Source organism: Equus caballus, chromosome 4 (assembly GCF_041296265.1).
Source record: "Equus caballus isolate H_3958 breed thoroughbred chromosome 4, TB-T2T, whole genome shotgun sequence".
Taxonomy (NCBI): domain Eukaryota; kingdom Metazoa; phylum Chordata; class Mammalia; order Perissodactyla; family Equidae; genus Equus; species Equus caballus.
Genome location: NC_091687.1, coordinates 44,777,154 through 44,849,242, shown reverse-complemented (window position 1 = coordinate 44,849,242; position 72,089 = coordinate 44,777,154). Strand labels below are relative to the sequence as shown.

General features: G+C 38.1%; 1 long non-coding RNA gene across 1 annotated transcript; it reads left to right on the top strand.

The window, feature by feature from the left end:
* Nucleotides 1-22,514: 22,514 nt before the first annotated feature.
* On the top strand, nucleotides 22,515-59,503 carry LOC138923954 (uncharacterized). The gene is made up of 7 exons (XR_011438332.1): nucleotides 22,515-22,560; nucleotides 35,022-35,263; nucleotides 41,991-42,215; nucleotides 50,382-50,440; nucleotides 52,966-53,125; nucleotides 54,140-54,270; nucleotides 57,551-59,503. It is a non-coding gene; the product is annotated as an uncharacterized lncRNA (long non-coding RNA).
* Nucleotides 59,504-72,089: the final 12,586 nt, after the last annotated feature.

Sequence of the window (72,089 nt, the reverse complement as noted above, 5' to 3'; positions counted from 1 at the left end):
CCAGAAAAATGTGGACCAGGAGTTGCACAGCAAGTATCCCACCCACTCCTTGATTTTAATGGAAATATTTCCAATGTTTTACTACTGCAGGAGATTGATCACAAAGAAAGTAATCAGAAAATAAATGATAAGCTAAAATTCCATATACCACTAAAATATTATTATAGAACATAGGCAAAATGAATGTATTTCCCAACAAAACAAAACTAAAAAGGAGAGGGTTTATCATTGCATACCTTTGCTAAAGGCAAAACTAAAGAAGGAGAAGAAAATAAAATCTCTAAAAGAAGGATTAAAATGCAAAAAGGAATGTTAAGAAAATAAATTGGCATATCTGTGAGTAAAGCAAGCGTTGATTGAATAAAATAGGAATAATAATAATGACTATGTAATTATAGGAATATCAGACACAGTACAACTAAACATTGAGTACTATAAGAGGCAAGCAGACAATCTAAGTTAAAGCTTTAGAGTCCTTACATGTTTTTGAATAACAATAAAGATATTGACAAAATGTAGACTCTAAGCAATTACGCAAGAGAAATTTGAAGAGTAAATCACTAAAAAATAAAAATAGAACCTATAATATTAACCAGTAGAGAGAGACAGGAGAGATCAACCTAGAAGAATTTTGGAAAGGTAGGAAAAAGGAAAACAGAAATCAAACAAAAAACTACAGAAAAATCCCAAAATATGAAGACAAGGAGGTTTTGTTTTGTTTTTTTCTTTTAAAGAATGAGAAAGGATAAACCAGGCATACAATAATCAGAAAGGGTTGATGTGGTTATGTCAATGTCTGAAAAAATGAAAGCAAAAATAAAGATTTAATAAAGATAATGGCAACCAAAAGGAAATTGAGAACAATATAAAAGTCGAGAAGGAACACAGACAAAAGTTGGTTCATTGAAAGAATAAATAATCATCAAAACTGGCAAAATTAATCAAGACAAAATAAAGAAGATTCAAGTAAACATTATTAGAAATTAAAAAGGTAAATAATCACAAATACAGCAGGGACTGGAAAATAATAAAAGAATACTATGGAAAACAAGGGAAATAAATTAGAAAACTTAAGACAAAATGGACTTTTTCCGAGCAAAATGCACATAACAAAACTGATCCTAAAAGAAATAAAACACCATATTAAACCTATAACCAATAAATAAATTAGGATGTAAAATATGTCTCTCACCAAAGCAAAAACTAGTTTAGATAGTTTCATAGGTAATTTATATAAAACGTTCAAGGAATAGAAAGGTCCCATCTTCTGCAACTACTACAAAGCATAACTTAGGGGGGTAACTGATTTTATGAGGCTAGAACCTTAATGTGGAAACAAGAGAAACGGTACAAGAAACGAATATCATAAGTCAACCTCACTTATGAACATAATTGCAAAAATCTTAATCCAAATATTAGCACATAGAAACTAGCAAAGTATTTTAAAAATGCATCTTGATCAAGGAAAACAAATGTTATTAATATTAGAATATCTAGGAATACAATTTCCCACATTAATAGATTGAAGTAGAAAAAAAAACATATATGGCCATCTCAGTTGAAGAGAAAGCATTATTTGGTACAATTCAGCATCATTTATGATAAAAACAATTATAAAGAGAACATTTTTGTAAATGGAAAGGACTTTTCTTTACTTGATAGACATATCTACCAGCGATATTGGGGAAACATCTCACTTAGTACTGAGATATTAGGAGCATTCTAAGAGAATACAGTAAAAAAAAAAAGAAAAAAAAGAAAAACAAAATCCAAGAAGGAATGATCAGATAAAGAGGAGAAAAACCAGGAGTGTGAATCAGGAAAGCCAGAAAGAGAGTGGTTACTAAGAATATTGTGTTTAAAAGTGTTAAATGCTGCAAGGGTACCTGAAAAAGAGGAAGACTAAAGAATATCCACTGGCTACTCAGGAATTAGTGGGAGTTATTTTAGTGGAATTGTGGGACTACAAGGAACACCTTTAATTTTGTTTAATACATTTAACATATTTGGAAAAAAAAGTGAACTGTACTGCTACTCACATAGTACTCTAAATTTCAGTTGGATTAAAGAGTTGAATATAAAAAAATATAAATAAAACAATAAGAAAAATATGGGTGAAGACTGATTAGCTCTTAGGATGAAAATGGCCTTTCTAAGTACATAAGCTAAGAAGGAATTTATAAATTTAAAGACTTATAAGTTTATGCAGTTAAACTTTGAATACCTTTCTGTATGTTAATAGGACTGAATATTCATGGAAGGCTCTAGATCAGTCTGACCATTATGTATGTTAATAAACCACATCAACTAAATTATGAAAACTTTTTAACATGTAAGATAGACCAAGACTCAATGTGTTTATTATAAAGTTATTATGATTCATTTACCAAAAAAAAGAAATATGGATGACCTAACACATTAGAAATGCAACACAAATGAATGAATGAATGAATGAATAAATAAAGCTACCGAGATTTAATTGCCTTTCCAATTGGCAAAGATTAAAAAAATAAATCCATTCCTGAGAAAGGTATGGGTAATTGGGTACTCATATGCTATAAATTGGTACAATTGTTCTGGAGAGCAATTTGACAACATATATAAAAATGCTTAAGTCTTCAAAGTCTCCATAGGCTTTTGACTCAGCAATTCAACATGTAGGAATTTAGTTTAAGAAATGATTGGACAGGGATACAAAGACTTATGTACAAGAAAGTTTAATATTAGGTTTCCCAATTAGTCTTCATCCAAGTAGAACCAATGAAACACAAAGGAAATTGGATTAGGCAAGAGAATGCCAACCTTCAGGAGTTTTTACTCCATTTTTAAAAAATGTGCTAGAGAAATTCCTTCTCAATGTTTTGTGTCCAATGAAGACCATCTAACTCCATTTCCTAGAGGTTGATTTGTGGTTTGTAGCTTTTGCAGGTGTTTTATTTATCTCTGATCTCTCCTTTTAATATCTGCCATTGTTAATTAGTCCCTTCTTTAGAGTGGGGTTAAGCAAATAAAAGATATTGAAACTGAAATTAGGAGAGTTCTAAAAGAAAGTAATTAGATTAGAAATTAGATTATTTTTTCAGTATCCCTCAAATTCTATGAGGCCACTCAAATACTTTTCATACTAATTTTCACTGATAGAAAAGATTTCTGTTATAGGTCAATAACGTGATTTGTATTGTTTTCATGGAGAAATTGAGTGACTATAAAATTTGATGATTAGCACTACATGTAAAATGACTGAGAGTGAATATTTAGAAAGACACACAAGCAGTGATTTCCATTTACATTTATCAGCTTGATTTTCTACCTCAAATAGCCACAAGCACGCTTACTTCTTCCTGGTTAGAGCAGAAAGGAACACAGTGGGATCACAGACCCTAATGTGTTGGCCGTGGTCAGACTAATCAAGAACGTTGAATATGAAATCCTTTAATCAATAGAAAAGATACTGAAGTGAATAGGAAATGTTGGGAACAAAAGAAACAAAGTTAAGAAAAATATGTTGAATTTCTTAGTCTCCTCTCCTTAGATAATTCTAATTCTAATCAACTGAAATCACCCTCCTTCTCAATGAAATCACATATAACTATTATAAATCTCGTTATTATTTCTCTTCTCATATAGTTCTTTTGTAGTTTTACACAAAATTTATGCTTATCCAGGATTCTTGTAGAAGTATGTATGTATATCACAGCCTAGCTAGATTGCAAATCTCCTTGAGGGAAGAGAACATCTATTTCATTTCTTCTCTCTCTCAAATTACTTGATATGTTTGGGTATGCACCCAGTCCTTTAATAATTACCTAGTGATTTACTGATACTTTGGATTTATATATTTCAATGTCAATGTAGTGATAGAGAGACGTGGAGATGAGGAAAACAGAAATGGGGGAGAGAGAGAGGGAGAGAGAGAAGATGAGAGGATGTAGATATATTCTGAGAAGTACTTTTCTCTATTCATAAAATGAGGCTCACATGACTGAAGCTCTCCCATAACAAAATTATTGTCAGTGTTTGCCAGATACTTCATGGTTCTTTGACTTCCTCTTCTCGGTGATCTTTATTTCCATTCTTCTCAGTTCCCCACACCCACAAACACGTCCTGAAACTGGTCAATACCATTCTTTTTCTACTTCACTAATCTTTAAATCCAATATAACACTCTCTAGTCAATGTTCTGTCCTTCCAATGAACTCACACCTGTGCTCCCACCTTACGTTCTTTGACTTCAGAGTGTCTCCTAGTCCTTTCATCCTTCGGTTTCCTTCCAATCTATCAGTCTTCTCCTGCTCTTACCAACCTAGTCCAATCCAAGCCCATAGTTCTATACCTCATCCACTACCCCTACCCTCCCAAAAACTTGTAGCTCTCTTATATTCCTCTCTTTCTATCATCCAACCTAATAAAACCTAAATCTGGATCCATTCTATTATTTAGCTTCTCTATTCCCAAATCCAGGCAGCTGAATCAGCTGCTAGAGAAAATCATGCAGCCATGCAGATTGGAGTTGCAATAAAGTTGCAGTCTCCTAACTGGTCTTCTTACCTCTAGTCTAACTCCTTTTAAATGCAGGTGTAGCCTCAGAATGACGTCCAGTGCCCAGCACAACCTGGCAAATAGTGTGTACTGTAGGCCTATCTGACAATAAGTGAAAATCTTCCACACTCCTGTGGGAATGATCTTTCTAAACAATCATCTCGCCATTTTGCTTTCTGCTTAAAAAAAAAATAATGGCTTTAAGTGAAATTTAAATTCCTTAGCATAAACATATAAGACCCTCTGTCATATGCTTCTTCGGTCTCTTCTTCTACCACGCCCAATATTCAGACGTGCTTGTGGAAAACAGAGCACTGTGGAGTTCCTCTCCCACTGTATTGTTTCACACAGGAGGTACCAATGGGGTTTGTCCTCCGATAGACTTCCAAAGTCTGGCTGAATGACTATGAATTAGTCCCTCAGTCTCTTTGAATTTTGATTGAGGGTAAACCGTTCCTATTTTGCAGGGCAGCTGGGAGGATTAGGAAAAAAAAAATGTATGTAAAGTGATGAGAACATGCTGTCTGTTTATCTTATGTTCCTTTGTATCTTTCTCATCTTACTTAGAAGTGATATTTCCATGTTTAGCAGACAGTGGGTTCCAATAATTATTATAATTCCACACATTTGTTCCCACTGCTCAGAATGTCCTTTGAAACTTTCTTTTCTTGGTTGACTTCTACTCTTCCTTTAAGATTCAATTTAGTATTTCTCTAATACAGAGAACCTTCTCTTTGTACCAGACTGGGCCAACTGTCTCTTCTATATTCCTTCAAGGAACTTGGATAACTTATTCCTAGTATTTCCCACATTATATTAAAATTATCCAGCTATGTTTCTGCCTCTCTGTCTTGCTTGTAAGCTTATTGAGCCTAATTCATCTTTCTACTGTAGCACTAACATCACATCTGACACACAGCATGTACTCAAGACGTTTACTGGACTGAAATGTGAAACTAGAAAACAAACAACAGAAAACAATGATCAATTTTATTAAGTATTTAAGGATATGACACTTTAACATATAGGGGAAAAAAGGGAGAAACACAACTATATAGAGATTACAGTATTCAAATAATCACATAAGGTTCAAAAAGTTTAGGATTGACATAGTCTGATGACAAAGATGGCAGGCCTATTTTGGAACAGTCTATACTTCCTTTATCTTAAATTGACTTTTAAACACCAGAGAAAGTCTACTGGCTATTATCTGGAGACCAGATGGCTGAATAGAGCCAGGGACATGCAGGGGTTTGTGTTTTTTTTAAAAAAATTCATTTATTGTGTATTAGGGCTAAATAGAACTGAAACAAAAATATTTTTGGTTACTCCTGGTGTCTCATTATTTGAAGAAGACCAATTCTTTTGTGGCTATATTCTTGCCCAGCACTTTCTTTTTGTATGTATTTCTGATGTTATCCCAACTTCCAAATAAGAAAGGAAATATTGAAGAAAGGCCATGGATTATCTTTTTTTGTGTTGGACTTTGTAGTGTGATTTTATTTTTATATTTTTATATTTATTTACTGATAATTATACAGAGTACTGGCTTACATTTGAAAAATGGAGCTCTTCCTTCTATTTTTAATGCAGGTCCCTTATGGCCTGAGCTGTCTCTGTCACATGCCGCTTCCAGCAGTGCGTGGTGCTTCATGATTGCTGAGTTATAATAGAATGAGTAAGGTTTATTATGTCATAGGATTATTCATGCATTATCTTCAAAAGAGCAACTGGGCTGTTTACTTTTTGGTTTCCTAGTTGATAACCCATTATATTAACTGAAACAGTTTTTAACCTCTATTTTTTTAGTTCATGGGAGGCCTAATGGTGGATGAGGGCCTCATCCTTAGAGAGCACTCTATCTCCTTCTATGTTCCAGTCATAGAATTGTATGCCATAATTAGATGAAATCATGATTATGTTGCTATGTAAACTTTACTGAGAACTTTCCTTCCTGTTTCTTCTAAATATTCTTGCCAAAAGTCACGAGTACAATTCAATTAAAGTGGCCAATTTATAGACATTATTGGCAGTATAAGTTAATCCAAGTATATGCCTTAGAAAGAGTCTATAGCACCCAAGTGACTTTCCTTAGCCAAGTATTTTTAGTTAGTAGTCAAAAATTTAAGATTATAGAGTTGATGAATGTCTACAGCTTGTGGCCTGTTTACCCTTAGACGGTCCCTTTTTTCCTTTTGTAGCACTTGACATGCATTAAAGGATCAGTGGACATTCTCCTCATGAGGAGGTAGGGTGGTATATGGGACTGTGCAACTCTGGAAATTACATGGAGATCCTTGCTGGAATTGGCCCTGAGGGAGTGGACTTATCTGTGTATTAGTCCCCTCTTAAAGGTTGTGTCTGAGAACTGGGCCATTGGGACATCACGTGGAGTGGGCCTGTAAATTTGGACAGCAATATCACTTAGTAATGAGAAGCTAAGGAAGGGAAATCAGCAGGGAGTATATGAGCTATACACATTCTTTCTTCTTAGCTTTTGAAGTCAGACAATCCTAGACAAACAGGTTGTTTAGAAAACCAAGGGAGTGGGGAACCCCATAGGAGAGATATTGTACTTCCTGCCCGTCTGACAATGAGAGTTTGAGCTAGTTTTAATGTAATATGGAATAAAAATGTGACTATATTGAAATCCTGAGTATTTATAGAAAAATTCACTCTTAGTGAAACAAAGCAAAGATTTGATTTTCTCCTTCTCTGTCTTTCTGTTCCAATTATCTATTGTTGCATAACAAAGTATCTTAAAACTTAGTGGCATATAACAACCATTTATTAGGCTTATGGGTTCTGTGGGTAAGGAATTTGGGCAGGGCCCAGCAGGGATGGTTTATCTCTGCTCCCACAAAGCCTGTGACCTGAGCTAGAAGACTCAAAGGCTGAGGAAGCTTCTGCAGATTCGTTCACATTCATATGCCTGGTGGTTGATGCTGGCTGTTGGCTGGGACTTCAGCCAGGACACCTACAAGTGGCTTCTCTTTGTAGCTTGGGCTTCCTCACAACATGGTGGCTAGTTTCTAAGGATCAAACTCTCAAGAGAGAAAGCCAGGCAGAAGCTGTATCATCTTTCTACCCCAGCCTTAGAAATCATACTTGTCATTTACATAACATTCTATTTTCTGAGGAAATCACAAAGGCTCAGTCAGGTTCAAGTCATGAGAAATAGGCTCTACTTCTTGATGAAGAAGTAGCAAGATTGGATAAGAGCCTGTGAAATCAGAACTATTATTGCAACCATTTTTGGAAAATACAATCTGTCACACCCTTCTCCACCCTCACCCCAAATCAGTCATCTTAAGTAAATCTGAACTTCTTTTAATGATCTGTAGTTAAGTAACCAAATGGTGAAATATATTAAGAACAAAAAAAACAATTTGACATGTTCTGCTATTCTGTTCATCAGCTGTAGCATCTAACTAAGGCAATATTTCTGGATAGCATACTTGGTGGTATAAAATAACAAATAAATAAATCAACACAACAGTTATTGTTCTTGAATGCACAAATATTTAAGATAAAATATTACTAAGTAGTTTTCACAGTAGATAAAAAGCTAGTATACAACAGAATAAAAATATTCCAACTGTTAATACAAAGTGTATTTTGTTCCTTTTCATTTCTTTCATTTGACATGGAAAAGGTTGATTTTCTTCTTTCACTTTCATTTCAATGGAAATTTAAAAGTCAAGTGTCTTTCTGTGTAAAGTAACAATATTTATGTTATATTAACTTTAAAATTCAGACAACATGCTTTTCCTCTAGTTATAAATTCCCACTTACATGTTGTAATTGAACATGTCAGACAAGATTGCTCAAGACTTCCACAAAGGATGACTGCATAAGTATTACCCTAATCTGACCAAAAAAGCAGGAAATGAAGCACATGCAGGGAAGAAAACTATATCAGTGCTGAAACTAAGGAAAAGTCAAGCACAGACACAAGATTTGAGGAACATATGAGACATGAGGAACATCAGATATAGCCCAATTTCAGACAAATATGGAGACATAAGGAGTCAGGACATAAGCAAGATAGGAGGGAAGTAGAAATGACATTGTAATGCTAAGGCCCAAAAATAGGAGCTAGAGTGTGGGATGGATTATAGGAAGTTTTGGGGATAATCAAATGCCTAATAGGTATATATCAAATTCTATACTTCAAAAACAGGAAATGGATTTCATATACTCTTAAAAGAAGTAAAAAATGTGTATACACTTTTACCCAGCTATTTTTTCTCCTTGCATCTTCCCTAAGGAATAATTTGAGATGTGATCAATAGATATGAATAAGGTTGTTCATCACAGTTATTTATAAGGCAAAATATGAAAAATACTCAGAATGTCAATCAATAGTAGATTAGAAATCTGTCTTAATTTCTCTCTAGTCACAATGAATCCCATGAGATGTGTGTCTTTCTTTATTGAAATAGAATGTTGTCTATATTGTAGAAGTAAGTAACACATAAGAAAATATGAACTTTTATGTGTAATACCCACATCTTGTATTTATTTACATTAAATGTTAATAGTTGCTAATATTCTTAGCAGTTCTTTCTCTGCGAGGTAGTGGTTTTACCTTTTCTTTCTACCATTTTGTCTTCTGTGAATCTTTTATAATAATCACATTTTACTTTTGTGATTAGAACGAAAGCTATCTTTTTTTTTAACTTTTTTTCTTAATTTTGATTCTTTAGCTGATAAAATCTCAGGACACTGTTATAATTGGATTCTGTCAACCCACTGTGTAGATATTACAGAGTTTATTAGTGGTGTGATTAACTTCCCCTCCTTCCTCACACCCATTTTCTCTCAAATTAGTGTGTAGAAGCAGAATTTGTCTGACTTTAGTTTGTACCTTGAGAAAAGATTCACTCTACCTTTCATGGTGCCTAGAGAATTTACAGGCTTGTTTTATGTTACAGTAAAACCTTGATTCGCCTGAACCGAAATAACAGGAACCAAAAACCAGAATGAGAAAATTTCTTCTACGAAAAAGATGTAATTAATAAATCTTCCTTGGAGGGAACTTATTTTAACATTACTTTACAGCCTCCAGGAGATATGATGCCAATACACATCCAGCCCCACCCCCTAATCTTCTTCTATCTATGGCAACTGACCTACGTCATGAAAACAGATGTTTCCAATAAAACATCTTTGGTCATCAAAGGTTGTTCTACCCAGTCTGCTATGTTTATTACAGTAAGAAAATGCCTAGTACATTATATAAATTAAATTTAATTAACTCTAGTTACTTTACTTCATGAGTATCATGTTTAACAACTTCCTTTTTGCCTTATTAGGATATGTCATTCAGAAATATGAATAACTAACTCTCATTAATATATATATTCCATGTACATCCCCAAAGTATTTCTCGCAGTTTACAATGGATGACAGACTTCGCATCTTAAGATAGGGTCAAGTAGCAAAGATCATTTTGCTGAATAATAATAGCAGCATCTCATTTATTTAAGATCTATGTAGCAATTTTCACTATCTAGCAAGAAATTAAAAACAAAGAAAAAACTCCTTACAGGCCAAATAGATGTCACAAAGTTCTGATACCACAAAAAGCTCATGTCGCTTATTCACAGATGAGTTCCTCAATTTCAGTTACTAGTTCTGTTAATTTATACAGGATTCTAACCAATTTGGTTGTGAGGCTTTTCCACCTAGCACAAATTAGAGGTGACAAGATATATGTAGGATGGAGAAAGATACATTTTCTTTTTAAAAATTGGCGCCTGAGCTAACATCTGTTGCAAATCTTTTTTTTTCTTCTTCTATTTCTCCCCAGAGGCCCCCAGTACATAGTTGTATATCCCAGTTGTAGGTCCTTCTGGCTGTGCTTTGTGGGATGCTGCCTCAGTGTCACCTGATGAGCAGTGCTATTTTTGCACCCAGGACCTGGACGGGTGAAACCCTGGACCACTGAAGCGGAGCATGCGAACTTAACCACTCGGCCACAGGGCCGGCCCAAAGGATGCATTTTTAAAAGTAAGAACTCTGATAGGCACAAGATGGGATAACTGATAGCTTAACAGTAGAGCAGGAGACGGGAATATTTTATTTCATTTTATTTATTTATTTATTTTTTGAGGAAGATTAGCCCTGGGCTAACTACTGCCGATCCTCCTCTTTTTGCTGAGGAAGACTGGCCCTGAGCTAACATCCATGCCCATCTTCCTCTACTTTATACATGGGACACCTACCACAGCACGGCTTTTGCCAAGCAGTGCCATGTCCGCACCCAGGATCTGAACCAGCGATCCCTGGGCCACTGAGAAGCAGAACGTGCACACTTAACTGCTGCACCACTGGGCCGGCCCCGACAGGATTAAGATTGCAAAGACATCCAACCTGCTCACTTTTCCAACCCTTTGGAGCATTACTGGATTACAGCCTGATATAAGTTTTAGGTTTAAAAAGCAAGGTTTCGGTGGTTAGGGGTGAATGCCAGCAATCTGGGAAATAAACTAATTCCACAATAATGCTGGATAAACCAACTATTGTTACTGAGCAAGGGCTTGCCACCCAGTGCACAGAGGCTGACACCATGGCACTGGCTTTTGAGACAACCTTGCTTATTGCAAGGTTGACCTGCAAGAGACAAGAGGCAAGGCTCTCAAATCTGTTTCACTAGTCCAAGGTTTGAGATAAAGTTTAAGGGGTTCAGGAGGCCCGGCTGGTATTCGGAAACACTGGGAGGATGAATTTCCATTGGTAGGTCAAAATTTTCTTTTCTGCACATGCTCCTGGCTGGCTTGCTGCCCCTGAAAAATAGCTTCAACGTTCTGTTGTTAAGATGGGGTCAGTCATAGGAGGTTAGCAGGAAAGGCACAGTGAACAAGAGTAAGCTTGTTATGCAGATTTAAGTCATTTCCATCTCCTCCATAAGAGTTTGTAAAGAGTTAGAGTCATCCTGCTCTTCTTGACATAGAGAGGGAGATACCCTTTCAAATGGAGGTTTCTCTTATAAATGTAAGTTTCCCTTACAAGAGGGTAACTTTTATTAGGTTTTCAGAGCTTTTCCTGTGTCTGCTGTTTCTTTCTTTTTGGAAGGGATAGATTTGCCCTGAGCTACCATCTGTTGCCAATCTTCCTCTTTTTTTTTTCTCCCCAAAGCTCCAGGACATGGTTGTATATCCTAGTTGTAAGTCATTCTAGTTCTTCTATGTGAGCTGCCACCACAGGATGGTTACTGACAGATGTGTGGTGTGATACTGTGACCAGGAAGTGAACCCAGGCCACTGAAGTGATAAGCACTAAACTTTAACCACTGGACTGTCAGGGCTGGCCCCTGTGTCTGCTGTTTCTTAATAATCATCAGCTCAAAATAATCTTTTTGTTTTTGAGGAAGGTTAGACCTGAACTAACTACTGCCAATCCTCCTCTTTTTGCTCAGGAAGCCAGGCCCTGAGCTAACATCTGTGCCCATCTTCCTCTACTTTATACATGGGATGCCTGCCACAGCATGGCTTTTGCCAAGTGGTGCCATGTCTGCACCCGGGATCTGCACCTGGCATCCGAACCTGCGAACCCTGGGCTGCCAAGAAGAGGAACATGCGAACTTAACCACTGCGCCACCAGGCCGGCCCCTCAAAATAATCTTTATGCCAAAGAGGCATATTTTGGGGTGGCAGATTCTGTTCCTGGTCCTGTCGTTACACTATTACTGTTTTTTATTTGGTCATGACTCTGTACCTGTGAAAATTTCAAAAGATGTTACTTAATTCTACTGCTATTTATTACATGGCTTTGAAAGTCAATGATTTGATTTCAATTAATATTTTCTAGAAGGAAGAAAAACAAGTGTATTATAATATAGATTATTCTACTCAGGCCTCTTTTAATTACAGGAAACAAACCTATACTAAAATTATCTCAAGTAAAAAGAAGAGAATTTTTTTGGAAGTGTGGCAGAATGAGCCGAAATCCCTCAGCTTTCCAGACCAATGTAAAGGGAGAAATCTAGCAATTAGAGCAAAGTCATTTAGCAACATGGATTAAAAGAAAAGTGGGCGGGTATGTTATACAATTCGGGGCAAGAAGGAGGTGAATACTCTTAGCACAATATGGCAAGATTTTACTTTGCAAGAACTAGGGTCAAATATGTTAACTGAAGGAAGATACATTTCTCATGTGCACCATCTGGAGATATGAGGTGGATAATTCATCCTCATGATAGTAAAATCCTGTTTACTTTAATGCTCCTTTAGTGTAAAACTAGCCCCAGTCTAGAGTGGAATACCCCCTCCCCCATCATCACATCAGTGAGGCCAGAACTCTCTCCTCCTTTCTACCTCCCAAGGAGAGTCAGCAGACATTGAGAAAGCAGTGGTGACCAAGCAAAAGAGAAAAGCCAGTGACATAGAGGGCTCTCAAGGTTGTGAAATTTTCAAGTCTTAAGATTACTCTGAACCAGAGATAATTGAATAGGAAGGGGGAATTCCAGAGGCTGTAAAGTGGGGTCAGGATTCAAGAAAGGGAGAGGATCGAGGAAGAGAGTTTTGGGAAATAAGGAGCGAAGAGTTGAAGGAAGGAAGAATTTGCCACCCGGAAACATGCCTCTTTGGCAGAAGGATTATCTTGAGCAGATTATTTTTTAAGAAACAGAGGATGTAAGAAAAGCTCTGAAAACTGAGTAGAAGTTAATGCTTTTGTAAGGGACATTTACATTTACAAGGGAAATTGTAAATCCCCATTTGTAATGGTATCTCTCTCTCTGTAACTAAATCTCTGGAAACTTTTCTCAATGGAGAAAGCAATGACTTAAATCTGCTTAATAACCTTACCCTTGTTTACTGTGCTTTGTCTGGTAACCTCTTGTGACTGGCCTTCCCCCCACCCCCCAACGTCTTTCTTTTGTCTTTAGCTGGAGATGGTATTTAAGATGATGGCTTGGTCTATTTCAGGGAGTTACTCAGTTTTTTTAATAACATGTATACAAGAGGTATACATGTTATAAAACTTCTGTCTGTTTTTCTCCTGTTAATATTTATTTCAGGGGGTCTCAGCTCAAAACCTACAAAGGAGAGAGAAAATTATTTTTCTTCACCTACAGAGTCAAGGAATAAGGGAAAAAAGCAGATTCCCCATCCTTCCCTCCCTTCCTCTCCCACCTCCCGTAATCACATGTCCTATATGACTTTGAACAGTTACCTAAATTTCTTTAGTAAAAGCAAGCAAGGGTTGGACCTACATTCCATGGACAATGGATGCTGGTGGCACCTCACTGGTGTTACTGAGCAATGGGCTCATTCCGCTTGCCACAAGACTAACCAAAAAGTCAGGAGGCAAGTTGGTGGAATAGAAAGGCTTTATTCATTTTTGCCAGCAAAGATGGAAGATGGTGGACTAGTATCCTTAAAGCCCTTCTTCCAGAACAAAGATTACAGGCCAGTTATACAGGGGAACACAGTTTCTTCAGACATCTGGTCTCTGGGTGGGGCAGACATCTGATGTTAGATCCTGATAATCTTTTGTTGTGCCTCCCTTGTGGTCAGTGTTCCTGTTTTTGAGAGACTGGAGCAATGCCCTATACCCTGATTTCATTTAAAGATAATAAGAACAAAAGCTTTAATATGCATAGTAAAGATTATTGTTTACGTGAGTGGCACCAGTGAAACCAGCTCAACACAAGGTAGACATAAGGGAAGCCATGTTGTAGAAAACAGACCATATTGTAACTTTGAGTGACCTCTGATTAACCCAGCTGGATTTGCACCCTCCAGGAGATCCACCTGCTCTGTAGATTTTATGATCCTTGCTTGTGCAAGTACCTCCAAGCTGCCATAAGATGATAACTTCATTCTTTTGAGTTCCTTAGGAATGTGATCACCCCAAAACAGAGAGTGTATGCTGATAGCCATGATCAATGAAAACTGAAAGACCTGGTGTGGTGACTCCTGGGTCAACATTCCTAAGTCCTTCCCCTATAACCCACTGGCCTATATAACTGCTTCAAGATTCTGTGCCCCCCGTAAGGTGGTTCTCTTGGACGTTAGTCAGCCATCTTCCCTCTTGCTAGCAAGCTGTAATAAAATGCCCTTTTTCTGCCACCTTCCTGCCTCTTGATGATTGGCTTTTGTCCCGCGGTGAGCAGATTGTGCCATTTGTCCAGTAACAACAACACTAGTGGGCATGGACTATCTACTCACAGATGATGATCCAGGTAGAGAAACAATAAGGTGAGTCATCTTTCACCCCAGGTCTTCTCTCCTTAGAGGGAAGAACTGCCTGGAAGTGTGGTTTTCTTTGTAGCTGAAAAGGAATGGAGCTCCTACATGGGGGTATCTGAGGATATATGTGTAATCGGATTATCTAAAATAACTGTGATATGTGTGGAATCGGTGAGCCTTACGCTTTTATTTCCCTCATCTCTAGTTAGAGTTAGGAGTCAGGAGGATAATGGAAGAGGTGATTTTTTTTTGCAGTGGGAATTTTTCAGTTAGCAGTTTGAGGCTAATTCAAAATGCATAGGTTATTGAACCTGAATGTCACAAGTAGGGTTATCGAAACCCAGACAAAGAAGAAAGTTCTGGTACTTTGTGTTGTTAAAACTCTTCCAAAGGAAAAGAGAATTGCTAGACATCTGGCTTTCCTAATTAGCTGCAAGTGAGCCAGTTAGCTGCTCACAGCTAATCTCATATTCACTTCTCTCTCTCTCTTCCTGCAGGAGAAAATAGATTCATATTAAATGTTATAATCTCTCAGTTCTTCTCTGTAGCCATGAACAATCTCAGGTCTTTCTGAAAGGCAACTCCATCTGACAATATGGAACACCCTGGAGCTGACAGTAGATAGTCTAAGGCTATGCTGTCCAATATGCTAGCCACTAGCCACAGGTGGCTAATGAGTGCTTGAAATAAGACTACATAGTCTGAATCAAGGTGGTCTGTAAGCATAAAATGCATGTTGGATTTCAAAAGCTTGATATGAAAAAAGAAAAAGTAAAATATCTCATTAACAAATTTTAATATTGATTACATGTGGAAATAATATTTTGGATACATTAAATTGAATTAAATTTAAAGTTAAAATTAATTTAGCCAGTTTATTTTTGCATCTTTTGATGTAGCTACTAGAAAATTTTAAATTATATATGTCCTTTGCATTATATATCCACTGGACAGCTTTGGTCTAGAAACTAAAGTTTAGTCACCAAACCAAAAACAATGAGAAAAATCTAACTGACACATTAATTTTCTAAGTGCTGGTTAACATAATTCGGTTGTGTTTTCTTTGTAAGTTTTAGCTCCTCTTCGAGAATAAACTCCAAATGATATCCTTTGAACTTGTGCTTGTTGAAGGATGTATAACTTGAATGAAGTGCATCTGAAACGCCACAGGTATTACAAAATATTTTTCCCACAAAATGGTTTTCAAAAGAAGTTTGTAAAGATTTTTACCTTCCTCTTCCTGGAAATCTTCAATAGCTTGCCATTCTTTAGAAGAGAATTCAAGCTGTTGAAGGAACTTTGTGATCTGTTCTAGACATCCTTAGCCAGTCTCATCTCCTATTGCACCTCTGCATGGACCCTAATCCGAGCCATTCTCCATGTGCCGTATGTAAAAGAACTCTCAGAATTACTTTATAAACGACATTTTGGAAAAGTGTACAACTATGCAAAGATGCTGAATAGTACCCCACTAGAAGACTTTTCTCTAACCTGGTTAAAGTTTTTAACACAACCAAAGAAAGAACACAGCCTTAGAACACAGTCCAAGGGCGTGTGGTCAGCCCTAGAAGCATACAAAAAGGAAGAGTGGGAAGGCAGACTTGGACTACGCTCATTCCGGTCCAGTTTAGAGGAGAAGGGGTACTGTTGGGACTATGGGAATGTGCGGGCATTCCCGGAGCTTGTTCCTTTTGTGCAGCTGGACACATCAAGCTATCAAAATGACGCTTTTTAAAAGCATTGTAACCATACTACTAGCTGACATTTTCTGACTTCTTGTATCCCAAGCATCTTTCTCAGTATAGGGCTTTCCATTTAGCTTGTCTTTGGGGAGAGACATGTGCTGGCTGGGCAACATGGTCATCTGCATTTCCCAGCAGTTATATGTCTTATTGTAAATTTATAAATTGGCATTTTGATTTATATTCTTTAGACTTTTGGGAGTTGGTGAGTGTGGGTCATTGTCTCTGAATCTGATCAACTCTGGGGCATTGATAAAATCAAATTCCGGAGCTGCCTGGGTGAGGGGCTGACCCTAGATCATTGTGAATTAATCATAGTAATAGCTGTTTGCCTAGGGACGCCTCAGTCCACTTCAACTCAACTCCATAGCATGCTGTTTATGCTGTTTATACTCCTGTGTAGCACTTATTTAACGTTATCTTGCATTGGATCAATTGTTTATATGCCTGTCTTCCTATCCTGTTAGACTGTAAACTTGCTGAAGGCAGAGGCTGTGTATTTGTCTCTGTATTTGCAGTATTATATATAAGGTTCGTTGCTCAGAAGGTGTGCAGTAAACAAATGTTTGCTGTGTGGGTAGATGGTGCCTAGTGGTTTTTGAAGTTATGTTTTGTGGGATGAAGCGTAATGTTTTTTTCCTTCTGATGTTGGTGGTATTATATCATGGTGTTATTAGAATAGTATCTTATGGCAACTTTTGGATAGAAGTACCTTCAGAGGCAGCATTATCCCTATAGGGTCTCCCTGAAAATATCAGTAACCTTGTCAAATTTCACAGATGTCTTAGATTTGCTTCAATTAGGTTGTAATAATTTAAGTGTGGAAATTGGAAATAGGGACTTTGTTTTCAAAACTGGTTTTATAAAATATTGAATAGATACAGAATAATCCTTATGAATAAAGATTAATGATACAATAACCATCCGTGTACCTGGTATCCAGTTTAAGAAACAGTGCATTATCATTATCTTTGAAATCTCTTGGTGCCTCTCCATAATTCTATCCCCTTTGTTCTTCTACAAGGGACTCAATATCCTGAAACACATTGTCATTTAATTAAAAAGCTAAAATAAAAATAAAATCCAAACACTTCTGACAGTTATGAACATTCTTGGCCAACCTTAGCAGTTGAAGTTGATTTTTTTATTGTGATTTGTGATTAAGTTTCTGATTATTGTGTATTTTGAGAGAAATAATTAGAAATCGTAATTTCATGGGATTTTTAAAAGAATTCATCGTAAAACGTGGTGACTAGAAGAAACTCTGGTGCCTCTAGAGGTGATCTGTGATCTTATGCAGGAGGTGGTATGTGAGTGGGATAGGAGAAACATTTGGCACATCCTTAAGAAACACATATCCTAGGAGGTTCTCTGGAGATTTATATCAAGTAAATTAATTAATGAGGTTCACGTCCCTAAAATGAGGAAATAACTAGCAGGGCACAAAATAGGGATGTGTTTTCCCTGTGCTGATGTGCCTCTTGTTGACAGATTCTCCTTGGCATCCTGTTAGACTATAGACCAGTCGAAAAAATCAGTAAAAATTGGCTCTAGTCCTGGATGGATTTTTGGATACCTTTGTTCTAGGAAATAGGAAAACACTTACCTCTAAGACCTAACGTATAGATAACGGTTATATTGGAAGACATAAAGTTGTCTAGTTCCTTTAAAAAAAAAAGTAGCATTAATGCTTTTCCTTTAAAAAGGAAGATTAATTCCTTAAGTCAGAATTTTTAATGGATTATTTGTGTGTGCATGCAATAATCTTAAATCCTGGCCCAAGGGATAGCAATCTAGACCAGGAGGGTGATGGGGAAAAACACATTAGGGTAATGGATTTCAGTAGCCTACTTCAAAAGGGGGAATTTTAATGGTTCTGTGGGCCATCACAGTGTTATTCTGAAAGTACAGTAATGGAAATACGCGAAGCTAACGGGCTGTGGTTAGATACATTAGGCTCTTTGAAAAGGGCTGCCAGTCTGTAAAAAAGTGCCTCAGTCAGAGTTTTCTACTTTCTATGTTATGCCCCAGAAATTAAATGAAATTGGTTTAAGACTTTGAAGCAGCAAAGTCTGTTGCACTTCAAACAAGGCTTTGTTTGGGGGAATTGATGGCTTGTTACTACTGCATTTACGGAGCACCTAGGGAACTTTAAAGTCCAGAGAAACCTAGATTTGGAGGGAAAAGGTCTCAGAATCACACGCTGGGTGAAGTGGTGCCTGGGATCAGAATCATGCTCTCTGGGGCTGCTCTTAACTTAGCTCAGAAACAGGAGATGATGAATTGGTGATATTTTAAGCAAACTGAATTTCATAACTTATGGATTCGAGGACTTGCTCCAGGGACTTTATCTGTGTAATTCCTTTGATTTGTAAGACCTCTGGACTATAATTGGCCTTTAGCCTGCATGTTACTCATTATTAAAAATGATTTGTGCCGGTAGCAAGAAAATGGACTGCACTATGAGAAGTGACATTTAAAAAATGCTTGGATTAAATTTAACTTCCTAAAGTCCAGAGGTATCCGACTCATGGAACGTGACATCTGCCTGACGTTTTCTTTGAGACATGTGTGGCAAGTTCTGGTTTGTACACTCCATCTTATTCTCAACTTTCACTCATCGCATGACAAGTACCAGGAATGGAAAATGCCTAAAGTTGTAAAACTGCACCTGCTGTTGGAGTTTTTGTGGCAATGTCCCCCCCGGAGCTCCAAGACAAAGCTATTTTTTTCCTTGTAAAATAAAATATATTCTCTGCTTTTCAGCTTTTTAGAGCTGTAAGAAATATCTTCCAGTTTCTGGCCCCTATACCCCTCACTCCAGTTTGTGTCACCTATTTATCATCTCTCAAATGTTCTCACAGGAAACAAACACTCTGATTGGTTTTTGATTTAGCAGAAAGACTACATCAGTGATTTTTAAAAGGCAGGGCTGTTCATCTCATTCCCTGTTTAATATCCTTCACTGACTTCCTATATAAACGTGGAATCCTAAATGTAGCCTCTATGACACAGCAGCATCTGGAACCTGCATAGACGAGGAGGTCATCTATCATATTGGAAGAGGGAAATAGAGGCTATGTTCACTGAATTCAAGGGACGTGCTGGAAAAAAATTAAAATGAAAGAGACTACAGAATATTCATGTTTTGATGTTTTGGCAACTATCAGAGTGAGATGAACCAGGATAACAGCTGGTGTTTAGCCCAATGGAGCAGAGAGTTCTGCTTTCCTGAGTTATTGCCCAATCCTTATGTTAGTGATATTATAATTAGAAAATCCATAGGCAAATGAGGAAACCAGCAAGTGAACAACAAATACATGAGCCTAAGACATAACTTCAAAACTGTAGGATCTCTTAGTGATGTGTTGGTAATCAGTATGAATAAACCAGTTACTGTTATCCATGTTGCATAATTGGTTCTAATGGTGGCATTGCTGGGTGGTGGTAACGTTAGGACTGGAAATAGTAGAACTTGCTAGTCTGATATGGTAACTTTTGATACTTAGGTTGGATTCCTAGCCCTGTGACAAGTTTGTTGCTAAACTTAGGGGTTAGGATGGGTAGGAGGAAGAAAAACATGCCTTTTGCCTGGTGTGCTCTTTCTCCACATTTTACTTGGGCGACCCAAGTGAAGTACCAGGCTGGAGTACTTCACTTCTTATCCACCTGTTATTCTTAGTAGTAGCACTCAGTTCTTTGCTTTCCTAGAACTTATCACAATTTATGTGTACTGGGTGTTTATTTGTATACTGTCTCCTTCACTATATGAAATAAATCCGTGGGCCAGGGCCAAGCCTGTTTCATCTGTCACAGAAGCTACAGCATTTAGTGCAATGCCTGTCACGCAGGAAATTTTCAATAATAAATAAGCAGATTATGGTTGTATCAGTTAAAAATGCTTCATTTACAAATGACAGAAAAACCCAACTCAAATTACCTTAAGCAAAGAGAGGAATTCATTGCTTTACTTAGCTGGAAAGTCCAGAGGTAAGGTTGGCTTTGGACACTTTTGAACCAGAGATTCAGACGGTATCACCAAGAATCTATTTCATCTATGTCTCTCTGTTTTGCTTTCTGTGGTCTTGTTTTCATCCACCAGCTCCCAATGACTGCCCCTTTGCTTTTCCAGGCTCTCCCTTTATGGGGGAATAAAAAGAGGCCTCAGCAGCTTCAGACCACACATTCTCATACTTCATGGTCAAGACTGTCCAGGGTCCAAAAGAGAGTTTCTTCTAGACTATGTCTGTTTCTCAGAAGCTCCAGCATATATATGTTTGATTTTCATTGGCTTTGATTTTGGTAAAGACACATCCATCACTTCGTCAGTGTGATGAGGAAGATGAGTTATGACAATTGGATTACACCAATCTGGGTTCATCCATGGAAACTGGGGTAAAGCTAATCCTACCCAAGTCACAAGATTAAGAATGGGAGAGGGATGGATTTCTCAAAGCAAATTCCATGTTGAGGATGCCAGGCAGCCAAAGAAGCAGATATCTACTATACGACTACTGGATGAGAAACACGAGTTTCATATTTGTTTACTTCTTTGTCTCATACTTGCTCTTCTGACAGTGTGGTAGCCGGTCTACCATTTTACTAAGACATTTGGTGCCTGTATATTCCATTGCTATTGACTACTCACCCCGTAACAGACTCATAGCCTCTCCTAGATTGTCGATACATAAAGTTATCATCTCTCTGACTCTTTGCTCCTGCTTGGGCTTGGGTGCTACTTGGGTCCATTATCTTGCATCTCTTGCTTTCTGTATATCTCCTCCTCTTCTTTCTGAACCTCCTTTGTGAAAGGCTAGAGCTGGCCTGACTGAACATTTATACTTCAAAAGATCAAATGTCTTATCCTCAAGAAGTGTGAGACAGAGGAGAATGACAGGTCAAAATCAGTGAAATCAGGTCAAACAACAAGTCCAGAGGCCAGGTTCAGTGTTGAAAACTAGAAATGAGACTTAAAAGGTATCAGGAACAAGGCAAAAGCTTGAATGGAAAGTGAGTGACCCAGGCAACTGCATTCAGTGTCCAGGGCTTGCCTTTATGGGCTTTATGTACGTGCTTAATGGATGTTCTGTACTGGCTCGAAGGAAGAGGGTGTGTTGAGAGTCTTTCTCAACTGGTCATAATGACCTAAATTGGATGTCTGGGTTCCTGTGTGTGTGTGTGTGTGTGTGTGTGTGTGTGTGCATGGCATGCATACTCGATTTATTAAATAAGGTTTTATATTGCTTACCTTTGCTTAAAATGTTAAAAGGCAGATGAACAGTGCTAGGGTCTGCCTGATTCTGTTAAAATCAATCCCTGCCTCAATTTCTAGGACTAGTCTTGACATTAGTCAGGAGGGAATCTTTAAATTTTAGCTTAATGCTCTGGGCTCAGCTTTAAATTCTTCTTCTGGCCCAACCGTGACCTTTGGTTCTAGCTCTGGTGAGTGGACACTTGCCTTTTTCTTGGGTTTTTGGTTTCTTTTTAACCCATGTTATGGTAACTGCCTTTTAGGTCTTGCCCCTGTGCTCAGTCTCTCGTCTCTCATCTAGTTAGCCTATCTAATTCTCTGGTCCTTCTAGAGCCGCAGCCTTGCCTTGCTCTTGTAAGCCCCCTTAAAAGCTGAGTGTAAGCTCCTAACTGACATAGAAAGAAGGATTTTGAGTCTAAAACTGAGGTTCAAGTTTGGCTAAAAACAAACAACTTTGATCACAATGGTATTTGATGAGAGATCTTTGAAGGAGAAGAATCTAGTTATTACCACTTTTAGTAAGATGAGGAAGAGACAGGTATGACATGTGTATGTCCATATGATGGAGCCTCTAAACCACATCAACGAAGAGCATCTTAGGAGAGGAGTGGGCAAGATCTAGTTCAGGTTTAAGTCTATTTACGGTCTATTTCTTGTTACCATGAATCATTTTATCTCTTTAATGTTGATTCATTAATGTTTAATCCCACAGGAATGTAATCTTTAACCATGGGGCTAGTTATAAATATGAGTCTTGAAAACATATTTGTTATAAGAAATTGTGAGGCACAAGTATGCTTGCACAATCTATAGACTACGTTTATTACAGGTAAGTAAATTTGTTTACTTAAGCTCTATATAAACCAGCTTGTGGCAATTAGTCCACAACTCCATCAATGAACTCGCCTGCTTTGTGTAAGATGACTAGCCCACTGCTTTATAAAGATCATGTAGGTTAGCTTGTTAGGGAGAAGCTTTTAAATACTTTTGATCAGGCCTTCTCCAGGACTGTTTGATATAACAGCCTGTAGCAGATTCTTTGTAAAAATAATGTGACACTGTGTCTTTCCGTGTTGACTCTGCCTGTTCATCTGTCTGTCTCTCCAAATAGTTCCTGCTTGCCATTTCCTATCACTGGAGGGTACTACCTATTGGGACCATAAGTTTTTCCATATCACTTCCTATTGCTTTATGTCTTATCCTTTCCTGGAAGGGTTCTATATTCTGGCTGCTGAACTGCACTTCCTTCCTGCCCCGCTACTGGATCTGCTCCTGCAGTTATGTGTCCAATCCCATGTCTAGCCTCTCTCAGTCTTTCATCTCAATGGTATTATTAATGAGATTAGGGCTAACCATGACAGGTGAAAAATGTTATATTTCTCTTTCTAAAAAATTCATAATATAACCCAAATTAAGCTGTCTTTTGTAACTCTGTGGTTCTTAACTGATTTCTTTTTGATGAGTCAAAAGAAACTGAATTGAGAAACTACTCAATTGAAACAAAAATTTTTATCTCCCCTTCTACAAGGACTGACAATCTCTAGGTCACTTGCTCTCAAATTCGCTGGCACACAAAGATCACCTGAGAATTTGTTAAAATCCTGCGCTCTCCCCACAGACAACAATAGGTCTTGGGTGAGACGTGAGGTCTTTCTTTTGTGTAAGCTCTCCTTATTTTGATGCAGGTGGTCTTGGGTCCACACATAGAGATAAATTGCTATGGTGAATTAGAGAAATCCACCAAAGCTTTCTCTACTAGGGAAGAAAAATATGTAAGGGAGGAAAATATGTGATTGAGACTGTCTCCATTTTTGATTGATCAAAAGACTGATCAAGGGAGTAAAAAGCAACTTCCTAGAGCTGTTTCAGGCATGGTTTGGTATCTCATATGGCCTGGCGGACAGTGCAGACGGTTATTGAGTAAGGGAAACTCCCAATGGCCTTATCACTTGGGGGAATGCCCTGTTACGGAACCTGAAGTGAGTTCGCTCACCCGTTGCGCAGCAAGCCAATCTCTGACACCTGGGGTGGTGGAAGAAAGTAGGAACTTTATTTTTGCACAGTGCTGAGCAAGGGGAGAGGGCAGCTAATGCTGAAATCCCAAACTCCCCGAAAAGCTAAAAGGAAGGGTTTTTATTTGGGGCTTTAGGTAGGGAAGGGGGAGCATATGGCCTTGCTGGTCAGAGCTTTCCCACCAGCCTGTCTTTGGCCTTGAGACACTTGCAGAGAGGAGGGAGCTCATGACCTTGCTGGTCAGCAGCTTTCCCACCAGGCGTATCTCTTTGTGGGGAGGAGATAGTCCAGGTGCTTGTCCTTGATGGTGTCTGTCTCCATGGAGGATAGGGGATTCTGGAGGCAGGAAGCCAGAGAGTAAGCAGGGAATGAATGTTTTGGTTTTAACCCCATATATGCTGGGTTTAATGTGGGGAAACTGATACCAGGGTCGGTATCAGCCCAGTCTCATTGTCCTTAGCAGGAAACAAAATTTTATTTTGCTGTCTACACTATTAATTCCCTGTGAAATTTGGCTTGGTGATTAATGAAAGGAAAGATTCTTAAGAAGAATGGTAATTTTTTTTACTTTAGCTCCAGTTTCAAATCACTATTTGAGATTTTTTGGGTGTATTCCAACTTGACTATAAAAATGGTACTTAAGAACGTAATGCTTTTCATCCATCCATTCATTTGCTTATTCAAATATTTATTGAGCATGTATTTTCTGCCAAACAATGTATTAGATAAACACAGGAGAAACAGCCATGAACAAAAATGACAATGTAATTTTGGTGATAACAGGGAATAAAAAATAGAAAGTATTCCCAATCAGAATCCCAAGGACATTCTTTACAGAAATTGAACAAAGAATCCTAAAATTCATATGGGGCAACAAAAGACCGCGAATTGCTAAAGCAATCCTGAGTAAGAAAAACAAAGCCGGAGGAATCACAATCCCCGATTTCAAAACATACTACAAAGCTACAGTGATCAAAACAGCATGGTACTGGTACAAAAACAGGTCCACAGATCAATGGAACAGAATTGAAAGCCCAGAGATAAAACCACACATCCATGGACACCTAATCTTCAACAAAGGAGCGGAGGGCCTACATTGAGAAAAGAAAGTCTCTTCAACAAATGGTGCTGGGAAAACTGGACAGCCACATGCAAAAGATTGAAAATTGACCATTCTTTTTCACCACACACCAAAATAAACTCAAAATGGATCAAAGACCTAAAGATTAGGCCTGAAACAATAAGTTTTCTAGAAGAGAATATAGGCAGTACACTCTTTGACATCAGTTTCAAAAGAATCTTTTCAGACACTACAACTCCTCAGTTGAGGGAAGCAATAGAAAGAATAGACAAATGGGACTTCATCAGACTAAAGAGCTTCTCCAAGGCAAGGGAAAACAGGACTGAAACAAAAAAACAGCCCACTAATTGGGAAAAAATATTTACAAGCCACTTATCCGACAAAGGGTTAATCTCCATAATATACAAAGAACTCACACAGCTTAACAACAAAAAAACAAACAACTCGATCAAAAAATGGGCAGAGGACATGAACAGACATTCCTCCAAAGAAGATATAAGTATGGCCAATAGACACATGAAAAGATGTTCATCATTGCTAATCATCAGGGAAATGCAAATCAAAACTACACTAAGGTATCACCTTACACCCGTTAGATTGGCAAAAACATCCAAAACCAAGAGCGACAAATGTTAGAGAGGTTGTGGAGAAAAAGGAACCCTCATACACTGTTGGTGGGAATGCAAACTAGTGCAGCCACTATGGAAAACAGTATGGAGATTTCTCAAAAAGTTAAAAATAGAAATACCCTATGACCCAGCTATCACACTACTGGGTATCTATCCTAAGAACCTGAAATCAGCAATCCCAAGAATCCCATGCACCCCTATGTTCATCGCAGCATTATTTACAATAGCCAAGACGTGGAACCAACCTAAATGCCCAGAAACTGATGATTGGATAAAGAAGATTTGGTATATATACACAATGGAATACTACTCAGCCATAAAAAAGGACAAATTTGGTCCATTTGCAGCAACATGGATGGACCTCGAGGGTATTATGTTAAGCGAAATAAGCCAGACAGAGAAAGACGAACTCTATATGACTCCACTCATAGGTGGAAGTTAACATATTGACAAAGAGAACTGATCGGTGCTTACCAGGGAAAAAGGGGGTGGGGGGAGGGCACAAAGGGGGAAGTGGTGTACCCACAACATGACTAACAATAATGTACAACTGAAATCTCACAAGGTTGTAATCTATTATAATCTTATTTAAAAAAAAAGTACACAATCACATCACAGCAGATTCACAGAAATCTGTCACATAATGCTATTAAAAAAAAAATAGAACGTATTCCAAGAGTAGGATCTAACCTAGAAGGTGGGAGTGAAGTGAGAGAATGAAAATTGGGAGTACTTTTGAAGGATTCCCTGATGAAGAGATATTTAAGCTTTGATCTTGAGAACTAGTAGCAGTTAGGCTAACAGTGAGGGTGAACTCTTCCCTTGAGTGCTTGATGTGAGAAGAAGCCAGGCCTGTTCAAGGATGAGAAAGAAGAAGGCCACTGAGGGAAGTGGGAGGGAATCAAGAGGGGAGGCTAGAGTGGTACATGGGGACAGCTCACCAGAACCGTGTGCATTATAGCAATACCCATGTGCAGTAAAAGACCGCTGAGCAGGTTTAAGATAAGGACTGAAGGAAGAGTGTCTTCTTTTAAAGAGGACAAATAAGCTGCTGTCTGAAGAATTTATTAGCAGGTGATGAGTAGCAAAAATGAATGCAGGAGATGAGTTAGGAAGTCATTGCAGTAGTCCAGGTGAGCAATGGTTCTATGGTGATGATAATGGAATTTGAGAGAGATTTGAGACATAATTTGGAACCTGGTAATTTATTAGACATGGAGGCAAGAACCAGGGAAGTGTGGCAGAGTTCTCCAGGTTATTGGATTGAGTAACTGAGTGTAGGTCTGTGTATTTTTCTGAGGTTGGTGACACCGATGGGGAAGAGGTGTTCCTTTTGAGAGTGTGTCATCCAAGTGGAACCGGCAAGTAAATGATCTAGGACTCCAGACAGGAGTCGTGCACACAGATGCAAATTTGCTGAAGTCATGGGAGTGGATGGACTCACCTTGGAAGTGAATAGAGGTCAAGAACCATTAGATATGTTGCTGAGAAGGGGCGATCTGGAGAATAGAAAAGGGAGGGACTGGCCCTTGAGAGGAGAACATTTTTGCCAATATGAAAGGACAGAGGGAGCGGGTGGATGAAGATGCAGGTAGATTTACAGGGATTTTTCTTTTTTGGTAGGAAGTTAAGGGCTATTTAATGGCTTTTATTTTCCTTGTGAAGTTAGAGGCAAGGTCACCTGCTGAGAGTAAGGAAGATGGAAGAGAGATTGGAGGTTTGAGGAGGAAAGAGAGGATTGAAATATAGTATTTTGCAGATACATGCCAACACTCCCATTTGGCCTTTTTCTGGGTAGCTGCCAGCTCCTCCTGGGTCCAGCCCAGCACTAAGATGGCTGATATCTATTGCAATACTTTTACAGAAGAATTTGAGAGGTACGTGTTGATTTGGTCTAGTATTCTCAAATTTTCACAAGGTTCGTATTTTTTAAAGAAACACTGAATGTACTGTTCCGTCACTGCCTAGAATGCCTTCAGTGATACTTCAAGGTTATAAAGCACTGAATTTTATGCTGCTGAGAATTATCCATTCAGAGTGTTCTGTTCAGCTCTTTTCTTGCTCAACCCACCTGCCCTGAGAAAGTGGCCTCTGAGTTTAGATCAAGCAGGAGGGAGTTCTTGCAGAAAACCCACTGAAGGCTTTACCGTGGGCAATAGGCTCAACCCATTTTTGCTGACCATAAAGGTTGAATTTCCAGTTAAATAAAGGCCTATGGAGAAAACTACAAAGGACTTCCCTCTAGCGTAAATTTTACTAAAAACTGGTGCTAATGGTACTTAAATACCCTTATGGTTTGGTTCTCTCAGCATCTTATCAAGCTGAAGAGTTTTATAGTGAAACCTTTGATGGTTATGTTTAACAGCTGCTCACAACTAGTCCTGATGTGACTTAATTTGAAGCCAAACCCTGTAAGTAGGATTAATGTCTGCATCTGTTTTTCCATCCCTAGTGCATATTTAACCAAATTATCTTTTTCCCTCTTGATTTTATTTACTCATTAGCTGTGTTGTAATGAAGGTTCCACAGTGACTTATTCTTCGGGCTCACAAGGAGTTATGAGTTGTGTCAGTGCTGGCTTGAGGCTGTAGTGTGGAACAGCTTTCTCTTCTCAAGCTGCCGCTGCAGTGGTACAGAATCACAATCTGCCATTTAAGCATCAGGAGGAGCCTTCTTAAGGTTTGTAGAATGAAATACCTTGAAAGGAGTTAAGGGGAGAGTAACACCAGTCTTTTGGTGCTATGAGCTCTGTAGCAGTTCTGAAGAGATATAACAGGATTTCATTTACTGAAGATGAATTCATGGAAAACTACTCATGATGGTGATCAAAGACAGGAAAACCTGTCTTTTCCTATATAGTTGTTTTTTTCTTTTCTTCCATCACTCACTTTTCTCCAATCTAATGTTAAGAGGGAGAATCTTAGTTTTTGTGCTATTTTTCTTCTTCTAATATAACTTCCTTTGCTTTTCTTCACTGTGGAGTCTCAAAAATTACCTCATGTCTGTCTGTTTTCCAGAAAACTCCAGCAAACATTTGCTTCCGTTAATATCTTTAGGGGCTGTATTTTGTTATTCTCTCTGTGCCCACATCACTCCTTCCTCACTCAGTCTTTTTTCACTCCTTTTTTTGGTCACACAGGTCTTGAAACACTCATTTTCACCTAGAACACCAGTATTTTCATCAAGATCATGGTTCCCCTACAGAAAGAAAAGCATCTCAGAATACCTGAATATGAATTAGCTTAATATGTTAAAATATTAAGAATCTTTGCCTTTTTAAAAAGAGCCACATTAAAAGGAACTCACAGCAATCAATATTGATGGAATGTCTTGTATTTTGGCCCTTGAGTTTGTTTCATGGGATCTTTTAGGACTGAATGCTTGGCCCACATTCAAGGTTAAGCTTGGCTACATCCAGAGACTTGGTTCCTGTTTTCTTAAACACTCGCTGGGCAAACTACATGAGTCTTTGGCTATGTTGCGTCTTCTTTCCAGGAGCAAGCCCTCTGACCCTCGCCTAAGGTGGAACTCCCACAAAGAGTAGAAGGAACATTGGTCTGGAAGCCTGACAAGCACCATGCAAGTCCTGACCCACTATGGTGGCAATCCATGGTGACATCCATCAGTCTCATTTTCCTTATCTTTTTAATGCAGATGATACCAGCTGCCCTTCTCACAGGCAGTTGAGTTACTCCCATGGTACTTTGCACAAATCTCTTTTTACAATATTTAGTAAAATCTGTTGTATTTTTTTTAATGTAGTTGTCTGTAGATCTTGACCAGAAGTTCAAGAACTGTTGTTTTCATCTTTTTATACACATTTTTCCAGTGCCCAGTACAGTGCAAGCACATTGTAGGGACCCAAAACATTCTTTTAAATATGTAAATTCAACTCAACACCATCTGTTGAGATCTATATGTAAAGCCTTTCTCTAGGTGCAATGGAAATGCCAAAATGAATAAAAATTTAAAAATCTCTTTTGAGAGATAGGAAAACAACTAACTACACAGATCAGAGTACAAAAGTGAGATCATGGAGATGCTGATGAATTATTGGAGAGAAAGATTATTACAATAGGAAAAACCTGGGAGATATTCTTCGAGGAGATGCATTTCAACCGGCCTTGAACAATGGGAAGAATTTGGGCAGGTGGAAGCTCACAGGTAGTGTTGTGAGCTGTAGGAGCCAAACTCAGAGGAGGGAGAGCTTCCCTGCCCACTGCTATGTGGAGGAAAGGGTCAAGCAGAACTGGGCTGATTTGTAACAAATAACACTCATGGCAGAAAGCGTGAAGTTTTGCCATTCATAATTAATAGAATAAGTATCAGAAGGTTCTCTTTGATCAGATTTCAGAGTTCAAGCAAAGACCTAATAAATAATTTATTGTTCCTAAGTGTTATCTTCATCTGTAAGTTTTTCCCAGATTTTGTAAATACATAATAGACCAATAACCATTACCTTCTTTTATGGATTTTTATAAGGAAAATAAGGCACGTTGGGATGATCTTTCTGTTCAGTATAAGTGAAAGAAATGTATAATTTGGTTCTTATAATTTGATTCATTATTTAAAAAAACAGAGTTCCATATGGACATGAAATGTCAAACTGTGTCCTAGAAGCCATCATCCCTGCATCTTTTCCAATCATAATGGAAGTATGGTTCTCGGCAGCAAGGGAAGAAGACTCACTCTAGCTTTTGTCCTGTCTTCCCTCCCAGGCCTGAACCAGGACAGGCGCTAAGCGAAGGAAGCCTAAGGGCTCTGGAAGTCATGCAGAAAAGTCTCTGCAAGAGCTTCATGAAGCTATGAATGCTCTCCTAACTCAGCAGTACATAGGTTTGGTGCATCTGACCCAAGGCCAATTTGAAGACCATGGACATGCTCCAAAGAACTCAATCCTCTTCTTCCGTCTCGGTTCTTTTTCTAGTAAAACACCTAAAGAGCTTTCATCCTCAGGTTGCACAACTAGCCCTTCACTCTTAGATTGCAGAATGGCTTTTCTGTTGTCCTTTGACACAGACTGATAATAAAAATGCTTTATGCTGTGCATGCTACAGGATCAGAGATGGTGCATTGTGGGAGGAAGGCTTAAAGTTTAGAGACTGTCAAGTAGCAGACCTTAAAAGTGGGGGTCCTCGACAGGAGATTATACATAGGATATGGATTATAAATGGTGATGTAAGAAGAAGGAAAACTTTCTGATCCAGGATAAAATAATGCAGCACCAGTAGTACCTTTTCTAGCAGATGCTGTGGTGCCCTGCCTAGATGCCTTTGGACCTCCTCCTTCAGCTTCCCCATTTGTTGCTGCTAGAAACTCATTCCTGTGACCTTCAGAGGCTTGCCCATGGGCAGTGGAGCCAGAACGGAGAGCTGGAGGAGCCTGGAAGAGTCCCTCCTCTTCCCTCCTGGGCATCCTGCAACCAAAGACTGAGACATGTGGGAGTACAAACGCTCAGCTTTTTTGCCTCCAGATGGAGAAACCGTGAGGTGTAATTTCTGCTCTCAAGCTCCCCTCAGGGTCAGGCTGGGTCTAGGATTTCCTGTCTGAAACACACCCTTGCCTGACTTGACCCCCTTCCCAATCCTGCTCCTTCTACACCTTTCTGGTCTCTTCTGATAGCACATACTTAATAAATCACTTGTATCCTAATCCTTGGCTCAGAGTCTGCTTAAGCTCTCATTACTACATAACCTGGGAAAAATCACCCCCATCACACACCCTCTTTGGTTTCAATAAAGAGAGAGAAGAGATGTTCCATTGTTAGCAAGATGAGCTGTTATGAAAGTCAGAATTATAATTCTGCTTCTGTCTGCTACTCTGTGAAAATAAAAAGAATTATATCAGCACCACCAAATGAATCTAAAAGAATAGTGGACATTGGTTACCATGTTTTTGAAGCAGGATTTCAGAGAACAAACATACCCTACTTCACATCGTATTGATTAAGCACTGTGTTAAGCTTTTCCAGGTTACTTCAAGTTGAAAACAAAAGAGCTCAGGGAGGTAAAAAGATGGCCTTTCTCCTAGGGTAAATAACATAAATATAACTTCTGTTGATTTTTTGACAGGATTATCTCTATATATCCTGCCAATAATCCATTTAAAATTGATCTACATGGCTGCTGCTATTGCCCACACATCCAAGACAGCATAGTAACCAAAGTTGCTTCCATTACTTTCAGTGGCTTATAGAGCAATGACATAGTGGACTAAATACTGGGTAAGCCTCAGCTGACTGTCAGCAACAGAGGAAAAAGACAAGTGATTCAGGAGGCCAAAATATCATGGTTGAGATCGAATTTATCTTAAGGAATCATGTCTAGAATGATCACCTAATAGGAGTGGGGGATAAAAAAGAGGAATGCTCTCAATTTCAGGTCTTAACAATGAGGGGCTAAAATGTACACATTTCATTATTCTAGAAGCCTTATCATCTTTCCTTAACACCTCTTTTTACACTGAGGATTAATATGTAGTGTTGATTAGTATTTATTTGTCTAAGCTGTATGTTTCTGTCCATTGTGGGTTTTGTTGTTGTTGCTGCTGTGTTTCATTCTGTTCTGTCTGTCTCATTGACCAGCAGACTCTTTTCTTTTCCTTTCAAAACTCCCCATAGAATGCATTCCAAGAGTGTCTTATTCACTCTTGTGAAATAGATGATTCCTGTAAAATCTTGTTTGCTTCAAGTTTTATAATTTGAATTCTTTCTCATTTACTCTAGAGTGTTTTGATATTTAAAGAAACCCTGCAGGAAGATTTTTACAAAACAAAATATCTTATTGAATTATGTACAGTAGTTTCCAGATTTTTTTGTGTAGCAATTAGTCTTTTTTTGCACAGTCTTGATTTTATCGAGGGTGCTTGATTTTAGATGTACTGTAAACAAATATTGATTTAGTACAAACTATATATTATTTGAATCCTCCCCCCTTTACCTCTAGAAATCTAGGGATAAATGACTGGGTTCCCAGCCACTTCTACTGTGAAAGCTGAAGGTCACACATCAATTCCAATGACACATTCAGGGAAGGGGACAATATCACAGGGAATGTCTTTGATTCTGTCTGAGTGGTAAATTTTTCACCATCTGGGAACCTCAGTTACCTTCTCCTCCATGTTCTCCCATAATCAGAGCAGTCCCTCTCATCCAAATGTGATTGCCTGGAATTAGGGTCATCTTTGGGCCTCTCTTTTAAAATCCTTAAAGCTTTAAAACATTTACTTTTGTTAAAAGCACATAGACTAAGCACAGGGCCTTGGGTGCCATCTAACAGATCTAATATTATAATGGATTTAAAGAAAAGCATTGGATTCTTTTTCCTTTGTTATAAAATGACCCTACCTGGTTTCTAATCTTTAGGGCAAGAACCCATAATTTAATGAAATAGGGATAAATTAAGGAGATTTCTTAAAAGTGGCCCCTTGCTGCTTAGGTGCAAGGATTCAAGAACACCTGACCTTGAACTTCTCTTTCTTGGCATGTTTCCCAGGGCTTTTGAACAGACTTACTACTGCTCAAGTTGAGAGCTTGCCAGGGTCTGCAATGGCTGCAGTGGCTTCTCAGATTTGACACTTTCTGGTGCTATGTCTTTTGTTCTTAGTCACTTCTTGATGTTGTGGATTTGAGATTCTGGTTCTCCAAAACTAATAATCCATTCGTACTGAGCAGATGCTGCAAGGATAGAGCAGGAAATTGGCTCCTTGGACTAATATTCAAGCACGGGCTGCTGGTTAAACATGGCAGATTGACAAAGGCGTTTATCTCCACTGCCTCCTTAAATCCAGATATGATTAAAATGGAGAGGAGGAAATAGCTAATGAGAGACATGAAGAGAATTTTGGAAGATGGAAATTATATAGACAAGCTCTCCCAACCTGAGCAGCCAGATAACTTGTCTTCTGCTCTGCAGAGGTTGAACCAGGCAGGATATGGTCTCAGGGTGACCTAGCACAGCTGAGGACAGGGTCAGGACACATCCAGAAAACAGATGATTGACTGAAGTTCTGCATCTAGAATGAGGAACGCCTAAGTCTCTCTCTGCCTCTCTACTTAGTATCAGTATCTCTAGAAGTCAGATTAACACTTCCTAAACAGAAGATGTGAGAAAGAGCTGGGTCCAAGAGAAAGATCTTCAGACACTTACTTATGGGTGACCCAGAGAAATGGTCAGCTTCTTGCTTGCTCAGCCTAGAGTAGAGCCCACAAGTCAATAAACACTGTCCGCACCCAGGGAGCTTCCTGTCATGATCCTTCAACATAAATGGATCCACCCCTTAGGATCACCAGACATTTGAGGAAAGCCTCTAGCATGAAAAACACAGTCCAAAACAAAGTGGGAGGAGCAGGGGAATTCATAGGAAATAGAAAAATGCAAGGAGCATAACGGAACATTAGGAAAAAAAACCCTCTCATGTTGCCAAAGAGAGAAGAGATTGCATTTATGAAAGAGGAGGAGGATAAGATGAAGACGGGAACATTCAGAGAAGAAGAAAAGCTCCTGGAAATTAACGCTGTGATGGAAGATAAAATTGAGGAAGTCTCCAAGAAAACAGAAACAATAACACCAACACCAAAGTGATGAAAAATAGAAAAATCGATAGTCTCAGATTGTGTATGAAGAAAGTCATATCATTTGGAAGTGATGACTTTTATCTTTTTCTTTCTGGGAATTATTTCTCGTATTAGTTTTCCTTGTCTTATCCAGTTGCCTCGGGCTTCCAGTACAACACTGAAGAGTGGGAGTAAAGCAGGCATCCTTGTTTACCTCCTGACTTGAATAGTAAATACTCCTTATCTTGCTAAAGACGACTCCTTATGTTCCTGACTTACTGATTAGTTTTAATCATGAATAAGTGTCAAATTTTACAAAATGGAGATTTGCAAATCTCTATTCAGAAGATCATTTGATTTTTCTCCTTTCAGCTGTTAAAACAGTATTGTATTAGCCCAGGAATAGATTAGGGGATTAAGAGACAGGGTGGAATAAATTGTAATATACATATTTTACTCTAAATAATATTATTTACTATAACAATTTTAAAGTAAGCACAACATTAATGATGCAGGAATCACCACAATTTTAACTACAGTCATGTGTTGCTTAACGATGAGGATATGTCCTGAAATGCACCATTAGGCAACTTTATCATTGTGTGAACATCATAGAGTCTACTTACTCAAACCTAGATGGTACAGCCTACTATACACATAGGCTATATGATATTAATCTTATGGGACCACCCTCGTATATGTGATCCATTGTTGACCAAAACATCGTTATGTGGTGCATGACTGTATTACTTGTTTTTAGCTTCATTTAGGACTGAACTAATTTGATAGAAGAGAAATAATTGCCTTGAACCTAATTTGTTAATCTAGTTAATTTGTTCAAGTCAAAGTGGTGATATTTTGGGAGTATCAAAAATAGATTAAGACAAGTTTACAAAAACGATCATAGGGTAAATTAATAACCTTAGGTAACAAAAAATCAAATTTGTTTTGTATTCCACTGTGCAGATAAAGTAACTTACTGATTGTGTATCTATTTTTACCTGTGTGAACAGGCTGTACCTGGACACCAGTCCCCCGCTGTGAGCTGGGAAACACAGATCTTTAAATACTGTGGGACAGAAAAGACTTATGCTCTGAACCACCCAAAGCAGAAAATGAAAGAATGAAATGGAATGCAAGTACTAGATTTGTAACAGGAGGTCTGCTTGTAAGATCCCTGCAAAGAAATACATCGGAATGGTGAGAACCCTGGAGCCACACTACCTGAGTTTGAATCCCAACTCTCCCTTACCAGGTGTGTGACCTTAGGAAAGTACTTGATCTTCCGCAGCTTTAGTTTCCTCCTCTTTAAAATGAATTTATAATAGCGTCTACCTCCGAGGGATGCTATAAGGATTGGATGAATGAATATATGCGAAGCTGTGGAATAGTGCCTGATTCCTTAGATGTCTATAAATGTCAGCTATTATTATTGACTTGTTATTTTTAAGTTCAAACACATGCATCTCTTTCTCTTTATAGTTTTCTCTTTTCCACTTTAGGAATCAGTATGTGTGTGCTCACGTGTATGTATAGTGCTCTCCATGTTAGGCAGAATGACCCAATGAGTCATATTAACAGAGGCTGATTCTGACAGCCCCCTATGTAATAAAACCTACAGAAATTGGATTACGATGTCATTAAGCAGTTGCCTCTGTTTCCTTATGACAGCAAGTTTTCCACATGTTGGCAAACCTCCTAGTGTGTTTTGGAACAGAGCTCTGTGCCAGAACTCCCTTGGTCTAAATGTACCTTTACCTTGAGCTGTTTGGCTTTAGGCTTGGGGTTTATTCTTATGGGATGTGTTCAGAATTTTAGGAGGCAACTCAAACTGTGATGCACAGAGTTTCTTAGCCTTTCTGGGAAGCAGTTTTATTAAGCTACACGTCTGTGAAAGCAATATATGGTCTTCTTGAGCCTATTAAAACGCCACCTACCTCCTTTCTGAGTATTAGACATTCTTAGTTTCCCCTTTCATACATGGTATTCTAATTGTATACCTCCTTAATGAACTCTAATTTCCAAATTTAGAAACAATGGAAATAGAAAACTCTGTATTTGGATAGAGAGAATTTGAATAATGGAAATGTTTGGTGATGTATGTTCTATGTCTTCTCCTAAAAAGAGACGTAATCTGCTGCCAGAATGATTGGGAGTTAAGAACTTCCATCATTCCTTTTCTACATGACGTTGGGGTAGGGCCAGCTCCAAAAAGAACTGGGAAGTTGTCCTTGTGCTGTTTTTGATACAACTCCTCCTTTCTCTTCCTCTCTCCAACTAAAGAATCCAGCAGCCCATGTGGCTTCGAATGCCGTACTGCTCTCTACCACAGCCTGCTGTCTGGAGCTTACAGAGGGGACACATATTCCCTCTGACTTGGACATGATGCTAATGTGTTAGTTGTCTGACAGTATCTGCGTGCTGTCAAGAGAGAAAGAATCAGTCTCTGGTAGTGGGATTTTGCACAACAGAAGTAAGAGGAGGGTCTGGCCAGGAGGCCTTCCTAGGATCACTGAAAGCACGCTGTTAAGGGCAACTGCTCTCCCAGTGTATGGTTTAATGGTTTATGAAGCACTTCAAATGCATTTAACTTTTTATATTTCATTTACTCTCTATAACAATCCTGTGAAGTAAGCATTAATATCCTCACCTTACGAATGAGGAAATTAGTGCCCATAAAATTTAAGTGGTTTGATTCAAGTTACAAAGCCAAAGCTTTGCTGTGAGGCTATCCATCTCCTAATCAGGTGTTCTTTCTTTTTTTTCCCCTGAAGATTGGCACCTGAGCTAACAGCTGTGCCCAATCTTCTTTTTTTCCCCTTCTTCTTCTCTCCAAAGCTCCCCAGTACATAGTTTTATATTCTAGTTGTGAGTGCCTCTGGTTGTGCTCTGTGGGATGCCGCCTCAGCATGGCTGCATGAGTGGTGCCATGTCCATGCCCAGGATCCGAACCTGTGAAACCCTGGGTCGCTGAAGCGGAGTGTGTGAACTTAACCACTCGGCCGCTGAGCCAGCCCCTAATCAGGCGTTCTTATACTGTGTTCTTACTTCCCTTTGGGTAAATGAGAAAAGTAGACTTTCCGGGGATGTTATGCTACCTATAAGGACAAGTACAAATTAAAAATAAGAGGTTTAATTCTCCTGTTGAAAATGAGGGAAGAGACTCCCCTCTTCTTTTTCTCAGAGCATTTACTGTAGAAAACTTGTGATTGTGTGTACTTTCTCCTCTCTTTGAAATGCATATAAATCCTTTTGCATACTAAATAGACCTTTTTTTGGTGTTATGACCTAGCAATGTCTTCCTCAAGGACCTGGGAGTCATCTCTTTGAAATGTAAACATCAAGAGAGAGAGATCTCTATCTCCCAGTTTCTGGGGAGGCTGGGAGCCTCACTTCAGTGGGTCCATTGCTCCAAGTTGCAAAACTACTTCCTGTTATAAATACGAGTTTGTTCTTCCTCTGGATAAAGCCAATACTAAGACACATAGTCACCCCGATTACTAGGTAAAGTTAGGATGAGCTATGTGTGACAAATGGTGCTGTCAAGTCCTCTTACTTGAGGACTAGTTATTGCTTATCTTGAGAACATGTGTGCAATGGGTGTATCTGCCTGTTTGTACAAAAGGATGAGACTTCTGTTCTTGCAATCTCTTAGTAGATTGCTTGTGATGCACACTGCATTTTGGTTTAATTCTTATTCAATAGTGAAAGTATTTTCTTTCTTTACTGCCTTTGTGGAGAGGTTTTCTGGATTGGGAGGTTTTGTTTTTAATTATATCCTCAGTACGCCCACATCAGTTACTCACTAATTTCACCTTGAGTTTTTTTTTTTTTTGAATGAAAAATCAGGTATTTCTCAGATAGTTGAAATTTAAGTTTACTCTGTTTATTTGTGTAGGAGTGTTAATACTGGATGAAATTTTGACAGCTTATACACTTATGGTGAGTAATGTTTTTACTAGTCAATGGGAATTGTTACTCATTTGGCCTTTTTTAAAACCTCTCTTGTCAGATAGATCTACTTGTTATTTTTACACTTTTTTCTTATTCTTCAATTTTTAATTAATTTACCCTCTCAACCGCACACAGAACTAAAATGATGACTGGTTGAACACAAATGCCAAATTCAGTCAACTCTTCAACAGGCACCATGGTCCATAGAAGCATAGTCTAAGAGAGGCTTTAGAGACCTAATGTTAAATTAAATTCTTCATATTCAACTTGGCACAGTTCTCTGTTTTAATATTTTCGGCATGACTGGACATATGTATATATCCACATAGGTCCAACGATGCTGAAAATACATAACTTCTGTGGTCAGTGTAAGTCTTGTATTGTTTCTTTTAGTAGCAATAAGAAAAGATTGATTTTACCTGGCCAGAACAATTGTTTCCAACAAAAATCGTTTAGTTCAAGTCCGAAGTTCAAGGTAGGAAGTAACAGACATCAGTGGGGAAAAGCTTTGTAATTGGGAGCGATTTGCCATGGGGATGTCCTGTGCTAACGTGCATTTACTAACTGAATTCCACCTGAAGGTTAAGCAGTCTTCAAAGCACGGAAACAGATTAAATGTTGTCTTCTTATGAGAGATTATAAAGAGATTTTTTTCCATCCCAGACTGGTTTTCCTACTTTGGCATTTTTTCAGGAAAGATAAGATTTACTTAGAAGCCAGTCTATATACGTTAGCCAACTTTCTGTATTAAAAACTCCACCCTTGTTTTTATATCAAACAATGTTTATTAATGTTTAATTGCAATCTTTTTGGTGAGGAAAACTGTCCCCAGGCTAACACCTGTGGCAATCTTCCTCTATTTTGTAAGTGGGACACCTCCACAGCATGGCCTGATGAGTTGTGTGTAGGTCCGCACCTGGGATCCAAACCTGTGAACCCAGGGCCGCCAAAGTGGAGTGCGCAAACTTAAGCAATACACTGCTGGACAGGTTCCTGTTCAATTGCAATTTTAACAAAATTTTGCTCTTGGCTGCATTTCAGGGCTTGAAATTTTCACTACAAGGTTTCTAAATAACTGATAGATCAAATTACTATGCCAACTAAAACTACATCGGTGCACATGTTTGAAATAAAATGTATGTAATTGGCTGACTCATGGATTATGATCTAACTTTTCTCCCTTTTTATTGTTATTATTACATAGTTCTGCAATGACTATAAATTTAAATTAGAGATTATTTAAATCTCTTTTAATAATGTTTTTGAAAGTGTAATAAATACTCTCCCATAGCATCACAATTATGATAAGCATTGAAAAGCCAGTGAAACAACTGAGTTTTTAATCAGATCTAAATTTAAATTTTCGTTTTACCATTTATCAGTTGTGAGACTTTCATCTCTCTCAATCTTGATTGTCTCATCAATAAATAGGAAGAACAAAAACACATCCTTCTTTAGCGTTTTTGTGAAAATATATTTATAAAGTATCTATTGTGCCCAGCATATAGTAACTGCTGAAAAAAGTGGAATCTATTAATGTTGTTGTTACAGAAGTGGTTGGGATATAAGTCATTTATGATTCTCTGTAAAGCAATCCATTCAATTTCCAGATAACCAAATCTGTAGTTAATGTCAATAAAATAGGATTTAGGTAAGGAAGTCTAGAAGATTCTAAATCCTTCTAAGAACTAACATAGTTCTTCTCAAATCTTGATGTGCCTATGCATCACCCGGATATTTTGTTTGGTGCTGAGTCTTATTTAGGTTTGCCTGGAGCTGGAGACTCTGCCCTTCAAACAAGCTCCCAGTGACAACGATAATGTCCCTGGTCTGTGGACCATGTTTGGAGTAAAATGGTTCAGGTACTAGGCAAGCTCTTGGGATAAGTGTTATCACATTAAAGGTAATTCCTTTTTAAACTGGTACAGGTACCACTGAACCTACTTTTATTCCGTTATCTACTATTGAAAAGAGAACATATTATTTTATATACCATTCTTCATTTTAAAATTATTTTTCCAATTGTCATCCACAAACTGCACAGCTATAGAAAGGCTAAAATATATGAAATTTAAATATCCTTGTCTCTTGGCCTAATTTTCTTTTGGTCTTAGATTTATTTATTTATCGAGCTTTATTGAGATATAATTGACATATAACATGTACGTGAAAGGTGTTGATTTGGTATACTTATATATCTTGCAAAATGTTTACCATCATAGTGTTAGCTAACACCTTCATCACATCACATAATTACCATTTCTTTTTTGTGGTAAGAACATTTAAGATCTACTCTCTTAGCGACTTTCAAGTATGTAATACAGTATTGTTAACTATAATCACCATGCTCTACATTAGAGTCTCAGAATCTATTCATCTTATAACTGGAAGTTTATACCCTTTGACGAACATCTCCTCAATCCCCCACCCCCCGCCTCTGGTAAGTACCATTTTACTCTCCGATTCTGTGAGTTTGCCTTTTTTAGATATCACATGTAAGTGATATCAAATGGTATTTGTCTTTCTCTGTCTGACTTATCTCACTTAGCATAATGTCTTCAAGGTCTGTCCATGTTGTCACAAATGGCAAGATTTCCTTCTTCCTCGTGACTGAGCAATATTCCATTGTGTATATATACATCTTCTTTATCCATTCATCCATTGACAGATACTTAGGTTGTTTCCATGTCTTGACTGTTGTGAATAAAGATTCAGTGAACATGGGAGGGCAGATATCTCTTCAAAATAATGATTTTATTTCCTTTGGATATATACCTAGAAACGCAATTGCTGGATCATATGATATTTCTATTTTTAATTTTCTGAGGAACCTCCACACTGTTTTCCATTATAGCTGTACCAGTTTACATTCCCACCAACAGTGCACAAGGGTTCCCTTTCCTCCACATCCTCACCAACACTTATCTCTTATCTTTTTGATGACAGCCACTCTTAACAGGTGTGAGGTGATAGCTCATTGTGGTTTTGATTTTCATTTCCCTGTTGATTAGTGATGTTGAGCATCTTTCCATGTAGCTGTTGACCACTTGTATGTCTTCTTTGGAAAAATGTCTGTTCAGTTCCTCGTCCTTTACCTAAATTTTTTTTTTTAATCCCTTTGTATTTGTGTGGCTCACACCTAGCACAGTACCTGGCATGTAGTAGATGGTCAAGAATTGCATGTTGATTGTCGTGAGGGTTCTAAGCACTGTTGATGCAGTGGTTTTCTACCCGGGCCACACAAGAATTACCTGGGGATCTTTTAAAATGCACTTATGCTTGGCCCTCCCCAGACCAATTAAATTAGAATCTCTGCCAGTGGATCTTGGCAGATTTTTAAAGCTCCCCTGGTGATTCTAATGGGCAGCCAGGACTGAACCACTAACATAAGTGAGCAAACATCCTACCTGTGGGCTCCTCCAGGTCACTCACGTGATTTTCATTACCCTATTGCCTACCTGTTTTCAGCACGAATGTTAATCATGTCCTGAGAACCCTCTGCTGCAAATGCTGAGCATAAATGGCCCAGGGGGTATTAGTTTCTAAACGATTTCTTGCCATCCTGGGTTCTTTTTCTTGTGTCCCTCTCTCTCTGCCCACTAGCTGCTAAGGAACATTTTAATTTATTTTATTTTCATTTAAAAAGTAATGCATGCTTATAAATTTTAAAAAATCAAGCAATATGAAAGAGTGAAGAAATTCAAGTTAAAAACCTTCCTCTCTACAAAGCTGTCATTCCTACTCCATTCCACAAAATCACCCCCACTGCCAGTTTTTGTGTATGCTTCTGGAAATTTTCCATGCTCTTACTGTCATATGTATTCTTACATAAACACAGCACACACACAAACATGCAAACACAATCATGCCATATTATGTTGGCAGCTCACTTTTTCATTTAACAACATATCTTGGAGATATTCCCATTGGCACATATAGTTCTACTTTATTCTTTTCTTTTTTTTTTTTTTTGAGGAAGATTAGCCCTGAGCTAACTACTGCCAATCTTTCTCTTTTTACTGAGGAAGACTGGCCCTGAGCTAACATCCATGCCCATCTTCCTCTACTTTACCTGTGGGACGCCTACCACAGCATGGCTTTTGCCAAGCAGTGCTATGTCTGCACCCAGGATCTGAACCAGCGAACCCCAGGCTGCGGAGAAGCGGAATGTGCGAACTTAACCACTGCACCACCGGGCCGGCCCCTACCTTATTCTTTTAAAGGATACATAGCATTGCATTGCGTGAATACAGGTAACTTATTTAATCAGATCCTTATTAAGACACACTTAGAATGTTTCCAGTTTGTACGTACTATATTAAAATCAATGCCATAATGATCATTCTTGCATGTCCTTACATAATTTTAGCACTGTATCTGTTGAAAAACTTTTTTTTCCTTTTTCTCCCCAAAGCCCCCGGTACATAGTTGTATATTCTTTGTTGTGGGTCCTTCTAGTTGTGGCGAAAAACTTTTTTTATGTATAACTGTCCAACTTCTACTTTCACAGGCTGTTATTGGCAGTGCTTTCCCACCTACCCTCTTTTAATAGCTGAATATGTCAGCCCCTGCTTCTGCCTTGGCAGCAAAGTTTGTTAATCCCCCCACCACAGGCTCATTTCTCAGATCTATTCTGAGAGGAGGAGGAAGAAGAGCAGAGGAGGAAGAAAAAGCAAATGATTATGCTCCAATTATTGCCAGATGCAGTAGTCCTCAAAACAATTATAAAAAGCAGTTACTATTACCTATGTGGCAATAAACATGGCCCACAGAAATTAACTTATTCAGGCGAATGGGGTGGAATTAAGATTTGAAATTCCAGTTTGTTTTGTTCTATTTAGTATGTCTTCTCTCTTCTCCCTCTCTGCTGTTCTAGAGGTTCAGGCATTGGGCCCCATTCACTGTGAATGGGACTGAGATGACCACTGAGGTCCCATGTCATTTTGTGAATTGCAGCCCCTCCTCTTACCTAGGAGTGTCGCTATTCTGGTAACTGGCTAGTATTATACTCATTCTTTCTTGTGCCTTGCTCCTGTATCCAAATTTCTCTTCCAGTACTTCATTTAGTATTTTAAATGTTCCAAGACTAGGCACCAGCCTTCTGTGTCTCACATATTTTGGGGCAAGAAGAACTACCATTTAGCTGCAGTGCATGATTGGGGTTGGGTGTTTGTGGTATTTAGAAGAAGTGACGTGACATCTGAGCTTCTGCTGAGTGGGGTTCTGTATTCAGCTTAGGTTTCTATCAGGAAAATACTTTACCCAATAAAGGTATGTACTATAAAACTTTCTCTTTGCAAAGTGGAAGAACAAAAGTGTGAAGCTAAGTTATTGACACAGAGATAAGGAACCAAGATGAAGAGTCAAGCAAGAGAAGATTGCAATTCTCCAGAAATAGATACTAGTAGCAGGCATTTTGCAAAGTGTTTTCCAGGGAAGACACATCTCTTTTGAAATACCAAAGGTGAACCTTGAACAAGTGCATTAGAAAAACTAAGAATTTTCTGCAAATGATGAAATCATCAATACCAGGAAAACAATATCCCAGCAAAGACTAGCTTTGAGTAAGACTACCTGAAGACATGTAGAAGAGAATCCGTAAAAGAAAGAAGCAAAAAGAAACTATTGTCTTTTTCATATTAGGCCAAGAGTTTTTACCAGTTCTTCAGGAAGGAGGAATTGAAATTTAATACTACTAACTAACACATTGTGAATCATTTACCCTTTTCTGAGAAGCCTGCCTCCTTGACGGTTACTACATTAACACTCATGGAAACTTAAGAATGGTGAATGGTGCAGCAGAGCAAACAGAGGCCGATATGAACAGCCCAGGATTCAAATTCTGGATTGCTCACATAGCCATCTGTGTCAAGTAGTATTTTAAAGGATGACCACAACGATTTCTCTCATCCCACATATCCTTCTAAAACCTTGCCACTCTCACATCAAGAGGTGGAGTCAAATTACCCTCCACTTGAAAATGAGTGGATTTGTGACTTTCTTGTAACCAAGGAAATGTGACACAAGTGACACCATGTGACTTCAGAAGCTAGGTCAGAAAAGGTGATGTGACCTCCACCTTGCTTGCAGGAATACTTATGCTGAAAACCTGAATCACCGTGTAAGCGATCCAACTGTCTTGGGGTCACCATACTATAAGGAAGCCCAAATTAGCCCACATGGAGAAGCTCTGAGACTAGAGAGAGACAGAGAGCAGCTCCTAGCTACTCCAGCCCCCAGTGTTCCAATACGTATAGCCAACGTCTGATGGTAACTTCGCGAGTAACTCCAAGACAGAGTAGCCCAGCTGAACCCTTCTCAAATATCAAGTCCACAGAATCTGGGAAACTAATAATACGGCTGTTTTATGCCACTAAGTTATAAGGTAATTATTACAACACAATAGTAACTTAGGATCAGCATCTTGTGACCTTTAGCAAGTTGCTTAAGTGCTATGAGTCCTGGCTTCCTTACTTGTAAAATAGGGGTGAAGACAACAACTAAAGCGTGTGAGTCTTATACCAGCCCGCCTGAAAAACTGCTGCTAGTAGCAAGGCCCATCCCCGTGTGCAGGTGTGCTACTTCCCAGCTCTGCTCACTGCCCCCTTGCTGTGAGGAAGCAAACACTCCTTTCCGTTATTGACATTATGACAAGATCTCAAAACTTCTAGACACCTTGATATCACTAGATAAAACACAATATGGTTTAAAGGAAGTTAGACAGGCTTCTTCTCACTGGTTCACAGAGAAGTGAAGGTTATGGAAATGGCCTATTTGGACTATGGCATGGAAGAGTCTTACGGATGTGAAAATATGTTATCTAGGAGAAGTAATACAGTGAAGCACTATTAACCACTAAGCTTAAATTAGTTCACCGGATTAGTCACCAAACAGGGTTCCAAGGACCTAATATCAGTACAACAGTTTGGTTGGAGGTGTAGGGCATCGAAGGTAGGGATCAGACAGTTACCAGCAGTGGAATGCAGCTGAATTGCTGCATTCTAGTAAATATAAAGGCTGAACTGAAGGTGCCTCTTCCTCTCTGCTCACTTGCCCAGAGGATTCCTCCAGTTTCATAGATCCTACCACATTTACTAAAATTCCTGTTGACTACCAATGTGCACAGACTCTCAGACTGTTATGAGACAGACCATTTTTTAGTTCACTTCCTGTTCATAAAGGTACCATGTCTCATCCATCATTATAGACATTTCTCTTCCTACAAAACCAAATTTATATTTCACAGGCCATTTGTAACAAGTGATGTCTCACAGGTCTTACTACTTCTCTTTTAGTGAGCTGCATTTTTAAAAGATTATTTTTTTCTTTGTGAAATTTAACATGCTTATAATATCTTTTTAAATGGAAATACACATAATTAGATAGACAAAACACTCAACTAGAAGTCCCACCAACCGGGGCTGGCCCAGTGGCACAGTGGTTAAGTTCGCACGTTCCGCGTGTCGGCGGCCCGGGGTTTGCAGGTTCAGATCCCAGGTGCAGACATGGCACCGCTTGGCAAAAACCATGCTGTGGTAGGCATCCCACAGGTAAAGTAGAGGAAGATGGGGATGGATGTTAGCTCAGGGCCAGTCATCCTCATCAAAAATAGGAGGATTGGCAGTAGTTAGCTCAGGGCTAATCTTCCTCAAAAAAAAAACAAACAAAAAAAGTCTCACCAACCAAAGACAAGTACTGTGAAATAGTTTTGCTTTTATTTCCAATCTTTTTCTTTTCTGTGCATATTTTTTAAAGTTTAATTATATTTCTAGTACTTTTCTGGCATTTTTCAAAGGACAAGTTGAATGCTCAGCACTTGAACACTCTGAATGGAACCTCCAGTCTTCGTGCTATTTTTCATCCTGACCTAGAGAGGGTCTTCTAGAGAGGTCTTCTACGGTACCTGCTGCCTAGTGTATTGTGGTTATTTAAGTTTAAGTGAATTAAAGTTAAACAAAATGAAATAGTCAGTTCTTTGGTCACACTAGCCACATTTCAAGCGCTTAAGAGCCATGTGTAGCTAGTGACTGCTACATTGGCAGTGTAGATAACGAATGTTTGCACCATCACTGAAAGTTCTTTTAGACAACACTACTCTAGAATAGGGTTTCTCAACCTTGCCATGATTGACCTTTTGGGTCAAATCTTTCTTTGTTGTGCGGTTAGTAGGGGGCTGTCCCATGAATTGTTGGAGGTTTAGCCCCATCCCTGGCCTCTACCGTTAGGTGATGGCTCCCTACCCTCCAGCTGTGAACATGAAAAGCAACTCCAGACACTGCCACGTGTCCCCTAGGGAACAAAATTGCCCCCATTGAGAGCCACTTCCATAGAGATAACAGCTAAGAAAAATAATATCAATGATAATAGTTATTGAACACTTATGTGTCAAGCTCTAATACATATTGCATAGTAAAATACTTTGTAATTTCATAACAGCCCTATTAGATAAGCGCTACATATTAGCTCTTTTATACAAATAAGGAAACAGACTTATAGAGCAACTTGTTCCATGTCACATAAATAAGGAGGGATAGGATAAAAATTTAAATTCAGGTGTATCATAACTAAAAGCCTAAATACTGAACTAATACACACACTGACATCAAATTTGCACTCTGACAAAATGTTGCAACCAAAGGTAGTCTTTTCTGGCATGAGGCAACATTGTGATGTTTTCTGCTGCCTGTACAATATCTAAAGAAAAGGGGGCTGTGGGGGTGGTAGGATAACATAGTACTGGAAATCAAATGCTGGGAGCTGGTCCATGGGGTAAATACATACTCCCTGCATGACTAGTTTCAAGCTACCAATGTGACATCATGTCAGAACACAGAGTTGGGAAGAGTTGAGTAGCATCACACCATTGTATTGTGTTTGCATCATACGAATACAGTAGGCATAAATAACTTCGAAAGCATGGGTAACGATAAAATGTAAGAAATATGCAATAAGATGTGGTGTGTTGAGAATTTATTACCTTCATTTTTACTGTAATTTATTCATTTATAAGTTTATATAATTTAATTTTTAATAATGGCCATATTTAACAATGGTCTGGCAAAATTCCTAAAAATTTAGCAAATGGCTCTCTTCAGCCAATAGGAGACATATCCAGCACATCTCTGGTGGTTGGTTAATAATTCCACATCAGCAGTTACAGCAGACTCAGAGAGGCTTTCCAGCAGTGATGCCACTGAAGGGGAACAGAATGTGCCACCCCTACGTGTATCTTTGTGGCATAAGGACTATTTTAGACTGATTATTTTTAGGAAACAGCAGACAGGAAAAGCTCTGAAAACTAGAGGTTACCCTTTTGTAAGAGACGTTTGCATTTATAAAGGAAATCTCCATTTGTAGGAGTTTCCCTTTCTGTGCCAGAAGAGGATGATGACTGAATGTCTAGAAACTCATCAATGGAGAAAGCAACTGACTTAAATCTGCATGACAACCTTACACTTGTTCACTGTGCTTTGCCTGCTAACCTCTCATAACCAGTTCCTTCTCACCCCACCACCAACATCATTTATTGTCTTTAGCTGGAGATGGTATTTAAGGTGGTGGCTTGGGCCATTTTGGAGAGTTACTCAATTTTTCTGGGAGATATCCAGGGTATGCAGGATGTATACATGTTATTAAACTTCTGTTTTTTTCCCTGTTAATCTGTCTTTTATTACAGAGAGGTCTCAGCCAAGAACATAAAAGGGTAGGAAAAAAATTATTTTTCCTTCTCAATAGCACAAATGTGATAGAGTTGCACTAAGATATTGATCTCCTACATGGTGTGGTAGGGCCTGCAACATTCAGAGCCATCAACCAGTCACCTCTGGCTTGAAGTAGCCTCATTCATTTAGGTATGTCTGCTGGGCAAATGGGGCCATTTCCTATTGTGCCACGACACGAAGGAGACAGAGAAGCACTGCTTTAGAATGCCCACTACCTCCTTTCAAGCTGTTTCTCTCTTGAGCCAGCGTCCAATCATATATTGACTAAAGTTTATCGTTTTCTATATTTTTATGTATATAATAATCTAAAAGTGCAGTCAGACAAATAACCAGCAAATATTAATCACATATCTTGTGCTATAGACTGTGGGAACATTATAAGGAAGAATAAAATTAAATCCCAGCCCTAAAGGAATCCGTAATCTAATTACACAGGTAAGACTAACACTTTGAACAATCACAAAAGCAATAAAAGATAGTAGATGTGTGTAATAAAAGACTAAATGATATAGCACAGACCATAACTGTCATTGAACTTCAGAGAAGGAGTTGAGAAAACAGAAGGAAAGCCATGTGATTTTACCCTCTTGCTTTGCAAATACAGGACTCCTAGTGAATGTTAACCCAAGCGATTATTAACCAGTTGAGTAGAAGTGGGGCACAGTCCAACGATCCTAAATTCCAGGGCATCCACTCAACCCACTCAATAATTGAGCACCTATCATGCCCTGGGCACCGTTTTTAAGGTGACGTCTCCATTAGCAGGTACAGTGCCAAGGGCCCACAAACATGTTTTAAATTCTTTTAAATCAGAAAAAAATGAACTTTTAAGTCAAAGAAAATTTTAGTGTATGATATTAATATATTTGTCTTTATACCAATGCAGTCATGAAATATAATTTTTAATATTTTTTTCAGGCGAAGGGATCCAGGAAGGCAAAAGTACCTCTGGCCCATGAAAGTCATAATAAAGCTCTGACTTTTCTAGGCTTTGGGGAAGGATGAAATGGTGAACAAGGCAGACAAGGTCTGCTTTCAAGGAGGTTTCATTCTCTTAGGGGGAGAGACCATTAATAAGCCAATAAACAAATCAATAAGTGAGATAATTTCAGATAGCAATAAAGGAAAGGCTGTAAGAAAATAAAATGTCATTTGATAGAGTGATGGAGTGGGGGTCTTCCAAAAACGGCCTTTCTGTGGAAGTGATTTGATCATTGAGTTCCGAATGATGAGAAAAAGCCAGTCCAATGTACAGATCTGAAGGAAGAGCTTTCCAGACAGGAAGAACAGCATGGGTAAAGGTGCTGAGTCAGGAATGAGCTTGGTGGAGTGGAGGAGCCAAAAGCTCAGTGGGCTGGAGTATAGAGGGAAAGGGAAGGAGGAGAGCAGAAGAGGTGAAAGTAGTAGGATTGCTAGTCCATGGAGGCTTGAGGCCATTTCAGAGTATTGGATTCTTGGATATTGGAACACAATGAGAAACCGTTGGAGGTATTTCAACAGAGGAAGGACAGGATATAAGACACATTACAATAAGATCAGCGTAGGTTCAGTGTGAAGAATGGTCTGGAAATGGGGGATACCAGTTTGGAAGCTTGTACATTAATGCAGGTGAGCCATGATGATCCTTAGGTCAGGAGGGAAGCATTGGAGATGTAAAGAAAAGGATGGAGCTGGGATGTATTTTGGTTGTAGAGAAGCAGGAATGGATGTTGGGAGTGTGGAAAAGAGAGTATCAAGGATGGACAGAAGTGCTAGAAGTCTTCATGGAAGAGATGATTATGCAATTTGAAGAGTGGGTCATTTCATAAAGAAAATGAAACTTTTTCAGCAACTTGAAGAGCTTAATTTAGATTATGAGACTACAAAAGGACACCAAAGTTAATGGGATAAAATTATGCATGCCTCAATTATAGTTATTTGTAATATTTTAGTATTTGAAAGCTATTAAAGGAGGAGTAATATTTAGGTTTACATCATTTATGAATCAGAAGATGTATTGCATTATAACAATTTTAATTATTATGCAGTTTATTTTATTGAAAATATTTTGTGGATAAATGAGCCACAAGGAAAAGCCCAATTTTGAATACAAGAGTACTCCAAAACAAGTGGAAATAATATATAATAGAAACAAAAGATAATTTTAATGAGTATTTCATGAAACATTGAATTCATTCTCTGTGTTAAGTATTATAATTTGAATCCATTATGTAAAAATTAAACAAAAGGGAATGGATTAAAAAATGTTTAAATTAATAGAATCTTATATGTGAGGGAACCATGATGTTGAGCATCTTTTCGTGTACCTGTTGGCCATGGAGCAAACAACTTTTCAGAAATGTTAAGACTACTTTAATAGTGTTGGTTTTTACAGAAAAATCAAAGTTATATCTCTATTACATTAAATATTTGGATATATAGAATAATATACTCTGAGAAGTCAGAGAAATCATAGAAGTCAGCCAAGTCAGTGGTTCCCAGACTTTGAGATTTCATGGACCAGTATATTTTCAGAAAAAAAGAAATAAAAATGAGAGACTGGCATGATTGCTAATTTTTCCTTTATTCACATTAGCAGATAAGAATATTAAATAACTACCATCTAATATTGAGTCCTTAAAATAAAAGACATTTTTATGCAAAACCATTATTTTGAAAACCTTACTGCATTGTTCATATTTTTCTATTTTTTGGCAGATTATTGAATGTTTATCATGATCCAGCTGGCAGTTGCTGATGTCCATGCCCATTAACAGGTGAAAATTTATCCAGCGTTCAAATTTCTCAAATAATGGGAAGCTCACCTAAGACAAATCACTGGGTGATTCATCAAATTTAATAATATAGACAACCAGAATAAATTTGCTAATTACAGTAAAATTCATGATAAATTTCTTATGTTTTTAAATTCTTCTTGAAGGCATGGATTCCGTAAAACAGGGATTCCATTAATATAACTTTTGCTTACATAAAACTATAATTATACCAAAAACACATTGTTCTTTTTATTAAAGTGGTTTTAGCAGGATGTCATAGATTATATTATGTTGTGTGTATACTATATTAGAGTTACACTTAAAAAAATCTGTAGATTTTTCCATATTTGAGATTAGTCTCCCTTTTGAGCATAGTTTTATTCAATTATTCTTTAACAGACATCAATCCATATTATTCCTTGTCTCCTGGGCTGCCCAAGGCTGACATAACTAATCACTAGTATAGGAGGAGATTTGAGTGGCAAGGAGAGGATGCTCAGAGGGCTAGGAATCAGGGAAAGTAATGAGGGTTAGCCTGGGTGCCACAAAATAAAATGGGAGGTGGCATTTTATCCAAATGTAAGATAAAAAAGAACTGTGCTAACTTGGACAATGGTATTAATAGTTGAACTCTCATGATAAAAGAGAAGAATCAGGCAATAATGAGGTCATGAGAACAGAAGCTTCTGGGAATGACTTTGAAGGGGGCTATTTAATTCCTTCCTGTAATAAGTTCATAACTGAAAAGGAGATTCAGAGCTCTATTTTCTCTCTCTCCTCTCCTTCTTGATGCTTTAACTCCTCAGTCCACTTCAGTCAAGGAAAACGTGTTGGTCTCCTGATATAAATTTGAGAGCTGACGAGGGAGCTTTCATAAACCACAATTGCTCTAAAGAACGTACATGAAAACTTGTAAAATGATAGGCAATTAGAGTAAGAAATACTCCAAAATGTCAAAATTTATTGTCTCTGGGCAGAGGGATTATAAGCACTTTTTATTATTTTCTCTTGTCTTTTCCGTATTTTCCAAATGTTCTACAATGAGCAATAAAAAAATTTTTACATGTGTGGGGGAAAAAACCTAAACCTGCCAGTGTGGACAACTGACGCAGTTGAGGAGAGAATGTTGACAGTGAAAGTAGAATAATTTCCCACAAAATCTTCATATTTTAAGTACTAATGTAATAGCGCCTTAGAATAGAAGGGTGTTGTGGATTACACATGTAAAATATTTACTTTATCAAAGGAAATCTGTGAAGTGATTACATTTAATATGTTTAATCCATGGACCGTGTCTTCTTAGTGACATTGTAAGTCTTAAAAGTGAGGCAATATGAACCATGGTTAGATTTGCTTTGTAAAAGTGAAGGAGGTATTCCAAAGAGAACAATGTGGGAGAAGTCATGATGAAAATGACCTTTTCAGTGATTTCCTTGGAAAGTACAACTCTAGGATGAGTGGAATCATATTAGGGGTATGAGGAGCCATCAAATTTGGGGTGATTGTATGGATAGATCCCCCTGATCCCTGGCAGTGGAGAGCATCTTTCAAGAACTCCTTCAGCCTGAGTGCAGAAGTCCCAGAGGACTCCCTGGCACATGGACCAATGTGGATTATGTTTTGGCCAACTCCCATTGTAACTAGATTGCTGCCTCCTAGAGAGGATAGAATACCCTAGTCATTTGAAAATTAGTGTAGAGACATTTGAACCAATCTTAAAGAGAGATTGAGCTGTATGGAATATTACACAGCTGGTTTCCTCTGGAGCTCTTTGGCTTGTATTCCTTTAAAGCACTATTTTAGATTTAAAGGAAAAATGTCTTTGCCATTGAGTACTCAGGAAAACCCAATACCATGTTTAGATGTAATCTGAACCAGTGTTAAATGAAGGTAGAATTTGAATGACTAATATGATTATAAAAATTTTAAATGGAACTAGCATAAAAAATTCTCTAAGGGCCAGCCCAGTGACGTAGTGGTTAAATTCGCATGCTACACTTCGGCGGCCTGGGGTTTGATGGTTCAGATCCAGGGCGCAGACCTATGCACTGCTTATCAAGCCATGCTGTGGCAGGTGTCCCACATATAAGACAGAGGCAGATGGGGGGCCAGTCTGGTGGTGCAGCAGTTAAGTTCGCATGTCCCAATTCAGTGGCCTGGGGTTCACCAGTTCAGATCCCGGCTGCAGACCTATGCACCACTTGTCAAGCCATGCTGTGGCAGGCACCCTACATATAAAAAAGTAGAGGAAGATGGGCATGGATGTTAGCTCAGGGCCAGTCTTCCTCAGCAAAAAGAGGAGGATTGGCAGCAGACGTTAGCTCAGGGCTAATCTTCCTCAAAATAAAATTCTTTAATGTCCATCCTTTTTCTTGAAAAGAGTTGATAATTGATGACATGTAATGCCACCACTGAGAAATTAATTGTTTATGTATTTCTTTTTTGGCAAGAAAATTAAGTGTTTATATCAAGCACTTGTCTACACATGAGTCTGTGAAAAGATGACTGGTTTGACTCTTGTTTAGGAAAAAACACAACAGAAACTCGATCTCAAATTTGAAGGCCAGAAAAGATAATCGCACATCAGAAACATGAATGACAATTCTGCACAGAAAAGATTTGTATAACAACCGAACTTGTAGGACTTCACCCCAGATGGCATATCCACAGCCTCACTTCCACATGGTAAGCCAGTGACTTCATCTTCAAGTTGTGCCTGCTCCCCTGTCCTTCTAAGGACTGTGCTAGATGGGAATTTAAAAGTCCAGGGTTATTACATCATCAACTCATAAGATGTCAGAACTGAGAGAGTCTTTAGAGAGCCTCTAATCCAACTTCCTTGTTTTGATTTTTTTCATTTTCCTTATTTTGATGAGGAACATCAAAGAGAGAAAAAAAACTTGAGAAATTCCCCTAGGTCCCAGAGAAAGCCAATTTGCTAATTATGTAATGGTAACTTATGTGGTTTAATTGTTTTTATGACAACACTCATGTCTCTCCCTCCTCATTCACTGAGTTTCCTTCTTCTTTGGAGACCACCATGGTTAGGGTAAAATACTGAGGTAATTACAGTGTGTCTATCCACAGACCCATCCTGACTGCTGACCAGTTCCAAAAATTCACGTATTCTTTACCTCTGAGTTCTAGCCTAGAGAGCATCCATTCTCAACATCCTTTCTCTAAGATAAACATGGGTGTTCATATGCATATACATGACACACTCCTGGCCGTGGGCTCAATTCCCAATGGCCTGGAACTGCACTGCTTTCCCCTCTCCTTAAGAAAGCACAATTGACTACAAAAATGACCTTCTTTATGAAGAAAATCTTAAATCTACTCAAAATTATTTTCAGTTAAATCATTCACGTTTTTCACGCTTTATTTCTGGCCACACCTCCAAACTGGTCATGACTGTGAGCATTGATATTCCCATTGAGAAGTGTTGTTTTGTGAAGCTACTTTATTTGATTTAATCCCTTGCACAATCTTATGTGGAAGGTACTAATTTTATCTCCATTTCATGCATGAGAAATCTGAGGCTCCGAGAAGTTAAGTAACTTTACCAAAGTCCCACTGACCAATAAAGGAAAAGCCAGTATCCTAACCCTGGTGTTACTGCCTCTAAAGTACATGACTTTCTCCTATGCTATCATGCCTTCTTTAAGAATTGAATCTCAATTACGCCCTTCTTTCCTGAAGCCACGGTGTTGGCTGGGTGACTCCACGCTTAGGTGGGATAAGAAGCTGCACATATGGCAGAGCACCCGACTCCCAGGGAAATGTAACTTCTACCCTGTCTTCTCTACAATATTTCATCCCTCTCCCTAGAGGTAACTATTTTTATTTTATTACCATTTCAATTAAAACATATATGTATAAGCAAATGCATGTGTTCCTCTCCCTGAATTTCATAAACAGTAGTATAATATAGTACTACGCACTTTGTTCCCCTTTACTTTTTTACTTAGTCATACTTCCTGGAAATTGCTCCAAAGACATATGTAGACATATTCTCTATTCCTTTTACAACCCCCTGGCACTCTACTGGTTGCTTGTACTACAGTTCATTTAGACATTAGCCAGCTCCATTGGATAGACATTTGGGTTGTTTTCAGTCTTATTTTGTTTCAAATCCTATTGCCAAGAATAGATAGCCTTATGTATTTTTTGTGTACATCTTTTTGTATTTTTGTCGTGTATTTTTAGGATAGAGTCATGGAAATATTATCACTAGGAAGGCAATTGCATATTTAATTTTGCTGCATACATATTATTAAATTCTATTCTATAATGGTTGTATTAGTTTACAATCCCAATCAGCAATTCAAGAGTGTTTTGCCTCCACAGCTTTGCTAACAAAATATTTGTCAAATTTGGATTTATATTAAACTGATAAGTGAGAAAGAGATATCACAGTGCAGTTTCATTTTGCATTTTTCTTCTTATGAACAAATTTGAGTACCTTCTCATATGGTTAAAAATTACTGTTTCTCTTTTTGTGCAATATTTATTCATTTCTCCAGCCTATGTTTCTACTAGTGGTTTTTTTCTTCTCAATTTTTAAGAGTTCTTTATATTTTAAGGACATAAACTTTTTTTCTGTGATAGACGTTGTAGATACTTTTCTCAGTCTGTCATTTGGAATTTTAGTTTTGTTGCCTGAAATTGTTTGCTGTGGAATTCTTATTATAATCAATGCCCCATCATCAGGAAAGACTACAGAGTAAGCGGTTTGAGAAGTAAATGTGTTTGAAAAGCATTATTAATATATTGTGAATTTTTGGAAATATATAGTTACTGTAAGTCAATGAAGACATCCACAAATAAGAAGCAAGATCTTTACAGAAAAAAAAAAAAACCCTGTAAAAATATATAAGGGTGTAAGAAATATCTAAATAAATGGGAAGAGATATTATACTATTGGATGAAAATATTCAATGTAAATATGTCAATTCTCCCACCAAATAAATAGGAATTAATCAATCTGAAGATGAGAGAATAATAAAAAGTTGAAGAAAAATAAGCAGAGACTCAGGGGTTTGTAGAGCAATACTAAATGTCCTACCATATGTGCAGTTGGAATCTCAGAATCAGAAGAGGGTAAGATTGAGCCAGAAAATAAAATACTTTGGAAAATAATGGCTGAAAACATAGCAAATTTCATGAAACGCACCCCCCCCCACACACACAAAAAACACCTTGATTTATAGATCTGAGGAACTCACCAAACTCCAAGTAGGATAAATATAAGGAAAATCATGCCTATGTACATTGTAGTCAAACTGCTAAAAAGTGAAGATGAAGAGAAAATCATGAAAACTAAAGAGAAAAAAGATACATTATGTAACAAGGAACAGGATAAGAATTATGGCAACTTCTTTTCAGAGACAATGGAGATGAAAGGAAAATTCTGAAAGTGTTGAAAGAAAAAAAATTGTTTACCCAGAATCCTATAAAATAAAAATACTTTCAGATAAATGAAACCTGAGAAAATTCATTGATGGCAGAAATCCTTAAAATAGAAAACATGCAATGAATAAAATTTACAAAGTCAAAAGTTAGTTACTTGAGTAGACTAATAAAATTAACAAATCTCCTAGTAAAAATAATAACATAGAGGAGAAGAATACAAATTATCAAAATAAAAGATTGAAGAGGGGACCCAGTCTAGCAGCATATTGGTTAGGTTCACACATTCTGCTATGGCGGCCTGGGTTCACAGGTTTAGATCCCCGGCATGGACCTACACACTGCTCACAAAGCCATGCTATGCTGGCTTCCCACATACAAAATAGAGGAAGATTAGCATAGGTGTTAGCTCAGTGACAATCTTCCTCAAGCAAAAAGAGGAATATTGGCAACAGATGTTAGCTCAGGGCCAATCTTCCTCATCAAAAAAAAAAAAAAAAAAAGAGAGGCATTATCACTACAGACCTTAAAAGAATAGTAAGGGAGTATTATAACCACATTTATGCCAATTAATACAACAACTTTGGTAAAACAAAGACAAATTCCTTGAAAAACAAAATTTACCAAAATGAACTCAAGAAAAAATAGAAAATCTGAATAAATTTATGTTTATTAACAAAATTGAAATTTTAATAAAAAAAATTTCCCACAAAGAAAACTCTATGCTCAGATGGTTTCGCTGGTGAATGTTATCAAACATTCAAGAAAGAATGAATATCAATATTACACAAATTCTTTCAGAAAATAGAAGAGGAGGGAACAGTTTTCAATAATTTTTATGAGGCCAGGCTAACAATGATAACAAAACTTACAAAGACAATCAAGAAAATAAAGTTACAGACCAATAACTCTCATAAGCATAGACCAAATCCTCAACAATATTAGTAGATAAAATCCAGCAATATATAAACAAGGACAATACCACATGACCAAGTCAAGTTTATCCCAGGAATTCAAGATTGGTTCATCGTTCAAATCTCAATGTAACTCACTACAGTAAAAAAATAAAAGAGAAACATGTTATCATCTCAATAGATGCAAAAAAGCATTTGACAAAATTCAAAATCCGTGTATGGTAAAAGTTCTGAGGAAAATAAGAGTAGAAGGAAACTGCCTAATGTTGATAAAAGACATTGATGAAAATTCTGCAGCTAACTTTGTACTTAATGGTGACACTCGAAATTCTATCTCCCTAAGATTAGGAACAACGAAAGGATGCCCTCTCTAACTATTTTCATTCAATATTTTACTGGCTATTCCAGCCATTGTAATAAGGCAAGAGAAATAAATAAGAAGTATACACATCGAAAGGGAAGAAATAAAACTGTATTTATTCACAGAATGGCTAATAGAAATCCCAAGGACACTAAAAAACTGTTAGAATAATAAATGAATTTGCAATAATAATAAACGAATTGCAAGATACAAGTTTCAACACACAAAACCACCAATCCAATCTCTGTATCTATGTGTTTGTTTGTTGCTGTTGTTGTTTTTATCTTCTACTTACAAGTGAAATCATACAGTATTTGACTTTCTCCATCTGACTTATTTCACTTAGCATAATACCCTCAAGGTCCACCCATGTTGTCAGAAATGGCGAGATTTCATCTTTTTTTTTCTTTTAATTTTTTTTTTTAGGAAGATTAGCCCTGAGCTAACATCTGCTGCCAATCCTCCTCTTTTTGCTGAGGAAGAGTGGCCCTGAGCTAACATCCGTGCCCATCTTCCTCTACTTCATATATGGGACACCTGCCACAGCATGGCTTGCCAAGTGGTTCCATGTCCACACCCGGGATCCTAACTGGTGAACCCTGGGCCACTGAAGCAGAACATGTGAACTTAACCGTTGTGCCACCGGACTGGCCCTAAGATTTCATCTTTTTTTTATGGCTGAGTAGTATTCCATTGTGTATATGTACCACATCTTCTTTATCCATTCATCCATTGATGGGTGCTTAGGTTGTTTCCAGGTCTTGGCTGTTGTGAATAATGCTGCAGTGAACATAGGGGTACAAATGTCTTTTTGCATTTGTGTTTTTGTGTTCTTTGGATAAAAGCCCAGAAGTGGAATAGCTGGATCATATGATTGTTCTATTCTTAATTTTTTGAGGAATCTAGATGTTGTTTACCATAGTGCTAATGCTCAGTACCTAACGGTTACTGTAAATATTCAATAAGATTACCTTTTGACCTTGTAGGGAAAAGAAGTTAATCTTGTCAATTTGTTGTTTTCTTGTTTAACTTGAGGGGTGACTCAAGGGTCACAAGGATTTATAAGCTTGTCTTACAGAGAAAGAGAATGGCTTCAAGGATCACCAGATAGCCAGCCCCCAGCTGCCATTGACACCCAGAAGTCAGATTGCCCAGGGGCTTATCATAAGTGAAAGAAATGTGGATTACCCCTTTGTTTCTCTGAAACTCCTCCTGACACATCCCTTAGCTCTATATTCTTCTCTTGTTAAGGCGGATTTGAGAGATGCTCCCACCTTTTCATTTTGGCCTGTTTGAATAAACCTTTCTCCATTTTCAAGCACCCATGTCTCAGTGATTGGCTTACTGCACATGGTGCACACAAACTTGGGATTAAGAGGTTCCATATTAGTGGCTGCACCAGTTTGCATTCCTACCAGCAGTGTCTGAGGGTTCCCTTTTCTACACATCCTCTCCAATGCTTGTTATTTCTTGTCTTATTAATTACCAGCCATTCTGACAGGCATGAGGTGATATCTCATTGTAGTTTTGATTTGTATTTCCCTAATAATTAATGAAGTTGGACATCATTTCATGTGCCTGTCTTGAATGATTTGCACTACTAAAACCTCTTGTACTCAGTAAACGATTTAGAAGTTGTGAAAACATTAAATTGACCCATCAATTTCTGTTCTCCCTCCTTTGCTGAATGACACTGTCATAGGTTTGCTGTTCTCTGTTAGCTCTGAGCTAAAACTCAGAAGGAAGTAATGTGCCAAGAACTGTGATTAGTGATTCAAGCAAAGAGGCTGCTATTGTCAAACATTTCTTCCTTGACTGGGAAAGATGAGAAGTCAATTCTGTCTAGGTGATCGCTCTAATGATACTGCCCTGGATAGTGAAAAATAATCTTTTATTTGGAATTAGAACATCTACCAATATTAACAGGAGCCAGATATCTTTCTAGGACAGAACGTTGGAGCGACTTTGATCCAGCAACATTATTACTTGTGCAGATGTTGACAACACAGTCAAAGCTGCCAGGCATTTACGAAAATCAAAATCAATTGAGTACTAAATCAAGAGCCCAGCAAGGCTTTACTGCAATGGATGATTTCTTTCAATTAGCTGTAACCATTTTGTGAATACAAAAGGTGATTATCTTTGCTCATGGAAGACAAATCCCTATTGCAAAAGGACAAGAAATCTTCCCCCTTTTGACTGTGACACCAATCAATTCTAATGTGAACTGTAATTCTTCAGTGCCCTGCAATTTTCCTAAAAGCTTCCAGATTGGAAACTGCTGCTCAAACTGACAGCTTCTTTCTCTCTCTGTATATTTGCACAGCAGGCAGATGTAGAAGTGACAGAAATGTGTCCTGTTTCATTACTTAATCTTTTCACTGGCTATGATGCTAAAAGATTCTCTCTCTTTATTGTACAACTGAAGAAAGGGCTTCTTGGCTGTCATGGTTACAATATGTCAGTGCAGGAATTTTAAATTGAAAAATGTTGTAGCTGTTGAGAACTTTTCTGCACTCTCTAATGTTTTCCCTGTCATTGATAACTCTGCAGAGAGGAGTCTCTGTCTATTTCAAAGTGTCTATGCCAGTTTTCTTAAAGTGACTATGAAGTCGGATGATCAAGAGAGGTATAAAATTTGATAGTTTGAGAATGAACTGTCTTTATTGGTTCTCTTCAGCAAGTACCACGTTTTTGTGTTATTCTTCAGAAAATATTAAATATTTCAGTAAAACAGGGAGCTCAATTAATACACAATCGTCATTATTTTAAATCCTAATATTCTTTACAGAAGTGTAGCATTCACTGAAATGGTGCACTCTAGGCACTGTTAACCAATTTGTCCCCTCAGTTTTTATATGAGAATATTTCTTAGATAACAGGTGCTTTCCTCACTTATTATCTAGAATTCAATGAAGTTCATCTACATGGAGTGTTTAACAAATTTAAAAACACAATCAATTTTGTTATGATTAGTCCAATTATATTTCTGTTCAGGTGAAAACTTCTGACTTAATTCATTTGAAAGCATACATTAGGCCAAAATTTATTTAAATATTTCTGAAAGGTTATGCTTATTCCATCACCTATGACTTAGTATTAAGCATCTATAAACTCCTGTTAAACAATCACAATAGTTTTTCAAACTTTTAGTACTCCCCATCATGTCCCTTTGAAAATGATCCCATTAACCCAATTTTAGAAAGGGAGAAATGAATCAGAAAGATGGTAGGAAGTTGTAGGTTCAAGTATGTGTTTGTATTTTTCTGTTTATATTTTCACTGTAATGATTGTAGTATTTTATTTTTAAAAGTGAAATTTCTAAAAGGAGAAAGTAATGGCCTGATTATCCCTACCATTCCTTTGCAAATGGGCAAGATGACTGTTTTTTTAATAAGCATATTGCAACAGTAAAAATTCATATTTTTGTTTGAGCCACATAAAATATGGTTAAAAAACCAATATTGTTTTGGTGATTTGATAAATAAGATTTTCCAAACTTAAATGTAGAAATGTATATTTCCTCTTCTAAAACTGCTAAACATTTCCAGATAATCATTTATACTTCCATTTTTAACTGTTAAAGACAATGCTATATTTTCTTTGTCTAGTGCTTTAAGAGACTTCTTACTTGTGTGAGAGATGTGTCCTGACCAACCTAGGCAGTCACTACATAATTCAGGGTAGTTTCCAGGCTTACCCTGCATACCTGTCACTGCCAGCTAGCTCTCCCAATGTGGCTTACTGCCTGCTGGCCCAGGGAAGCAAAGGCTGGCGGTCATAGCCTTATTTTCCTGGATTGTATGTTTATACGTGTATTTGGAAGAGCGAGACATGCCAGTCATAGCTCTGATTGCTTCAGGCAACTTCCTTCTGTTCTTGTGGAGGGGTGGAGAAAGTAGAGTGGAGAAGGATGCGGTTTATCAACATGCCTCATAAGCTTCAAAACAAAACACTTTTGCCATCTCTTTTAAATAAATTTCTTGTAAGGATAACCAGTGAGCCAGGTTCTGACCTACAGATCATTCCAGAACAGTTGTGTGTGTGTGTGTGTGTGTGTGTGTGTGTGTGTTACTGAACCAGGTTCGCTTTTGCCTGCCGCCCAGAAAGCCAAGCACCGAGATAATGAGATTGCAGCAGAGAGAGGGTTTACTCACAAGGCAGCCATGCGAGGAAGCGAGAGCATGAGCCTCAAATCTGCTTCCCCAAAAAATGGAGACTCAGGGATATTTATGGGATGGGGGGCAAGGTGGTCTGAAATGTGGAGAGAGGTGATTGGAGGTGAGGAGAGGGAATCGATGATCTGCGCAGGTGTAGTCAGACTCCATGCCTCTTCACAGGACCCGTGTTCACAAAACGGTGATGTTAGCAGGATCTGAGGGTGGAGTTTTTAGCCTCTTGATGTGAAAAGGTCACCTAATGGGACATCTGTGTGGGCCCAGTTGATGAGTTGGTGGTCTTAACTGGCCTGAAGTGGGCAAGGAGTTCTAATTCCTGAAAAACAGCTCACACACCCATTACCATGGGGACCCAGGCTCCAGGGAGATGTTATCTATAGGAGCCTAGTGGGAGTCAGATAGCATATCACCTAAACAGCACAGTCAACAATGGTGGGTAAACAGCTAAAAGCTGTAATCAGTAATTGCAAAAAGGAAAAAACCTTTAGTTCCTAGCTACTTAATCATCAATGGCTAACTCTCTGCCGGTTTCATGTGTGTGTGTATTAAACCCCATAAGACATTATTACAACACGTTTATGTGGTTAATAGTCATTTAGTTTACCCACCTATTTACAATTTTCATTATTTTTCACTCCATCCTGGACCTGCAGGATTTATCTAGGATCGTGCCCTTCTGCTTGGAGATCATACCTTGGTATTTCCTTTAATACAATTTTACGGGTGATGAATTTTCTATTTTTTTTTTATTATTTAGCCTAAAGATATCTTTAGCTCAGTGCTGAATGATATTTTCACTGGCATAGAAGTGAATTATTTTCTTTCAGTCCATTGACAATATCACTTTATTTTTTTCTAATAAGAAGTCATCTCTTATTCTAATTATTGCTCATTCGAAAATGGCATCTCTTTTTCTCTGGCTGCTTTTAAGATTGTCTCCTTATGTTTGGTTTTCTAAAGTTTTGCTGGGATATGTCTGGGCGTGGACTTCTTTGTATCTTTCACACTTGGACTTCTTAAGTCCGTGGATGTCTTTCATTAGTTTTGGAAAATTCACAGCCTTTATCTTTTAAAATATTGCTTCTATCACATTCTCTCTTCTGAGAAAGAAAATAAATGCATGTTTGCTCCTTTTTCTGTATTATCCATGTCTCTTACCCCATCTTTGGTACATTACATTCATTTATCTCCCTGTTCTTTACTCTGTATAGTTTCTTTTGACCTATATCCCCAGTTAACAGATTTTTTCAGTTGTGCCTGATCTGTTATTATACTCATCTATTGAGTTCTCAGTTTTAATTATTAGAATTTTTTGCCCTAAAATTTATATTTTGTTCCTTTTCAAATATGCTAGTAACTTTTTTGTATTCTAGTTTTCTGTTGAAATTTTCAATCTCATCATTACCTTGTTGAACACAACTAACATAGTTATTTTAAAGTCTATTTAAAGTCTTTGCTTGTTAGTTCAAAGATATAAACCAGCCTCAATGGGTCTCATTAACTGACTATGGTTTCTGCTGGTTCAGATACATATTTTCCTGACTCTTTGTGTTATTACTGTTTGTGTTATCATTGCCTGGTTATCGCTGATTGCATTCCAGACACTTTATTTGAAAAATTGCTTGTAGAAATAATTTGAAGCCTAGGTAATATTATCTTTCCTCTAAATTTTTTTTTTTTTTTTTTTTTTTGCTTTTGCCATGCACCTGTGGGCACTGTAATCTCTAGTCTGGTATTCCCTTAATCCAATTTCAGAATTTTAACAAACTCGATGACTTGACACTGGGCCATAGGCCATGTAGGGAAGAGTTTACTTCTGGTTTATCCTTATTTCTATTGTTAAGCCATTTTGGCTTAACACAGGCTTAAGCACAGGGTTGTACCAGATTCCTCACTTGCAGTGGGCACTGCTTTATCATCTGTCCTCCAAGCCCCCTTAGGTAATAAAAGTGCTGCTTGGTGATTGAGCAGCCTCTTTAGGAATCAAAAGATGCCCCTGGGAAAGTAGTTCCAAATGCTTATGCCTCTGCTTTTCCATCTTCTCCTGAGTCTCGGCCTGGTAATTCTTTAATATTTTCTTACCTATATGATGCTAACAAGTCGGTCTTTTAAAAAATTGTGTTTGTCTTTCCTAGATGTCATCTGGGTGAGCATTGGTCTGAATTATCTGGCTTTCTATTAGTGGAAGTGGAAGTCTCGTTATCTTTTTTTATTCTCATATAGATCTTACAGTTCATTTCATCTAATATAGAGAATATATGAGAAAGATAATGTACAGTTGTGTTTTTCTACACTCGTTTCACCTTGGAAACTTCTATTTCCCCAATGAAAGTAAGCTGTTTGGAGCAGGGGCCACTTTATGTATTTTTCCATATGTGTTTTTTCCATATACCCACCTGTACCAACGTTCACAGCATACTCAAAATTCTAACTCAGAGCTAAAATGTAAATAAACATAATTATATACTTGCTAGCTTGATATTTTAGATTCCAGAATCAATTAACATCAGAAGAAATTGGTTTTATTCTTACTAAAAATAACATTATAGTAGAGGATAATTAGATTTAAGACAGTAACGCTCTTTTGTTATTTATTACTGCTATTTTTATTATTGCTTTTCTTAGGTGTTTTGTGCATTGTAATCACCTTCCTCTCTTGCTCTTTGTCCATACCACACCCTTCTGGCATCTTCACTTGATGGCTCATTCATATTGGTCAATTGGCCTGTCCTGCCCCCATTTCTTTTCAGTGAATCTACTCCTGTGCCTCTGTCAGAGGGGGAAATCCCAACTCTGGGCCACTTCCTAACCACTGCTCATTGGACCTGGGGTCAACTGAGGACACAGGGAGCAAACTGGGCCAATCAGATACTCTCTCCAGAGAGTTAGGAATTAGGTTCTAATACATTTTGTTAAGCAGCAGAAATGAAAAATGACATGAAGAATACTGAAGCAGCCATTTCTGAGTAGACGTAAAAAGTCAATCTACAGAGAAGGAGGAAGAAAATGGACAGATATCATGAGATAAGCAAAGAAGAAAGGCCACGCCATACCTGAGACGGAGCCGCCTGTTCACTTGCGGAGCTCATTTTTGTTAACGGTGATACCTAACTGCACAAGGCGTTGTGAGAGACTTTTCAATCCTTCCATTTAATCTCCTTCCCCCCTTTTTTTCGGCAAAGGCTAGTATGGGTGGGTTCTGTTCCTTGTAATTTAAATAATTTTTCACCAGGGCAGGATCTTTCATGAAGTTACTTTTTGGTCACTTGGTTTATTTTTATCTCTCTCTGCATGAATAACTCACAGTTTATTCCATCTTCTTTTTTGGTCCCCAAGTTCAATTTATTTGAGATTTAAGGTACTTGGAATTACTCTAGAAACCATTTTATACATAAACATTTTATATATACATACAGAATTATGTAGAAAACCATTTTATAAGTTCCACAACACAGTAGGTTAGAGTGCTTGATGCATAAGTGAATACTTTGATCTAGGAGGAAAAATAAAACAAAATGCTTGAGCCAACAACTCATTGGGTTTTAGAAAATCCTTTCCAGACAAATGCTATTATGTGATCTTTTTTTCTCAGGTAAACTTTCAGATAGAGGCCCCAAATGAGGCAATAAAATGCTTTTGAAAATCCCAAGGAAAAGAAGCGTCATCAATCTGTCCAATCCTTGATTCATGCTACGTTGGTTGTGACTAACCACACAAGAAGCTAAGTCATGGAGTCCATAATGGAATCATCTTCTTGAAAGAGCATTTTTCAGAATGCCTCACTAAAGGATTTTAGAGCTTTCTCCAAGCTGAGTTTTCCTATGACTTGTGAAAATGTACTAAAAAAAATAGCACAATATTGGGAGATTTTATTTCATTTTAAATGGGTACAGAATAAATCAGCTGTACTTTTTTAAACATGCTTCTTGGAAATAAGATTCATGCAGCAACTTTTAATGCCTGGACAAATCTGAAAATTTTGTGCCTTTAAGTAGTGATTTCAGGAAATGATTCCTTTTTTCTTGTTTACTTGCAAAACCAATGATAATTAAGCATCAGTGGGCAGGGGCAATTCAGCTTTAGGGTTTTTGATAAGTAAAAATTTACAAGGACAGAATCCCTTCTTGAATTTTCAGAACCTTGAGTTAGCAGACAAGAATTTTACCATTTGTTTGGGAAGACAAAGCATAAACACATGAAAAAATCAGTAACAAAGGCAGCATTTATTATGCATTTGGAATCACATGCTCCTATGAAAATTCTCAACTGCACCCAATGGACTGAGAACACATGAACCGTTACTATCATTTGGAAGACCAAGAAGACCATGAAGAGCTGTGACCTGGAGGCTTTTCAAAGGGAAGTGTCCTGTGACAAGGGGAATTAGGAATTAGGCCAGGTGTGCTTCCCTTCAAAGATACAATATAAGTAAATACTCTATTTTTTCTTTTTTAAAGATGGGCAACTGAGCTAACATCTGTTGCCAAATACAATACGCGTGGACACGGTCCCCTCTTCTCTCTAGCCTCGTAGTTTCTAAATCAACTTTGATTCTCTTTACAGCACTTCAACCTTATGCCTTGGAAAATAACTAGATCGTCACTCCCTTTGCCTCTGCCTGGAAAATCTAATCAGAAAAGTCAGTAATATATTAAATACGGATTTAATTAGGCTTGCAAATCAGCACCTGATACGGGGAAAATCTATGTTATGTTAACCTGTCTGTAAGATGAAAATGATGTAAAAAGTCTTCAAACAGGTGATTCATAGTCTTTGCTTTAAAGAGAACATGAACTTTGCTGAGGGTGCTGGGTCATCTTTGGTGTTAATTTCTTCTATAATTTTTGGTTTAATTATTCATTGTTACTCTAAATTGATTTTGGGTTTACAAATTTGTAAGGCACTTGCTACTAAGGGTAGCTTTTAAAAATTTCTACAAAATCAGTCATCAAGGGGTAAATCATACGATTTGAGGAGAATAGTGTTTATCATGGGACGTAGTGTTTTGCCACTGTTTTTGAGATGAGGACATGAGTCTTTTTTTTAAGGACTGGCGCCTGAGCTAAAATCCGCTGCCAATCTGTTTTCTTTTTTCTTCCTTTTCTTCTCCCCAAAGCCCCCAGCACAAAGCCGCATATTCTAGTTGTAGGTCCTCCTAGCTGCGCTGTGTAGGACGCCCCCTCAACATGGCTTGATGGTGCCAGGTTCATGCCCAGGATCCGAACCGGCAAAACACTGGGCCGTCTAAGCAGAGCACATGAACCCAACCACTTGGCCATGGGGCCGGCCCCGAGGACATGTGCTTTGAAATGAACCAAGTTGTGTATTTCAGCTGTTCACAATTGTCCTGATTTGTGTGTGTTTGTTGGTTTATAAATGTAGGTACCCCCTAGGAGGCAGAAGTAGGTAACGGCTATTGGTCTCTTCTCCCACAATTTTCCTACTAGATGGCATGTTACAGTGAAAGCAAGATCTAGACCAAATTCTGTCACAGTACAAGCATTTACTATCAGTGAGGCCAATAAGAGGCTTCAGAGCAAACATCAACCTTTTCTGCGAGCTCTGTGAAGTTCTGTTCTATGTCCCTTTAGGAACTTCATTAAGCACCTTGGCTGAGAGGTTCACTCTAATGTAAAATGGTGATGTTTTAAGAAGGCTTGAGTGAACTTTTTTTTTTAAAGATTGGAACCTGAGCTAACATCTGTTGCCAATCTTCTCTCTCTCCTTTTTTTCCCTTCTTCTCCCCAAAGCCCCCCAGTACATAGTTGTATACTCTAGTTGTGACTGCCTCTGGTTGTGCTATGGGGGACACTTCCTCAGCATGGCCTGATGAGTGGTGCCATGTCCTCTCCTGGGATCCAAACCAGCAAAACCCCAGGCCACAGAAGCGGAGTGTGTGAACTTAACGACTCGGCCACTGGGCTGGCCCCTCAAGTGAACTTTTGATTGGCTCAGGCAACAGAATACTTCATTAAGGGATAGACACAGGACCAGATGGACTTCTAGACCTAAAGAGTTACTCCTGGGGTAGAAGGCTAGTGGACTCCTCAGTTTCTTATGCTACCTTCATGAAATGGTGAAAGTATCAGTACTATATTTTAAAACAAGCCATGTACCTTAAACGTAGTATATTTCACCAATGAAATACTAATTCTCACACTTAACACTGATTTGCAGTGTTGGTAATGAGGACCCAGATAACAGTATTTGAAGCACTGAGTGTAGTTAGGTTAGGACTTCTGATGAAGGTATTTCACAGGCTTGTTAATCACCTTTGGTGTGTGCATTTATGGTCAGAATACCTCAAAGGTTAACTAACGGCCCACAATTACATAGTTTACTCATTCACAAATACATCATGCTATCTATGCTGAAGTGGTTTTAAGCAAATTACATTCAGTATATCAAGATGGCAGAAGGGTTTTAGCAGGCAGGATTTAGAGTTGCTTTTAGATAAATATGCGGTTTTGGCGTTTACCAAATGCCAGTGTGTTCCCTCCTCTCTTGGAACCACCTGCAGGACGCTCATAATGCTGCCCTCATGTCCAGTGCAGTTTGCCTGTTCTCTTTACCCAAGAGAGGCTAAAGATGATCCTGCTACCTTTAGTCACTTTCTCATCTTAACTTTCCATGTGCTATGGTCTGAATGTTTGTGTCCTCTCAAAATTCATATATTAAAATCTTAACCCCTAAGGTGATGGTAGTAGGAGATGGGGCCCTAGGGAGATGATTAGGTCATGAGGGCAGAGCCCTCTGACTGGTATTAAAGCCCTTATAAAAGAGATCCCAGAGAGCTTGCTTGCCCCTGCTGCCATGTGAGGTTACAGTGAGAAGACAGCTATCAATGAGGAAGCAGTCCCTCATCAGATACTGAATCTGCCCAGCACCATGATCTTGGACTTCCTTGCCTCCAGAACTGTGAGAAATAAATTTATGTTGTTTAAAGGCTATCCAATCTGTGGTATTTTTTCATTTTAAGATTGGCACCTGGGCTAACATCTGTTGCCAATCTTCTTCTTTTTTTTTCTTCTTCTTCTCCCCAAAGCTTCCCTGTACATAGTTGTATATTCTAGTTGTAGGTCCTTCTGGTTGTGCTATGTGGGATGCTGCCTCAGCATGGCTTGATGAGCAGTGCCATGTCCACATCCAGGATGTGAACTGATGAAACCTTGGGGCGCTGAATCGGAGTGCGTGAACTCAACCACTTGGCCTGTAGTATTTTGTAATAGTAGCCTAAATAGACTAAGACACCAAAGGATATTGAAAAAGGAAATTAGCATGGTATTCTGCCACCCAAAATGTCATGGGTTTTGTGTATCAAGATCAGCAACAAAACCTGAAAAGGAACACTTCCTTCTAAAACCAAGAGCCCTGTCAGAAACCTGGTCTGGAATAGTGATATTGGCCCTGATATTGGTTTCTCTACATTAAACCCAGCAATATATGGGGTTAAAACCAAAACACTCATTCCGTGCTTACTCCCTGGCTTCATGGCTCCAGAATCCACTGTCTGCCATGGAGAAAAACAGCCAAGGACAACCACCTGGATTCATTAACTCCTCCTCCTCCTCCTCCTCTCCCCTACAAACAGCTGCAGGCTGGTGGGAAAGCTCTGAATCAGCAAGGCCATATGCTCCACCTCCTCTACGTAAAACCCCAAATGAAAACGCTTACTGTTAGCTTTTTGAGGAGTGTGGGATTTCAGCATTAGCTGCCCTTTCTCCTTTCTCAGTGGTGTGCAATAATAAAACTCCTATTTTCTTCCACTACACCTGGTGTCAGAGATTGGATTGCTGTGCAACAGGTGAGCGAACTCACTTCAGGTTTGCTATCAATAGGATATAAATTCTTTATTCTTCAGCTGTCAGAAGGTCTTTGGAGGTCCTGGACTAAAGTAGATCAATTCATACTAGTCACTGGCAGTTAGTTCCCCAGGCTTTTGGGCACAGACATATGCTTCCTGGAATCAGTCCAAATGTTTACCCCAATCTCTTGCCAAATGATTCAAAACTACCATATTGCTGCTTTGTTCTGTTTGTTTTCAAACAACTTTTAAAAAAATGTAACAGCTTCTATTCTTTCTAAAATATTTATCAAAAACAGTATGAGCAAAGACGTGAAAGGCAAGTGGGTGGAGAAGCAGATGAGTAACTGGGAAGGCACCCAGTCCCCATCACCCACCTCTCTACAGCTTTTCCTGGGGTCCCTAACTCCTCCTGGTCTCTATTGCATCATCTGTAACCAGTTCCTGCTGAGAATGTTTCCTCAGCGCCCTTTCTGTGCACAAACAATAAAGAGGGGATCAGAACTTAAAAAGTCATATCTAATTTGAAGGCTCTCTTTTAAGGGAAAAAGGCAATTACTGATTTCAGAAAGTACTCTGTGAAAATAAAACATGAAACAACCTCATAAGAATTTAGCTAATTTACCCAAATCCTCAAATAAGATTACAACATAAGCTTGCATCATGAATACCTCAAAATATTATATAAAAACAGTCTGTGCTTGTAACCTGAGCAGTTTCTCTTTGTTATGTCAGAAAGTAGCATATTTTTTTTGGAAAAAATTGCTTAATATATCCCTACATTTTTATTACTTTATTTTCTTCTAACTTTTATTACAAATGCGATGAAACACCATGGTGTGTGGATATAGTTGTCTATTTCTATGTTCAACACAGCAACTTTTTAAAACTATTATTTACCTACTTATTTTATGGTCATAAAGAAATGCATACTCTAAATACGGAAATTAGGAAATATAGAAGAGCATAAAGAAGAATATAAAAATTATCACATAATGGTTAACCTTTAGTTGTATTTCCTGATAAACATTTTTCTATGCATATCTATTTAACTATTTATTAGATTAGACTTAAGGTCTAATTTATTATTTATTTATTAAATTTCTCTATTGAGTTAGAATTATAGTGTCGATATTATGTGACAATGTAACACATATGTATTTAGGAGTACACACATACATATTTATAAGCTTATTAGCTTAATATGTCAAGTATTATTATTTGATATGTTCCTTCTCTTACTCTATATTTATCTGGTGACATTTCACTATTTAAGGATTATCAACAAATGAACCAGATACAAAAATGCTTTTTAATCCTTGAACACAGGGAGGTTGGAAAAGTCACGTCATTGGTTGGAAGCTTTTTCTCCTCAAACCCCCATCTCCAGACTGGATGAAGAGTCCAAGGGCTGAGGAAGAGAAGGGGTGTCTAGACTTCAGTGTGTACTCTTCTCATTGCCTCCCCCTACTCCCATCACCTCACTGTGGTAGAAGGGGCAGAGCTGAGGGCATGGGGGATGGGAATATGGCCCCCAAGATAAACTGGAGACCCTCAAGCCAAGTGGGCTAACATGCCTTTTTGTGTTTCTCAAACTCGTTGTTTCTTGTGCCCCAGTGGCAGAGAGGTTGCAGTGTAGTAATGATTGCAAGGACTGTGAGGACAGAGTGACGTCCTGCACTCCTTCAGTGCCCCCAGAGGGAGGCAGAAGAGTGCTAGCCTTCCACACACCCAGAAAATTGGCCGTGGATGTAACCTAGGGCAGAGAGAACTTGCTGCCATTAGGGTGCTTTGGCACCCCGAGGAAGTGACTGAAAAGAGGAGGCAGGGTGGACCACTCAGCTGGCCTCACTGTAGCAGACAGTCAGTTCAGAAGGGGACACAGAGGAGCCTGGTTACCCCTGGAGGAGGAGGTCAGCACGAAACGGGCAGAAGATGTGCAGAAGCATTCAATAAACCTCGAGCCAAACATCAACACCAGCGGATGGGTGTGGGGTAATCTGAAAGGACGGAATTTTAAAACTGCGTTGCCTGAGAAAACAAGGAAATTGACAGAGCTCACCTAGAAGCAACTACATTAAATTATCTGAGTTAAGCAAAAGAAAGATTTGAGCTAAAAATAACATCAGATAGAAGTATTGAAATATACGTATACAAATATAAATATAACTATATATATTTGTGATATATATAAGGTATGACTATGAAGTTATACATAATTTAAAATATGTATCATAAATTATAAGATATATATCAAAAATTTGAGATATGATACTGTAAATTTAATTTTAAGATATCATAATTGTAAGATAATCATAGTTATAAGATATATATCATAACATATATAATTTCATGGTCACATAGTTTACAAGCTCTGGTATGAAGTAGATATGGAACTAGATATGATATATATATTTTATTATTTATCAATATAGATGTAGATATGAATGTGGATATAGATATAATATATACAATTTATGATATATTGATATCAATATAGACATATCTTAACAGGACTTGTGGACTACATGACTATGAAATTTGAACTCACGACCATTAAAAAAGTTTTCCACAAGGCCAGCCTGGTGGCACAGCAGTTAAGTTTGCACGTTCTGCTTCAGCGGCCCGGGGTTTGCCAGTTCAGATCCTGGGTGCAGACATACGCACTGTTTGTCAAGCCATGCTGTGGTAGGCATCCCACGTATAAAGTAGAGGAAGATGGGCATGGATGTTAGCTCAGGGCCAGTCTTCCTCAGCAAAAAGAGGAGGATTGGTGGCAGATGTTAGTTCAGGGCTGATCTTCCTCAAAAAAAAAAAAAAAATCCACAGAATTTTGCTAATCTGGTTGGCTTTTATTTAACAATTCATGAACCGGGCAACATCCAGTCTAGAAAATAGAAAAGAATTTTGAAGAGCTGTACAAGGTGTGAGATTTTGCAGGAACAAGGAAGTCATCCTGGGCATCTGCTGATTGATTAAAGCA